The sequence below is a fragment of the Aegilops tauschii genome, chromosome 6, assembly GCF_002575655.3.
Source record: "Aegilops tauschii subsp. strangulata cultivar AL8/78 chromosome 6, Aet v6.0, whole genome shotgun sequence".
NCBI classification, from domain to species: domain Eukaryota; kingdom Viridiplantae; phylum Streptophyta; class Magnoliopsida; order Poales; family Poaceae; genus Aegilops; species Aegilops tauschii.
The window spans coordinates 420,166,895-420,232,615 of NC_053040.3; the positions used below are offsets into that span (position 1 = coordinate 420,166,895).

Genomic DNA, 65,721 nt, shown 5'->3' on the forward strand with positions numbered 1-65,721 from the left:
GGGGGAGTATAAACTTTACCATTCTGTTTGGGAACCGCCTATAATGTGTGTAGCATGGAAGATATCGCCATCTCTTGGTTGTTATGTTGACAATGAAAGTATGCCGCTCAAAATATTATTTATCTCTATTTCAAAATCGAGCTCTGTCACCTCTACAAACCCATGCTTCCCTCTGCAAAGGGCCTATCTATTTACTTTTATGTTGAGTCATCACCCTCTTATTAAAAGACACCAGCTGGAGAGCACTGCTGTCATTTGCATCCATTACTATTAATTTATATTGGGTATGACTATGATTGGATCTCTTTTACCATGAATTACAATGTTTAGTCAGTCCTTCATCTTTAAAGGTGCTCTGCATTTATGTTTTGCGGTCTCAGAAAGGGCTAGCGAGATACCATCTTGTTATATCATATCATGATTGTTTTGAGAAAGTGTGGTCATCCGAGATTTATTATTATTGCTCGCTAGTTGATTATGCCATTGACATGAGTAAACATGAGACCTAAGTGTTATTGTGAATATGGTTAGTCATAATCTTTGCTGAAAACTTGAATGTTGGCTTTACATATTTACAACAACAAGAGCAAACAGAGTTTGTAAAAGTTTTTCTTTATCACTTTCAGTTTATCAACTGAATTGCTTGAGGACAAGCAAAGGTTTAAGCTTGGGGGAGTTGATACGTCTCCATCGTATCTACTTTTCCAAACACTTTTGCCCTTGTTTTGGACTTTAACTTGCATGATTTGAATGGAACTAACCCGGACTGACAATGTTTTCAGCAAAATTGCCATGGTGTTATCTTTGTGCAGAAACAAAAGTTCTCAGAATGACCTGAAACTTCACGGAGATTATTTTTTGGAAAATATAAAAAATATTGGCGAAATAATCAAAGCCAGGGGCCCACACCCTGTCCACGAGGGTGGGAGGCGCGCCTGCCACCCTAGGGCGCGCCCCCTGCCTCGTGGGCCCCCTGGAGCTCCACCGACCTCAACTCCAACTCTATATATTCGTGTTCGGGGAGAAAAAATCAGAGAGAAAGATTCATCGCGTTTTATGATACGGAGCCGCCGCCAAGCCCTAAACTCTCTCAGGAGGGCTGATCTGGAGTCCATTCGGGGCTCCGGAGAGGGGAATCCGTCGCCATCGTCATCATCAACCATCCTCCATCACCAATTTCATGATGCTCACCGCTGTGCGTGAGTAATTCCATCATAGGCTTGCTGGACGGTGATGGGTTGGATGAGATTTATCATGTAATCAAGTTAGTTTTGTTAGGGTTTGATCCCTAGTATCCACTATGTTCTGAGATTGATGTTGCTATAACTTTGCTATGCTTAATGCTTGTCACTAGGGCCCGAGTGCCATGATTTCAGATCTGAACCTATTATGTTTTCATGAATATATTGAGTTATTGATCCTATCTTGCAAGTCTATAGTCACCTACTATGTGTTATGATTCGGCAACCCCGAAGTCACAATAATCGGGACCACTCCCGGTGATGACCATAGTTTGAGGAGTTCATGTATTCACTATGTGTTAATGCTTTGTTCTGGTACTCTATTAAAAGGAGGCCTTAATATTCCTTAGTTTCCGCTAGGACCCCGCTGCCACGGGAGGGTAGGACAAAAGATGTCATGCAAGTTCTTTTCCATAAGCACGTATGACTATATTCGGAATACATGCCTACGTTACATTGATGAATTGGAGCTAGTTCTGTGTCACCCTATGTTATGATTGTTACATGATGAACCGCATCCGGCATAATTCTCCATCACCGATCCAATGCCTACGAGCTTTTCACATATTATTCTTCGCTTATTTACTTTTCCGTTGCTGCTGTTACAATCACTACAAAACCCAAAAATATTACTTTTGTTACCGTTACCGCTACTTCCATACTACTTTGCTACTAAATACTTTGCTGCAGATATTAAGTTATCCAGGTGTGGTTGAATTGACAACTCGACTGCTAATACTTGAGAATATTCTTTGGCTCCCCTTGTGTCGAATCAATAAATTTGGGTTGAATACTCTACCCTCGAAAATTGTTGCGATCCCCTATACTTGTGGGTTATCAGCAGCCACCGAAGATCTTTATTGGATTTGTTTTTCATCACCAGCACGTCGAGGTGAAAGATGTGCAGGTTCAGTGGGTCCTCTTGCGTTTTCACTGACATGTGGGACCGCATGTGAGAAAACAGACGATGGGCTCTGCGCGTCTGCTGGCTGGCTGAGAAGAGAGATAGAGGAGGGCTGAGCACGGACTCCAGGAAATTTGTTTTACGTAACCAGCACCTCGATATAGGCTCGATATAGTGGGGTGGCATGGGCCATAACTAGCATTCACGTCTAGTAGTACGGCACACGCCACCCACATGAGTCCCATCCGACACCAATTTTCTTTGAGTCCGTGCTACAGCCATCTCTTCTCCCTCCTGTTTTCTCAGCCATTGCATGGTGGGCGGGGTGGGGGTTTGCCGATAATCGGTTTGCTCAACTGCGGTCCCACTGGTAAGTGAAAATGCAACACAGCACGCATTCCCCCTTGAGCGGCGTGCCAGACCAACCGTGTGGGGGTGCGACGCAAACACGGCAGGCTTTTCCTTTTGAACTTGTAACTTGTAAATTTTGGTTCTGCTCCATGGCGCGATAGATAGATAGAAATGACGATTTTCCCTAGAGTAATGAGAAGTTTGGTTCTGGCGCGGTTCACGCATGGAGTACGTATGAAAATTATGAAGTTGATGCGAAAGGTAAGATAATTACTAGTAGTACCATATACTACTACATGGATTTGACAGAAAGATAAAGATACATACGGATCCATCAATGACATCCTCACGCCCGAGTGCGCCGGGTCACCAACCGACGTTTGAGGAGCAGCGGTGTTGGCGGCGAGCTCAGCGTGCTTCTGAACAATGCCTACCAAGGTTGCCCTGCGGTCCAAGAAGGCCAGCGTCCTATCGTCCTCCTCTTGCATGTAGTAGTCCTTGTGGACGATTTGCGCGTAGACATGGGTGATTATGTCGATGGTGTCTTGCTGCGCCAGGTGCTGCACGGACATTCTCCGGCGCGACGGCGGGCAGTCGCAGGGCCACCAGTGCGTCGAAGAGGTTGTCACCATAGAGGCCGTTGTGGGTGGCGGGTATCATAGAGCCTGGGCGCGTGGGCTGGAGGCGTACGTCAAGGTCGTCCGCGAGCTTCTTGACGACGGTGAACTTGTCAAGGAAGCCGGCGAGGACCTCGTCGAACAAGGAGACGAAGCTGTCGTCCAAGCGGCCCCTCGCCCTGGCGGCCTCAAGCATGACCTGGAGACGTTCCTCGGTGCCGGGCCGCAGGCCGGCATCGTGGACCATCTGGCACAGTCGGCTGATTCTCGCGCTCATCGCCTCCATGGGTCTAGCTTCTAGTCAACTGATCTTGCGATTGGAGGGATCACTCTTGCCCTTGGTTAGGGTGCGTATGTGCATAGGATTTCGTAGATTGGACTGGCGGGGAGCCTTTATATGAGAAGTGCAGACTGCGTTGAATTCACGTGTGTGTTGGCCATCTACTCCTCGGCCCTCTACTGCACCTGCCTTTGGCTGTATGACAGGTGGGCCAGCCACCTGTTGGGCCCACGTGTCATACACCCAAAGGCAGGTGCAGTAAGTCAATGAAGCTGTGTCCCCCTCTGTGCCGGTGCAGTATAGTCATCTCACCGGACCTCTAGTTGGGGCCAAACGAGAGAACTTTGATGTTTACTGGTATATTGGTCCCCTTTGCATTTTGCGCCAAGTTTTGACCTTTGATTTAACTAATAAAGTGTTAATGCATGTAACCAAAAATGTTGTGTAAGTCACCTTACGAAAACCAAATAATCCCAAAACACTTAGGCACGGTACATTAACTCCCTCCTCGTTTCTTATTTCGTGACATACTATCAACCAATGAGAGATGTGGGCCGTGCATGCTTTCAATGACTTGAGACTACCAAACATGACATGCAGTGGTTAGTTCATTGCATGTAATCCTATTAATTAGCAAAAAGACATTAAGTTCTCTCGCCGATAGGAATAAAACAATACACAATGTATTTATTTACAGAGGGAGTAGTACATTTTTTGTGACATGCATTACTAGATATTGCTAGTCAAATACTAAATCCAGATGGACGTGGTAGTACTACTAAATCCAGACGGTGATGCTAGTACTAGTAGTAGTACTACCAATGTAGTAGCACTGTACTACCCGTTGGTCAAATTATTACATGCTGCTCCTCACAGTGAAGTGACAAGACCCTACGCCAGAGATGACACCTGAGTATAGGCGTCGTGTTCGGCATATCATAGTCAGCCTCACCGTCTGCAGTCACTGTCATCATGGCTATAGAGCTAGCCTGCTTACAACTAGCCGTGTTCGACATAATTTCCCGTGCATTGCACGGAACACCAAGATTGGGGGTGGACGGCGCTGGCAGCGGCCATCGCGCCAGATTTTTCCATGGCCTTCTAGATGTGGTGGGGAGGAGATAAGGCTGATTGTGAGAGACAAGGAGTTGTTTATAAATAGGGAACAAGTGCGGGCATCTTTTTGCAAAACTAGAGAAGTTTGGTTTGTATGCGTCAGGTCTAGATCCGACGGCTATTGGTGAAAGATGGCAGGCAGAACATCATCACCAAATCAGGACCTCTTTGATTCGCAGGATTTTGAAAACGCAGGAATAGGACATGGCAATATTACAAGTTTCAAACTGATATTACAAATGTTAGGAGTAATGTTGCACCTACGAAGAGGGAATCTAGGAAGTTTACGTAAGAACTTTCGTTACTTTAGGTGGATGCAGCATTATCGTACAAACTAAAATCCACCGCCCTGACAAGTCACTAATGGGCAAATAAATTTTTGAGTCTCTAGCCACTTGATGTTTCAAAAACAAATTCAGCTTCTGCGGAGACTTTGTCATTTAGGCTTAGACGCTTGCGGTGATCAGCACGCCATTCATTGTTGCGCCAGAGAACGCCAAACCTCATTACCTTGAGCACACTTGCCTCCAGGACAAAGAACCTGGCCAATTTAATCTCAGATGTGCTGCCTCGGTAGTCGATCAAATCAATTTTTGTAAGATGGAGATCAAGGCATTCGATGAGATTTTTATAGTGCAGCACCTTTTTCACTTTCGGGTATTTTTTATCTGCAAAAGAAGAGAACATATTAGAGCAGCTGGCTGTATAAGATTACCATGTCATCAAGAGGTACCAATATCATTCGCTCATACGATAGGGTTGGCTGGCTAGTGATATTTTTTCACTCTCTCTCTCTCTCTCTTTGTCTTTCCTCTTATTTACCTAGGAGCACGTGAAGAGCTTGGGCATTTGTTGCCTTCCACTATGTGGCTGATGCCATATTTCTCAAAAGTATGCCACATAATACGCATCAATGTCAAATCAAAAGATTTTGGCACCGCTCTCGCGATGTGAGAGAGTTGGCACCGCTGCGCACATAGACCCATATGTATAAACAAATCAATCAAACCAACTACACCAGCCTCTCACTCTCCCAAACAAGCGTTTTCTTATTGCCTCAGTCCTCTCTCTCTCCCGCACAAGTGTTTTTTCATTGCGTGAGTTAATTTTGCACCGGAGGAAAGTAGGTGATCCAGATTGGGGCACCAGGTGAGCAATGAAGGGGCATTGATGCCAAATGCATCACAAGTGAATTTGGCACATGTTTTGGCCTACATAGTGGAGGTCCGCACGACAGATTTGGTGGGGAGGAGGCCGATGATGACGAGCAGCATGTCGTCGGGGAGGCTGCTGATGAAGTCCAGGCTCGCCGGATGCGGTTTTGGCTCGAGCCGCCTCCGCTTGTTGGCTGCCTCGCCGTCCATCTCAACCGGCGGCGATGCCGGTGTACATGTGTGCTGGTGTGTGTTGTGTGCTGGCTTGCTGGGTGTGCGCGAGTGCATCCTTCTATGCATGCCGCCGCGCAGTGGTGAATTGTGCGCGAGTGCGTCCTTCACGCGGAAGAAGTGTGTCCTCAATGCGCCCTCAATTTACTAGCATGCGGGGTGCTACCCCGAGTGGTTTCAACTTTGTTTACTTCACCGCGTGTCAGATGGGCCTCTAGTTTACTTATTTTCACCCACTGCCACATGGGCCAGCACATGAAGATAGAGAACACGAGCTGACAAGGCAGCATGTGGACTGGTTGACCGGTCAACTAAACAATATACGGAGCTATACGCTAACACATTGAGCGTATAATCCGTCGGTATAGAGAGTTCGAGTGAGAGGGGAGGCCCGTGAGAGATAGCAGAGAGAGAAAGAGCTACTCCCTCCGTTCGATAATGTAGTGCCAACATTTTTTTTAAAGTCCAACTTTTGAAACTTTGACCAAGTTTATAAAGAAATTACTTATATCTACAATACCAAAGATAAATGATAGTATGAAGTAAGTACATGTTATGATGAATCTAATGATCGTTCTAGATGTAAATGTTTTTCTCCATATATACCTGGTCAAACTTTTCTGAGGTTTGACTTTTCAAAACATCCATATGCTTATGGACGTGAGAGAGTCCCTAACTAGAGAGAGAGAGAAGTAGAAAGAGTGAGTGAAAAAAGTGTGTGTGCGTGTGTGAAAGAGACATGGACAACACACGATAAGAGTAGAGAAAAGGCGTGTGTGTCTTATGCAAACATATCACACATGCATCTTCGACAACGGAAGCAAGGTGAGGAGATAGTGTGTGGTTGTTTGCAACCGAGAGAGAAAGACCCCTAGCACGTGGCCAAGAGGGGTCTGACAAACAAGGGAGAGAGGTCGAGAGAGACGTACGGAGAAAATGCAGACATGGGGAGGAGAGAGTGTATGTTTGTCATAGAGAGATCCCCTGGAGATCGTGATGGGACTACATGGGTGGGAGATCGAGTGACAAGGTGTGTGCGCGATAGAAGATACCCCGAGAGATATCAGGATAGACGTATGGATGGAAGGAGACAATACGTGTGTTCCTGATGGCTAGTGAGAGATAATCATACTTAGGGGGGAGTGCGTGCGCCTATGATGGAGTGAGGGATTATGGTACTTAGGGGGGTGCGTGTCACATAGAGAGAGAACAAGGGCGGAGAGTGTTGGATGGGTCTATATGTAGCGCGAGCGAGACATGTGTATGTGTGAACCAGGGAGATATAAAGTTTGAGAGAGATAGAGGAGCCCCGATAAGGATGAGTGGTGCGTCAGATAGCTGAGAGGGGGAAAGAGATATTCCACCCGCTCAATAGTGCAGTGCATGTAAATTTTTTAGAAGTCAAACTTTGGAAACTTTGATCAGGTTTACGCAAATGTTATTTATATCTACAATACGAATGATACATCATACGAAACTACATCTCATGATGAATCTAATGGTATATGTTTGCCGTTCTAGATTTAAATGTTTTTCTCCACGTACATGGTCAAACTTTGTGATGTTTGACTTTTCAATAAATCTATATGCTATGGACCGAAGAGAGTGCCTAAGTCGAGAGAGATCAAGTGCGTGTGAAGGAGAATGAGTGAGTGTGCAAAAAGAGTATGTGTGTGAAAGAGAAAGGGATAACAAACGATAAACTAGAGAGAGAGTGTTTTTTCGTTTCTTATGCAAACATATCACGCATGCATCTCCGAGATAGAAAAGCTAGGTGAGGAGATACACGAAGATAGCTAGTGCGTGATTGTTTGCAACAGAGAGAGACACCCCTATAGCACATGTCCAATAGAGGTCTGGTCAACAAGGAACAAAGGTCGAGAGGGACACATGGAGAACATGGACGCATGGGGAGGGAGAGAGGGTGTGTTTGTGATAGAGAGATCCCCTCGAGATCGTGAGGGGACTATATGGGTGGGAGATCGAGGGAGGTGCGTGCGCGATAGAAAGATGCCCCGAGAGAAATCGAGATAGACCATGCACATGTTTGTGATGGAGACTAAGATTAGCTAGTCATATACATATAGGGGGACTGCGTGTGCCTACAATTGAGTGAGAGATCATCATACTTGGCTAGGCATGAGATTGTGTGTGTGTGCGTGTGAGATGGAGAGAGAATGAGGGAGAGAGATAGAGTTTTAGATGGGTCTATCGAGTGCGGGTGAGATATGCATGTGTATGTGTGACCCAGGTAGATGGAGAGTTTGAGAGAGAGAGAGGGAAGAGCTCCGAGACAACAGAGTGGTGCATGAGAGAGTTACGGGCAACGAGCCAAGGAATTTGTGTGCGTACGATGAGTGCACCCAATATATTTAGCTTGGACTAGAGAATCATACATAGTGTGTGAGAGAGACCTATAGATGGAGTATATATGCATGCGAACTAGAAAGACCCCCCCCCCCACACACACACAAAGAGAGAGAGAGAGAGATGGAGAGAGAGGGAGAGGGACCAACAAGGTTTGTGTGTTGGATGCGTGCAACAGAATTGAAGATTGTCGGCGAGAGAGAGAGAGAGAGAGAGAGAGAGAGAGAGTAGGAGTCCGGGAGAGGGGGAGGTCGCGTTTTATGCATCAAAGACTGATATAAACCATGTTTCGATATAAACTTGCATTCAAATATTTAAATTGGAGAACATGTTGTCTGCAATCCACACATGAACGGAGATATGCATATATCAAACAAGTTCATTAATTTGACTTTCAACATGTTCATGGAGTACTATAATACTGTACAACATGCTATTTGATTGAGGTGTTCAATTTTGGATTTAGTTCACTATTTTGATCTGGTGAACGAGCTATTTCATTGAATCGAGATATTTCATTTTGGGTTTGATTCCCGTTTTTGAGTGGGTCAACTATTGTCATATAGTAAATCGCTAGCAACGAGCATGTAAAAACACATTACTCCCGAGCATCATCTCTCCATCTAAAAAAGAAGTGGCAAGCTAATATTTCAAAATTTGATTCGAATCGACTTGGTAAGGTAGACGTGCATGCTCGTTCTCCCAAAATTTGAACGAACCGTTAAACACCCTCTGCTCGGTGGAATTCGCCCGAGCAAAGAAATGGGAGACGCGAAATTACCGGCCTATGTGGGACACTCATCAATTGGCCCGGTGTACATCGAGGGTAGGTTCGTAACTTCATCCAAGCGCGCCTTCTCCTCGGCCGAAATGACATGTGCCGAATAATTCATAAACCATGGTCAGAAAAACACCCTCTCCTCGCCCGAAATAGCTCGCGCCCACTATTTCAAAACACGCTCTCCTCGCCCGAAATCGCTCGCGCCCACTATATTTCAAAACACGCCCTCCTCGCTCGAAATCGCTCGCGCCCACTATTTGGGGAGAAGCAAAGTTACTCTACTATCCCCGGCCCTCAGTACACAGACCCAAGCCAAGAAGCCTAAAGGCAGGGGTAGAACTGTAACTCCCCCCCACATTTCAAACAAATGCGTTTGTAAGACATGGTTCCACTCTTCTCCCAATTCCCCATTTATATCTTGTGGGTGCCAAATCACCTTCTCCCCGAAAGCTCCCTTCTCTCGAGCCGCGAAACCTCAGCCCCTCCTCCATGGTGCCCCCCACCGCACGAAATTCACAGCCACCCTCCTCCCTAATGCCGGAGACGCTGTCCATTTGTCGTCGTGCACTAGGCCGTGTGCCTCTTACTCCGTGCTGCTGGAGCTGCCTCGACGACGACCGTGTCAACCGTGCCGGAGCCGATTCACCCCCGCCGTTGTTCACGACGCTGGAGAGGCTCCAACTTCATATCCGTCCAGAGCCCCGAGCTGCTTCCCCGTAGCCGTCGACCGTCGCGACATATCTGCTTCCCTACCGCCGGTAGCCACCGCAACCGCGTCGGCCTCACCGACTCGGCAGCTGGAGCTGCCTACTTCACCGTGCCGCCAGATAGGTCGCACCCTCATCTCAAATCGCTTTATTTAGGCGTCAATTGTTTGAATTTTGTTTCTGGGCTAATCGATTCCCAATGGGAAGCAGCATCCCTCGAGGCGGCGGAGCTCCTAGGCTGTCGGTTGGCTGGTGTCTAACGTAAGGGTGCGGGGGCGCAAGTTCGCCGCGGAAGCAGCGCTTAGATGGCTATCTTAGAGTTGCGTGGGTTGAAGGCACTGCCACCGCCGGATCTGGATGATGGCGAGTCTTTGTGGATTGCCCCGGGGGCCGCGCAACCACGACAGTGCGGTGGGGCGGGGGCGGGGTTTTGGTCGGGGCCACGGACGGCGGAGGCAGGCTGCTATGCCGGTGGTCGCTGCCTCTTCGGGGAAGATTCCGAACAGTGTCAGCCAGGAGGCACAAGACGGCCATCAAGCCATCCGGCGTAGATCGGACAGTACCAAAATAAAATAAAATCGTGTGACCCCAATTTAGTCTTCAGTCAACAAACGTGTGACCACTCTCGTACCTTGCTGTTGATCTCTTAGGGTATTTCTTCAGATCAAAGAGATGTGTCGTTCTTAACATTATGCGTTTTCTGCATCTTTAGCCACACCGTCTTCCGACTCACCGCAGCTGCTCCATCAAGGGAAGCATACACCAGAAGGGAGCTATAGTCCCCACTCAACAGTTCCCTGCATCGAATGCGCGTGCCCGACATGGACAGCCACAACAACTGCAGGGCCATCGACAAGTCAACACATGATGCTCACTCCTATGGGTGGCGGCCAGATAGGTTGTACCTTCATCTTACTTGTGTGCAACATTTATGGCTTTGTTATTCATCTAAGCATGGAAAATAGATTATCACATTTCACTGTATATTCATGCTGATCTCTTACGGGTCTTGTTCAGGAGTTAACGTTGTTCCATAGTTCAGCTAAGAGACTTGCTCCTTAGGTAATGTTGTTCCATAGTTATCATCCATCAGCAAATGCTATCCCACAGGCTGGTGATTATAGTATTATACCACTTCTAGTATTACCTATGTTGTTCTTTAATACTTTTGTGTGCCATCTAGTTAATCTTGAGTACAAACGGTACATATTTTGTAGCTTTCATCTATGTTCTCCCTTTAGTTTTTGAGACCTGTTGCTGCTAGTTAACCCCAGCCCTACTATTTATGTCGTCTCCTACAGGCACTCATTACATAAATCTAACTACTAGTTGTCTTTCATGCATGTCAGATATAATTGCACACACTGAGTTATCCACAAGAACCTCGTGGAGCAATGTAACGGCCAACAAACTTGACGTCAATGATACCCAATATGATGGAACATGTAAAGGCAGTTCTTCACAAGACTTGCAGGAATATGATGAATCATATTCACCCCACAAGGTCCTTGCTCTTACTTGGCCCTTGATATGGGTACAACATGCATATAATGTCCTGGAGTGCATCTACTATGTCGCAATGCCTTGTGCTTAGCCTGCTGATCATGCATGTAAATATGGCATGCCTTCCTGTTTTTCAGTACCTATTCCATTCATGATAACATGTTTTCAAATTCAAGTATTGTCATTCTACTCTATCGCAATGCCATCTGCTTAGTTTGGACATCATGCTTCTGAATATCTTATGCATTGTTATTCATCAGTATGTACTTCATCTGTCTACCATACCATGTTCTTTTTTTTACATTGAAGTGTTGTTCTAGTGGTATCTTGCAATGCCATCTTAGTTTCCCAATCATACACGCATATGTTGCCTTAGTGTTTTTCTGTATGTATTCCGCTAGCATACTTTTTTACATTCAAGTAGTGTTTTTTTACACTGTTGTCCTATCGTATCCCTAGCTCTTACATCATACTCCCTCCGTCCGGATTACATGTCACAGAAATGGATAAAACTGATGTATCTAGAACTGAAATACGCCTAGACCCACCCATTTATTTCCGGATGGAGGGAATACATGTTAATATGTCATGCCTTTCTATTCTTCAGTACCTATTCCATCTCTGTTGTAGCATGTTTTATAATTGAAGCACCATTCTTACATATAAGGCATGCAAGGGGAAAACAGCTATGTTAGAATCTGAAGGTTTACAAACCAGGTCTTTGCAGAAGATCCAAACGCCAGGAGATAATAAACCAACTCCAGTTTTCATAGATCTGCTCTAGCACAGAGAAACCCAACTCCCACTAATAATAAGCAGATTCCAGTGGCCAAAGAACTAGTCCGCTCTAGTCCAGCAAAAATATGCCAACTCGATTCTAAGAAGCGTGTGCGTATCCTCGCATCATGAAATTTTATAGCATTCTGATCATATTTTCTACATGTTTCTTACCCATCTCTCTTTTAGAAAATAAGGTTAAACGATAGAAGACTTCCTCCATTGGGATCGTGTTCGAGGAAAATATCTTGCGGGAATTCTCTGTGCTCCAATGCTGATGTAAGTACCTGTTGTATATCACTATATTTTTACATCAGCATGTATTTTGTTAATCGGCGTGAATCCAACATTTATCTGATCTAAAATTAGTTGTAGCAAAATGTTAAAGGCACCAATGTTGATTTTGTAAGGAAAACTGACTGGTAGTTTTGCATACTAAGTTGCATGAGTGTACTATCTCATATCATGCACATTACTGAATTGTAGTGCTGCTCTGGTTGCCCATTCATTCATTTTGTCAATGTTGCTTTCGTATTACCTTACCTGGATGATGATAATTGTGCCATATTGTGTTAATTTGGTGTAGGCTAGTTGCCCAAACGTTCATTTTGTCAATGTTGCTTTCCTAGTATCTGACCTGGCCAATGATAGCAATGCTACTGTGTTAATTTGGTGCAGGCTGCTGAAGATAAGAAGACAAACTCTGAAAACAGCAAGGCAACCCCATTGTTTATTTCCAATAAATCTAGGCCAGGTAATATGACAATAACTCATGATTAATCTGTTCGGTTCCCCTCGTAACTTATGTTATGATGCAGTGGTCGAGACACTTGAGGGAGTCCTGGATTAGGGGGTCCTCGGACAGCCGGACTATATCCTTTGGCCGGACTGTTGGACTGTGAAGATACAAGATTGAAGACTTCGTCCCGTGTCCGGATGGGACTCTCCTTGGCGTGGAAGGCAAGCTTGGCAATACGGATATGTAGATCTCCTCCCTTGTAACCGACTCTGTGTAACCCTAGCCCCCTCCGATGTCTATATAAACCGGAGGGCTTAGTCCGTAGGACAACAACAATCATACCATAGGCTAGCTTCTAGGGTTTAGCCTCTACGATCTCGTGGTAGATCAACTCTTGTAATACTCGTATCATCAAGATCAATCAAGCAGGAAGTAGGGTATTACCTCCATCGAGAGGGCCCGAACCTGGGTAAACATCGTGTCCCCTGCCTCCTGTTACCATCCGCCTTATATGCACAGTTCGGGACCCCCTACCCGAGATCCGCCGGTTTTGACACCGACATTGGTGCTTTCATTGAGAGTTCCACTGTGTCGTCATCATAAGGCTTGATGGCTCGTCTTGTTGTCAAGGACAACATCACTTCCGGGGGAGCCCTGGCTGTAGGCCAAACTCTCCGATTAGGCGACTTCATCATGATCGCCCGTTCGGCCGCTGCGTCGACGATAACCTCTCGGGTCATCAAAAACCGCCTCTGCATTGGCTCGGGACTCGCCGAGCAGATGGATCCAATGGAGCTCTCCTCCTTGAACGAGCTCTTGGATTGCATCACCGCTTTGGGAGTAGCTATGGACTATGATCGGATTGGGCTTAAACCCGACCAAAGGGAGATTAACTCTCCGCCGGTCACCCATCATATAGTGGTGGTGGAGGAGCAACTCAGCAATTCTTCCTCCATCTTAAGGACGAACTATGTCCGGATTCCTGAGCTCTCCGAATCGGATACCCGTCTACGGGAGGACATGGCTCAAGCCTTGAACCTAGAATCAGACAGCGGGCCAGACCTAGCGGGCAACATCCCGGAGCCCGAACTTCCAAGATCGGAAACTCCTCCGCCCCTGGGTTTCAGATCGGGTCAGGGTTCGGATCTAAATCTACCCACCCACCCAGATATAAGTGATCTTTCCCACATTAGACAAGAGCCCCAAGAGACAGTACACCACTATTGGGCCAGATTCCTCCTTGTAATGAGCAAGGTTAAGGACTGTCGCGAGGAAGACGCAATTTCATTCTTTTTGCAAAAATTGCACGGACAGGGGAATCCTCAACGCTATAAGTCGCCGTGACATAGCACACTTCGCTGACTTGGCGGCCATAGTACGGAAGTACTGTGCGATGGAAAGCGCCTGGAAAACCCAAACAAAATTTTGGGATCCTCCGGCTCTGACAAAACCCCCAGTCCGAACTAAAAGGGTGCACTCTCGTAAGTCACCCGATCCAATTACAAAGAAGCAAAATCCCACTACAGGGCGTGGAACCGTATTGGAGGGATGGCTTAATGGGCCATGCAAAATTCACAGTACAGCGGATACCATGCCAACACATAGCCTTAGAGCATGTTGGGTACTCTGGCAGGTGGCCAAGAGCGGTGAGGATCTCCTCATCAACAATACCGCAGAGCACCATCCCGTGGAGAACAACAATACAGTATTGATAGTCTTTGAGACCTTCGCCTCAAATAATAGGCGTAAGCGAGCACTCCGCAGCCTTGCCGAAGTCTGCCATGTGGCAGCAATAAATCCATGGAGTGATACGGCTATCACCTTCAATGCCAGTGACGAACCTAAATTCCGAACAGCCCGAGCACCAGCCGCCTTGGTCCTTAGTCCAATTGTGGACGGCTTCCGGCTTACTAAAGTGCTCATGGACGGCGGCAGCGGATTAAACCTCATCTATGAGGAGACTCTTCGAAAAATGGAAATAGACAGAAGCCGCATTGAGCAAAGCAGCACGACCTTCAGAGGAATCATCCCTAGTCGGGAGGCACGATGTGCTGGGAAAATCACACTAGATGTGGTATTCGGCACGCCAGAGAATTATAGGTCTGAAGAAATCACATTCCAAGTGGCCCCGTTCAATAGCGGATACCACACCCTTCTAGGGCGGGAGGCATTCACGATCTTCCAAGCCATACCCCATTACGGGTACATGAAGCTCAAAATGCCCGGGCCCAATGGAATAATCACTCTAACTAGTGATCCGGACATAGCACTCCGCGCCGAAAATAAAACAGCCGCACTGGCCCTCGAGGCGTTATCCGAAGCCCTCGCGGCTGAGGAATTAACTGCGCTGCACTCCACAGTGGACAGGGACGACGTGATACTTGACAAAAGATCCAAGTCCACCTCTTTTAAACCAGCGGATGAAATAGTCAAATTCCAAGTCCATCCAACGGACCCTACAAAAACAGCATCCATTGGGGCACAGTTAAACCCCACAGTAGACGATGCGCTACGGGAGTTCTTGCGCGCGAATTGGGACATCTTCGCCTGCCATCCTTCAGACATGCCAGGAATCCCACGCAGGCTGGCCGAGCATAGCCTTAACATCCTAAAGGGATTCAAGCCGGTCAAGCAAACTCTTCGGCGCTTCTCTGAGCCTAAGCGACAAGCCATGGGAGAGGAGCTAGCCAAGTTACTGGAGGCCGGATTCATTCGAGAAATAAAACATCCGGACTGGCTAGCAAACCTGGTGATGGTACCAAAGAAGGACAAATCCTGGCGCCTATGCGTCAACTTCAAGGACCTTAATAAGGCTTGCCCAAAGGATCCCTTCCCCCTCCCTCGCATCGATCAAATTATCGACGCTACCGCAGGACACGACTCATTGTGTTTCCTCGACGCATACTCCGGATACCATCAAATTAAGATCGCGGAGTCCGATCAAGCCGCAACGGCATTTATCACTCCATACGGCCCCTTCTGTTTTAACACCATGCCTTTCGGGCTCAGAAACGCCGGTGCAACCTATCAACGCATGATTCAGACATGCTTGGAGACACAGATTGGCAAAACAGTGGAGGCATACGTAGACGATGTGGTCATTAAAACCAGACACATCGAATCCTTAATAGACGACTTGAGGCTCACGTTCGACAATCTCCGAACATACGACATTAAGCTCAATCCGAAAAAATGCGTCTTCGACGTGCCCGCCGGAATGCTCTTAGGCTTCATCGTCTCCAACAGAGGAATCGAAGCAAATCCGGCTAAAATCCGAGCTCTGTCACAGTTGGCCATCCCAACAGACCTCAAGCAAATCCAGAAACTAACTGGATGCGTGGCTGCCTTAAGCCGCTTCATCTCCCGATTAGGAGAAAAGGCACTACCTCTTTATCGCCTTCTTCGACGCACCGAACACTTCGAGTGGACGGATGCGGCCACGGCCGGATTAGAAGAAATAAAAGCCGTTTTGGCCACAAACCCAATCTTGGCCGCACCTAACGTCGGCGAACCAATGCTGCTATATATAGCGGCAACACACCAAGTTGTAAGCGCACTGCTCGTTGTCGAACGAGAGATGGACGGACATAAGTTCCCGCTTCAAAAGCTGGTATACTATGTATCCACTGTCCTCACTCCATGCAAATCACGGTACCCACATTATCAAAAGATAGCATACGCGGTCTTCATGGCATCCCGGAAACTACGACACTACTTTCAAGAGTGTTCAATCACGGTGGCCTCTGAAGTACCACTCAACGACATAATAAACAACCACGAGGCCACGGGCCGGATTGCTAAATGGGCTATTGAGCTCCTCCCGTTCGACATAATATACAAACCACGGTGAGCCATTAAGTCACAAGTACTGGCTGATTTCGTCGCCGAATGGACAGAAGCCGAACTCCCTAAAGAGTACGGCGCGTACTCCAATTGGATTATGCACTTTGACGGCTCTAAAATGTTGGCTGGTCTGGGGGCTGGCGTCGTCCTGACATCCCCCACCGGAGATACAGTTCAATACGTACTCCAAATACTATACACAGACTCCAACAATGCAGCAGAATATGAGGCCCTGTTACATGGTCTCCGGATGGCAATCTCCATGGGCATTCAACGCCTGGAGGTGTGTGGGGACTCGAACCTTGCAATATCTCAAATAAATGGAGACTTCGACGCCAAGGATCCAAAAATGGCAGCTTATCGCAACGCCGTCCTCAAAATGTCAGCTCAGTTCGAGGGGCTTGAATTCCACCATGTGGCCCGGGAAAACAATCAGGCGGCGGATATCCTCGCCCGCATCGGCGCTAAGCGCGACCCTTTCCCACCTAATATCTTCTTGGAAAGGCTATTTAAGTCATCCGTGGTATGGGAAGGAGAGACCGGTAACAATAGTCCGGACCCGGCCACAACACCAGATACCGAACACTCTGACATAATCGGAGGCTCTGCCGCCGAAATAACACCTTCCGCCCACGTGATAATGGCTGTCATCGCCCCGTGGACAGAACCATTCCTGGCCTACCTAACTCGGCAGGAACTACCCGAGGACCCAAACGAGGCGCGCTGCATTGTGCGGCGGTCTAAAGCCTACAAGGTCCACGAGGGAGAGCTTTATAAGAAAAGCGCTACCGGAGTCCTTCAAAGGTGCATCTCCGAAGAGGAAGGACGGAAACTTTTGGCAGAAATTCATGCTAGACTTGGCGGCCACCACGCTGCAGCCCGAGCCCTTGTAAGCAAGGCCTTCCGTACAGGTTTCTACTGGCCGACGGCCCGAGCAGACGCACAGGACCTCGTTCAACGTTGCATCGGTTGCCAGCTTTTTGCAAACCAAAGCCATATGCCGCCTACCGCTCTCCAAACAATCCCCATCACTTGGCCCTTTGCGGTCTGGGGGCTTGATATGGTCGGACCCCTTAAAGGGGGAAGCCATAAGAAAAAATACCTATTGGTCATGGTGGACAAATTCACCAAATGGATAGAAGCCAAACCAGTTAAAACGGCCGAATCCGGACCAGTGATAGACTTCATATCCGGGGTTGTACACCGTTATGGCGTCCCCCACAGCATCATCACCGATAACGGCTCGAACTTTACAGCCGACGAGGTAAAACTTTGGTGCAGCAACATGGGCATCAAGCTCGACTATGCTTCTGTCTATCACCCGCAAACTAACGGTCAAGTTGAGCGGGCAAATGGTCTTATCATGAGCGGCATTAAACCCAGATTAGTGCGATCCTTGAAGGAATCCGATACGCACTGGGTAGAGGAGCTCGACTCCGTACTATGGGGGCTGTGGACCACGCCGAATCGCACTACCGGATACACACCATTTTTTATGGTGTACGGCGCAGAGGCGGTACTACCCTACGACATAATTCATGACTCACCTCGAGTGCGCGTGTATGAAGAGAAAGAAGCTGAGCTTGATCGGCAGGACAGTTTGGACGCCCTGGAGGAGGAGCGTGATGTGGCAAAAGCCCGTTCCGCATTCTATCAGCAACAGGCTCGAAGGTATCAAAGCAGAGAAGTACGGGCCAAAGCTTATAACGTTGGCGAACTCGTTCTACGCCTACCGGAGAAGAAAAAGAACAAGCTGAAGCCCAAATGGGAAGGTCCCTTCGTTATTGACCAAGTTCTGACCGGTGGAGCGTACCGTCTGCGAGATGCATCGGACAATCGACTCGAGCCAAACCCATGGAACGCAGCCAGACTCCAAAGGTTCTACGCCTAGTGCGGACTCTATGTTCGTCTCCTTACCTCTGTCAATTTTTTATATATGCGTTATCTGTCTTTTATTTCTTTCTTTCTTCCCTTCTTCTTCACGTCCTTAAAAGGCTAAAATGTGTCTTGACTACACAATCTTGACGCGCTAGCCGCGCTCATTATACCTGGGGGCTTCTTATACAGAAGCTTAATATAACTATTTTCCGGGCTCTATGCCCCACACATGTGTTATGCTTCCACATGTACCTTTTTTGCCATTATATGCATCGATATGACTTAAGTTTTGGCCAAGCTGGGTTGCCTGGCTCTTGTGTTTATGCCCTACATTCCCGTTAATTTGGCTAGGGCATAAGGGGAGCACCTCTGTGATTGTTACTGCCGGGTCAGCCGGATGTGTACCTCAGACTAGGTGAAGCCGAAAGCTAGCGTTCTTAAGGGAATACTCGGTCGGTGAACAAAAGATGACCCTTATTTATTGTAATACATGCCCCCAGATGTTTAGATCATGTGTCTCTTTTCGCAGCTCGGACATGCACGTTAGGGCATGCGTACCCAGGGAATGGAACCCTTAACGGAACTATTCTCCCTGGAAGATGTTTCTTACTATCCATGTAATATAACATAGCTAGTTGGGTACTTGTCTGTTCAAGCACTTATGACCCCTACGCCTGGTTTCCACGCGTACCCCGGTTTTTTCATAACTGAGCGGGTATTCGGATACACTCCGGACTGTCGAGTCCAGAGGTCGAAGCGAAAGGGTCCGCCATGACAAATGATTTACAATCCGGCTAGGGAAAATACATGTCACTTGAAGTACACAGCCACTTAGGCTGACTAAATTCTTCTTCTATACCATCCAAAGGGCTGTCTAGCCTACAATCCTGTTGGGAATACTTTGCGGCTAATTCTACTTGGTCATACACCAAACTGACGGGGATCTCTTTCCCATCGGGCCCCACAGGTCCGACCTCGGCCATGTGGTTTGGGTCAGCCTTGGTATATCGCGTCTTCACCATGGCCCAGGCTTCCCTCGCACCTTGTCGGCAGGCTGATATCTTCCATAATCGGAAGCGCCGCCGCGCTCCCTTGAGCTTCTCTATAAGCTCCACCATGCCTCCTGGCGGGGAGGCGGATGGCCACAAGGCTTGGGCAATGCCCTGCATCACCTGTCGAACTTGTTCGTGCAGTTGTGAGAGCTCTGGCAGAAGATCACCCGCAGACCCGGGCATCTCCTCCGCGGGACGACCCGTCAGCATACCTACAGATATAACTCTGTCAGCAGGTTTCTTCGTCGAACTCTTTAAAAGTTCGTTCAAGCACTTACTGAAAATGCCGCGTCGAAGCCTCTTATTCTCCTTTACGGAGTCAGCAAGCTGGGCTCGAACATCTTTCAGTTCCACGCCCAGCTGGATATTGGCGTCTTGGAGATCTTTTTCTCCCGCATAACCCGGGTAAGCACACGCTCACCATCCTTTAGTTGTCATTGAGCATGCGGCTCATCCCCTATCACAACCTCCGGATTCACTCCGGAGTCATCTGCAGAATCTATTGTTAGATTTGCATGCATGCCGCATACTACCTGGTACCTGTCATTCTTTGCAATAGAAATAAATGTTACCAGATGGGGCCTTTTCGGACTCCTTTACTGCGGCAATTGCGGCCTGAAGCTGGGCTTTGCACTCCTCCAGCTCTTGAGACAACTAGGTATTCTTCTCCGTAAGAACCTATGCAAACAATGATCCTTAAAGCAATTGTACCAACTGCTTCAAGTCTCAGGGGCTACTGATATACATAATTATTAGATTTTCTTACCCGTATATCCTTTACATACTGGTGCGTGGCTTTGGAAAGACCATCTTGAGCAGCTCGGATGTACGCGTCTCCCGAGTTAAAGGCGTCGAACGCCTCTTGGGAGAAACAAGCGTCACGGAGTATGGCCCGGCGACGCCTGTGATTCATGGCGCTCTCCACTTCGGAATTTGTAGCGGATAGCCTATCTGCATCCTCTGTAGGAGGAACATCCGGCGTTTGCCCAATGTTAGCATCCGCCTCTATGTCCAGCTCTGGAGCCCGACTGGTGGAGGCGTGACCGGCAACCTCTCCGGATATAGTCCGGCGAGCGTTTTTCCTACTAGGAAATATGGGCATTATTATGTTTTAAAAGACGACAACCACGGAGCGGGTTTTTGTTTCATACCTCTGCGACGGCGTCTCAGTCCTAACCGCCTTTCTTTTAAGCCTACCCGGCTTCGGTGCCCCTTGTTGGTGAGTCACTGCGGGTTCGGTGTGGCGTCCCGAGGGCCTTCCCTGTAAGACACCATATGTGTGCGGTAGGTGAAGTGCCGAAAAAGGGATCCTTCTCGGAAGTTGGGACTCCGGTTTTACTTACATGCGATGTAGGGAGTAGTCTAGGATAATCGGCTATGATGGCCACCATGGCATCATCGTAGCTCAATTGATAAAACGTCCTGTCAATCAGCTCCACAAATGTGTCCGGATCCTCTTCGAGTCCGGGGTCGAGGACCCGGTCGGGGTCCTCTGGTTGTGGGGGCGGGCTGTGGACCTCCCTCACGGCTTTTCGCAGCTCCTGCTATGAAATAGCAAGGTAAATATTTATGACAAAGAGTGCGGGAAGGTCTGGAGTAAAAAGTAGCAGCTTACCCAGTTTGGGGGGTTGTACATGGAGAATCCATCCCGTGGCTTGATACGGACGAACTCATCTTCCTCTCCTTTGTATAAATCAGACAGTATTTTCGCTAGAGCAGCGACGGAGTCCGGACCTTTACGCCCGCAGCGAGTGGCATCGTCTTCTCCATTGAAGTGCCACATGGGTTGTCCACGATATTGAAGTGGCTGCACCACCCGTATTATACATATTGACATAACCTCAATTACTGTCAATCCTGATTGGGCCAGCGTCTATATCCGACTCATCAGGTAAAGGACTTCCCCGTTATCTTCCTCCTGAGGGCTCCGAGGGCGCCAGCTGCGGCGTTTCTTCAAGGGAGCGTTGTCGAACTCAGGAAGGCCCATCCGAATAGGGTCCGGAAGGGGGTAGTCCTCCATATAAAACCACTTCGAAGGCCAGTCCTCGGATGTCTTCTTCGGAGTACCGGACAGGTATCCGGTCCCGGCGATGCGCCATATTTCGGCTCCGCCCACTTGGTATATTGACCCCTCCTGTGTACGGGGTACGAGGCAGAATAGCCTCTTCCATAGCTCAAATGAGCTTCGCAGCCCCGAAACAGCTCACAAAGGGCGACATAGCCAGCGATGTGTAATATGGAGGCAGGAGTAAAATTATGCAGCTGGAGGTCGTAGAAATCCAGGAGCCCGCGGAGGAACGGATGAATTGGAAATCCAAGCCCTCTTAATAAGTAAGGGACAAGGCATACCCGCTCCCCCATGGATGGGTTTGGAAAGCTCTCTGCTTGCTCCCCGCCATTGTAGGTGGCGAGCCCGGCTCGAACGGGGACCATATACGCTGGAGGGAGAAATCCCTGGGTCTGTAACTCTACTAATTGGCTGTGGGGGACGGAACACTTCTTCCAATTGCCGGGCTTAGGGCTACGGTAGCGAGAGGAGGAGCTGCGATGGCCGGCCATGTTGGAATGGATTTTTTCCGGGCGCGCTCTGATGGATACTCGCTGTGGGAGGATGGTGTGATCTGGATCTGAGAATCCCCGTCTCTTTAATAGACGATTTACTCACATGGCTAGGGTGGCGAATGTAAAAATGCCCTGGCTTCTCGCATTCGCTCGACACGTGGAAGATAACCATTATTAGGCGCGGAAGCCAAGGAGTGCGACATTTATGGGAAGCCGGACACTGCTCAACAGGTACTCAGAATTTGGAGAAGAACACGCCTTGCAATGCCGAAGATAATCTGCGCGCCGGACTCATCGCCATTAAAGCCTGGTTCGAGGGCTACTGAGGGAGTCCTGGATTAGGGGGTCCTCGGACAGCCGGACTATATCCTTTGGCCGGACTGTTGGACTGTGAAGATACAAGATTGAAGACTTTGTAACCGTGTCCGGATGGGACTCTCCTTGGCGTGGAAGGCAAGCTTGGCAATACGGATATGTAGATCTCCTCCCTTGTAACCAACTCTGTGTAACCCTAGCCCCCTCCGGTGTCTATATAAACCGGAGGGCTTAGTCCGTAGGACAACAACAATCATACCATAGGCTAGCTTCTAGGGTTTAGCCTCTACGATCTCGTGGTAGATCAACTCTTGTAATACTCGTATCATCAAGATCAATCAAGCAGGAAGTAGGGTATTACCTCCATCGAGAGGGCCCGAACCTGGGTAAACATCGTGTCCCCTGCCTCCTGTTACCATCCGCCTTATATGCACAGTTCGGGACCCCCTACCCGAGATCCGCCGATTTTGACACCGACAACAGTCTCCACTATCAATAATACAAGCCTGCCAAAATTGCCATCTGAATCTGTTCAGTTTTCTTTGTCTCGAATGTAACGGAAAAAATGTATGTTTGTGAACCAATTAATGGCTGAAGCAATGATGGAAATGGTGGAGGAATCAGAGGTGCACATTCGTGCGCAACAACAACTGGTTAATGTTTTCAGAGACAGTGTAGCAAAGCAGCAAAAACTTGCCCACATGCTTATGGGCGTCATCCGCGCTGAGTTTGCAAATTGTGACGTTGTAGATCATTAAGGTTCTGTTCATTTATTTGCACTGGCATCAATCTTTGATTGCCCAGTGGATGTAATTTCCTGTAATATATGCTGGATGTGCAACGTTTTTCCCTGTATGTCGTACCTTTGCTTGATCGGTTTTGGTCCTGTGCATAATCGATCGTCGTAATGGGCACAAATTATCTAATTGGGCCTAAAGACATGTACAAACTTTAGTGGGCCCATTAAGTTAATGGGCCGTTACTAGGACGAAAGTTAATGGTCGGCCCTCTTACCTCCCGGTCGTTAACAGGCCGACATCGAAGCGGGCAACAGGTGGGCCCATTTGATTTCACGGGTCGTTAACAGGCCGTTACTAAGGTCGGCTACATATGGCCCAACTATACTGTGGGCCTTTAGCAGGCTGAAAGAGACAGCGGGCTCATACTGGACCATGAAGAGCATGGGCCGTTAAGAGGCCGAAAGTCAGGTCGTACTATAAATGGCCCAACAGTGTTGTGGGCCTTTAGCAGGCCGAAAGAGAAACCGAACTGGTATTGGACCATGAAGAGCATGGGCCGTTAAAAGGCCAAAACTCAGGTCCAACTACAAATGGCCCAACTCATTTATGGGCCGTCAACAGGCTGAAAGACACACCGGGCCGGGAATTGGCCCAACACTTAAATGGGTCGCTAAAAGGCCAAAACTCAAGTCCGACTACAAATGGCCCAACTCATTTATGGGTTGTTAATAGGACGAAAGACACACCGGGCCGGAAATTGGCCCAACACTTAAATGGGTCGCTAAAAGGCCGAAAGATGTACACCCTGAAAATTGGCCCATCCCTTGAATGGGTCATTAACAGGCTGAAATCACATCGGGCCGATATTGAGCCCAAATATATAGTGGGCTGTTAACGGGCTCGAACTGACGATGGCCTGCAATGGTGTCAAATCTTTAATGGGCTGTTGACGGGCTGAATTGGCACATCTCGTATGGCCCGTGGGCTTAAATGGACCTGACACAAGTAGGCCTTATATGGGCCGGCCTGCTAATTTTTACTGGGCCGACCTTTTTCACCGGAATGGGCCACTGTTGGGTCGTACCACGTGTCGACCCATCATAGGCGCCTCCTGTCCAATGAGTGGATGACATCTGTCCCAACGGTGAGCCAACACGTGTTTCCTCCGGCCAATGAGATTTTTACACGTGGAAAATCCTTATTGGTCCGGGCTGTTAACGGGTTATCGGATCCAAAACCGGACCCGATAGCTTAACGGCGACCCGTTATGGTGGATGCCACGTGTCGGTCACCCTTGACGAAAGCACTTTCATGACACGCCATTTATCGTCATGGAAGTGGACACTTCCGTGATGATAATTTTGGTAATTTCATGGAACACTTCTACGACGGTACAGGTATGACTATCTTGATTCTGTCATAAAATCGTCATGGATGTACATGCATGACAGAAAACATGACCTATTGTGACAAACACGACTCATCATGGAAGTGTATTATTTTGTAGTGATACAAAGAAGAAGGCCCCCCTACCTTCTTGTTACGTCCGCAAAGGAATTTTGGGATAGCCTATTGTTGGTCAATTCCGAAACCACCAAGCTTCAACCTTAAGATATGAAATGACCAAGAGTGAAATGCACTTCTTTCTTTTGGAACCAAATGAGGAGTCTCAAGCACTATTAATGAATGAAATTGGCAAAATTTTATCTTTTTTTAAAGGAAAAAATATTGTACATGGTTGACTTGTATGGGCTATATTATCGTAATTTTAAGTTGTTACCTGTTATAGGCACACGTTAATCGGCTACCACGAGCACAAGATTGGTACATATATTCTCAAAATGAAAGCAACAAATATCTTGACACTTCGTTGCATATGAGGTGTTACATGGTTTGGAATATCTCCAACTCTTATGCCACAAGGGCACTGAATCCATGCCATACATCCTTTCCAAGGTCACTACTTTAGGTGGTTATGGAACGCGATCCACGTATGGTTTGGGATATCCCCAACTCCATCTTGCCATTACATTGACAAGGCCATTATAGACTGGTGGAAGACCACTGCATCGTTTGCCGAGAATTGGGTTGAAGGGTCCGCGTTCCATGGTCATCCTGGTGGCATGGGAGCTCTAGAAAGAGTGAAAGGCCCGAGTCCTTCAAAACAAGTCTTCCATGTTGTTGACCCTAGTTAGTGGTGTTAGGGATGAGGCGTCGACCTGGATTATAGCTAGAGCAAAAGATCTCGCTGGCTTATCAAGTGCTTTGTAACATGGGTGTTCCTAGCGTCCCTCCAGCCTAGGTCGTTGTCAGGTGATTTTTACATTGACTTGCAATGAAAACTTATATACCATAAACACTTTGACTTGTGGTTTATCTAGGATTCGCAAAGTTCTTAGGTCTGTCACTATTGTGGAGTTGGCTTGCCTTGACAAATTGGTTTATCTGGTCTACGGAAAGTTCTTGGTCCGCCACTATCGTGTAATATTGGCTTGGCCTAACAAATCAGTTTTCTCTCTGCAATTGTTACCTCTAGACGTATCTAAAATTCCACTCTACTAATGAACGAAATATGCCAAATTTTGACCTTTTTAAAGGAAAAAATACATTGTATAGGGTCGACTCTTGTATGAGCTATATTTTCATAATTTGAAGTTGTTACTTATTATATTATAGACACATGTTAATTCACTGCCACAGGCACATAATTTGTACATGTAATAATCTCTGAACGAAAGCAACAAGTATCCTGGTACTTCGCTGCATATGAGATGTTACGTCCGTGTCGTTGAGTTGTGAGCTATCAAAAGGGACACTTTACCTGTAAAGATTAGTTAAACACAGCCGAGAGTGCTATCATCTCTACACGTGGCAAGAAATGAATAATACACATGACCAGTGCAATGTGGAGACATGACTTTTTGCTTCCCTGCACATCATGGCACGATGACTATAAATATAAGTATAACAGAAAGTTGAACGGCGCCATGGAGACAGATGTTGTCTTTATCGTTTCTTTGTGCGTGCAATCGTACTGCCATCATGCTATTATTGGTTCTCATTAGGGGTACCAAAATCTTTCTGAAATGCCAATTTTATACATGTACGTACACTTACTCCTTATGAACACGCACACGTACTGTTTACCCCTACAAGTATCTACAGAGATGAGACGGAGCCACGTAATTTAAGATTGATGAAGTACTCATAAATACATTATAGTTGACAAACACATCATACCATTGAAAAAATAGCGCCAGAAAACTTGAAATAAATTCAGAAAATGGAACGCCAATTTTGTGTCCTGCAGCTGCAAATGTCCAGCTAATTTCAGCCAGAAACAAAATAAGCTGTCCCTCTTTTGAGTTTTTCCCTACATCACTTCCCATCATGGGTGTGTATAGGATTACCAAACTGTCTGTAATAACTGACTGACTGCGGTGAAAATCCCCCTCCTTCCGAGGGGCAAAGAAAACCCACCGTTCTTCCCTGGAAACAAGCCCGAATCAGCACGGGACGCCAGACAAGCAGGGACGCTCTCGTTTTCTTTTCCCCCTTTTCCTCCGTCCATCGCCTCTGCTCCCCCCCCCCCCCTCCCACTCCCCCCGTCCCGTCCACCCACCCCGCGGGCCCGAAAACTCTGGCAACTCTAGTTTTCATAGATACTGCTCCAGCACAGAGAAACCCAACTCCCACTAATAATAAGCAGATTCCAGTGGCCAAATAACTAGTCTGCTCTAGTCCAGCAAAAATATGTCAACTCGATTCTAAGAAGCGTGTGCGTATCCTCGCATCATGAAATTTTATGGCATTCTGATCGTATTTTTTACATGTTTCTTATCCATATCTCTTTTAGAAAATAAGGTTAAACGATAGAAGACTTCCTCCATTGGGATCGTATTCGAGGAAAATATCTTGCGGGAATTCTCTGTGCTCCAATGCTGATGTAAGTACCTGTTGTATATCACTATATTTTTACATCAGCATGTATTTTGTTAATCGGCGTGAATCTAACATTTATCTGATCTAAAATTAGTTGTAGCAAAATGTTAAAGGCACCAATGTTGATTTTTGTAAGGAAAACTGCCTGGTAGTTTTGCATACTGAGTTGCATGAGTGTACTATCTCATATCATGCACATTACTGAATTGTAGTGCTGCTCTGGTTGCCCATTCATTCATTTTGTCAATGTTGCTTCCGTATTACCTTACCTGGATGATGATAGATGTGCTATATTTGTGTTAATTTGATGTAGGCTAGTTGCCCAAACGTTTGTTGTGTCACTGTTGCTTTCCTAGTATCTGACCTGGCCAATGATAGCTATGCTAGTGTGTTAATTTGGTGCAGGCTGCTGAACATAAGAAGACAAACTCTGAAAACAACAAGGCAACCCCATTGTTTCTTTCCAATAAATCTAGGCCAGGTAATATGACAATAAATCATTATTAATCTGTTCGGTTTCCCTCCTAATTTATGTTATGATGCAGTGGTCGAGACACTCTCCACTATCAATAATACAAGTCTGCCAAAATCGCCATCTGAATCTGTTCAGTTTCCTCTGTCTCGAATGCAACGGAAAAAATGTATGTTTGTGAACCAATTAGTGGTTGAAGCAATGATGAAAATGGTGGAGGAATCAGAGGTGCACATTCGTGCGCAACAACAACTGGTTAATGTTTTCAGAGACAGTGTAGCAAAGCAGCAAAAACTTGCCCACATGCTTATGGGCGTCATCCGCGCTGAGGTTGCAGATTGTGACGTTGTAGATCGTTAAGGTTCTGTTCATTTATTTGCACTGGCATCAATCTTTGATTGCCCAGTGGATGTCATTTCCTGTAATATATGCTGGATGTGCAACGTTTTTCCCTGTATGTCGTACCTTTGCTTGATCGGTTTTGGTCCTGTGCATAATTGCTCATCGTAATGGGCTCAAATTATCTAATTGGGCCTAAAGACATGTACGAACTTTAGTGGGCCCATTAAGTTAATGGGCCGTTACTAGGCCGAAAGTTAATGGTCGGCCCTCTTACCTCCCGGGTCGTTAACAGGCCGACATCGAAGCGGGCAACAGGTGGGCCCATTTGATTTCACGGGCCGTTAACAGGCCGTTACTAAGGTCAGGCTACATATGGCCCAACTATACTGTGGGCCTTTAGCAGGCCGAAAGAGACAGCAGGCTCGTACTGGACCATGAAGAGCATGAGCCATTAAGAGGCCGAAAGTCAGGTCGTACTATAAATGGCCCAACAGTGTTGTGGGCCTTTAGCAGGCCGGAAGAGAAACCGGACTGGTATTGGACCATGAAGAGCATGGGTCGTTAAAAGGCCAAAACTCGGGTCCGACTACAAATGGCCCAACTCATTTATGGGCCGTCAACAGGCTGAAAGACACACCGGGCCGGGAATTGGCCCAACACTTCAATGGGTTGCTAAAAGGCCAAAACTCAAGTCTGACTACAAATGGCCCAACTCATTTATGGTCCGTCAATAGGCCGAAAGACACACCGGGCCGGAAATTGGCCGAACACTTAAATGGGTCGCTAAAAGGCCGAAAGATGTATATCTTGAAAATTGGCCCATCCCTTGAATGGGCCGTTAACAGGCCAAAATCACATTGGGCCCATATTGAGCCCAAATATATAGCGGGTTGTTAATGGGCTCGAACTGACGATGGGCTGCAATGGTGTCAAATCTTTAACGGGCCGTTGACGGGCTGAATTGGCACATCTCGTATGGGCCGTGGGCTTAAATGGACCTGACACAAGTAGGCCTTATATGGGCCGGCCTGCTAATTTTTACTGGGCCGACCTTTTTCACCGGAATGGGCCACTGTTGGGCCGTACCACGTGTCGACCCATCATAGGCGCCTCCTGTCCAATGAGTGGGTGACATCTGTCCCAACGGTGAGCCAACACGTGTTTCCTCCGGCCAATGAGATTTTTACACATGAAAAATCCTCATTGGTCCAGGCTGTTAACGGGTTATCGGATCCAAAACCGGACCCGATAGCTTAACGGCGACCCGTTACGGTGGATGCCACGTGTCGGTCACCCTTGATGAAAGCACTTTCATGACGCGCCATTTATCGTCATGGAAGTGGACACTTCCGTGATGATAATTTTGGTAATTTCATGGAACACTTCTACGACAGTACAGGTATGACTATCTTGATTCTGTCATAAAATTGTCATGGATGTACATGCATGACAGAAAACGTGACCTACTGTGACAAACACGTATCATCACGGAAGTGTATTTTTTTGTAGTGATATAAAGAAGAAGGCCCCCCTACCTTCTTGTTACGTCCGCAAAGGAATTTTGGGATAGCCTATTGTTGGTCAATTCCGAAACCACCAAGCTTCAACCTTAAGATATGAAATGACCAAGAGTGAAATGCACTTCTTTCTTTTGGAACCAAATGATGAGTCTCAAGCACTATTAATGAATGAAATTGGCAAAATTTTGTCTTTTCTTTAAAGGAAAAAATATTGTACATGGTTGACTTGTATGGGCTATATTATCGTAATTTTAAATTGTTACCTGTTATAGGCACACGTTAATCGGCTACCACGAGCACAAGATTGGTACATATATTCTCAAAATGAAAGCAACAAATATCTTGACACTTCATTGCATACGAGGTGTTACATGGTTTGGAATATCTCGAACTCTTATGCCATGAGGGCACTGAATCCATGCCATACATCCTTTCCAAGGTCACTACTTTAGGTGGTTCTGGAACACGATACACTTATGGTTTGGGATATCCCCAACTCCATCTTGCCATTACATTGACTAGGCCATTACAGACTGGTGGAAGACAACTGCATCGTTTGCCGAGAATTGGGTGGAAGGGTCCGCGTTCCATGGTCATCCTGGTGGCATGGGAGCTCTAGAAAGAGTGAAAGGCCCGAGTCCTTCAAAACAAGTCTTCCATGTTGTTGACCCTAGTTAGTGGTGTTAGGGATGAGGCGTCGACCTGGATTATAGCTAGAGCAAAAGATCTCGCTTGCTTATCAAGTGCTTTGTAACATGGGTGTTCCTAGCGTCCCTCCAGCCTAGGTCGTTGCCAGGGTGATTTTTACATTGACTTGCAATGAAAACTTATATACCATAAACACTTTGACTTGTGGTTTATCTGGGATTCGCAAAGTTCTTAGGTCTGTCACTGTCGTGGAATGTTGGCTTGCCTTGAAAAATTGGTTTATCTGGTCTACGAAAAGTTCTTAGTCTGCCACTATCGTGTAATATTGGCTTGCCCTAACAAACCAGTTTTCTCTCTGCAATTGTTACCTCTAGATGTATCTAAAATTCCACTCTACTAATAAATGAAATAGGCCAAATTTTGACCTTTTTAAAGGAAAAAATTATATTGTATAGGGTCGACTATTGTATGAGCTATATTTTCATAATTTGAAGTTGTTACTTATTATATTATAGACACATGTTAATTCACTGCCACAGGCACATAATTTGTACATGTAATAATCTCTGAACGAAAGCAACAAATATCCTGGTACTTCACTGCATATGAGATGTTATGTCCGTGTCGTTGAGTTGTGAACTATCAAAAGGGACACTTTACCTGTAAAGATTAGTTAAACACAGCCGAGAGTGCTACCACCTCTACACGTGGCAAGAGATCAATAATACACATGACCAGTGCAATGTGGAGACATGACTTTTTGCTTCCCTTCACATAATGGCACAATGACTATAAGTATATAGCAGAAAATTGAGCGGCGTCATGGAGACGGACGTTGTCTTTATCGTCTCTTTGTGCGTGCAATCGTACTGCCATCCTGTCATTATTGGTTCTCATTAGTGGTGCCAAATTCATTCTGAAATGCCAATTTTATACATGTGCGTATACTTACTCCTTATAAACGTGCACATGCACAGGCGGAGCTCTCTGTAGGGCGAGGTTGGGCGCTCGCCCTACCTTGATTTTTTTGATTTTTTAGGTACCTTATACGTATAAGTCAGATCGATGGTTGGGAAAGGGAAACCGGCTGAATAAATCGCTCTCTCCCGTGGTATTGGGCCTTTTTGGGTCGCATGCAAGTAGCAGTGCGCTCGAATCAGGCTCTAGAGATTGCCTACGTGGATTCTTTCGCAAAATGGCCTACAGTCGACCAACACGAAAGGCAGCAGGAGCGGCGCGTGTTCCCGGTGGCCAGCAGTAGCGGCATCCAGCGAGGGTCAATGCCTCATCACGGAGCTCTGATCCTCGGCCTCGCCAATGGCGCCGCACATGGAAGCTCAGATGCGCTCCACGTGGCCATTGGCGCCGGCCACGGCGATGTCCTGAAGCTGCTACCTGGAAAGCCCTCCGGACTTCTCGTCCTTGTCGACGACAAGAAGAGGAAAGGGCTAGAAATGACGAAGGGGGCATATATTTTGACGTTGCTGGTAGTAGTCGCAGTAGTTCCAATCTAAATACCCATAAAAGTGAAAACGTTGCGACACAGTCCGTTCATCAAGATCACGTGAATTCTTTGGAAGGATAGGCTCCTTAGAGCTTTATCAGCATGTTTTTAGGTTGTTTCTTTCCAAATATATTTCCACTTCCACTATATTTGGTTATTATGTATATAGAATCTATATCTATATCTATACCTATATTTGGTTATATTATTTTTGCATGTTTAAGCAAGTTGCGTTTCTTCAATTTTTTCATCCGTTCATCGCTAAAAGTTTTTTTGTTTCTATCCAAGGTGGTACTAAACTTTCGTACTCCGTTTGTTAGCAAAGAAAAACAATTTGTGGAGAATTTCGTACGTGGGCCGCGCGCCCTATGGCCCAGTAAAGTCAGCCCTTTTTCCTGCCCACGCAGCAATAAAAAATTCTATTTCCCGCTCAATGCGGCATATAGTTTCAGCTACGCACAGGGCGACCAAGACACGGCGGCCCTTTTTGTTTGTGTTCTGTTTCAAATTTTCTTTTTCTGTTTCTTTCTCTTTTCATTTCCTGTTTCTTTTTATTTTGCCCATTGCAAGTATATTTTTAAAGTTTTTCTGAAATTCACAATTTTCAAAAAAAAATTGCAGTTTCAGTTTTTATTCGCAATTCGTAAAAAGTTAAAAATTAAAAAATGTGTTCCTATTCTAAAAAATGTTTCGATTTTTTTGTCATGCCAAAATATGTTCAAAATTTAAAAAATATTCCCATTTTTAATAAATGTTCGTATTTTTCAAAAAAATTCAAGATTTAAACAAATGCATTAAAAAATGTTCCAAATTCGAAAAATATTCTTGTTTTAGCGATTGGTTTAAAAATTGAAAAGAATGTTTGCATTAAAGAAACACAGTTTCTAAAATTCTTCTGCATGTTTAACACATGTTCCCATTTTAAAAAATTGTTCATAACGTAAAAATATTAATATTTTTATAAGAATGTTCATGTACTTAAGAAATGTATGTGAATTTCAGGAAATGTTCTGTTCAAATTTTTTATTCTTGCTTTGTCCAAAAATGTATGGAATTTTCAAAGAACTGTTCATAATTTGGAAAATTGTTCACGTTACCAAGTATATTCGGTAGTTCATGTTATGAATTCCAAACTAGCATTCCTGTTTGAAAATGTTTGAAATTTTAAATTTTTGTTATTCTGATTTTTTCAGAATTTGACAAATTATTTCCAAATTTTGGATTTTTTTTGGGGTTTTCCAAAAAAATCAAGATTTACAAATGTTACAAATTTGAAAAAATATTCTTGTTTTAGTGATACGTTCAAAATTTGAAAATAATTTTGCATTAAAGGACACATTTTCTAAATTTCTTCGATATGTTCAAAACATGTTCCCGTTTCCAAAAATTGTTCACAACTTAAAAAAAATCATATTTTTATAAAACAATCATGCTTTTAAGAAATGTTTGTGAATTTCAACAAATATTCCGTTCAAATTTTTTGTTCATCTTTTTTAAAATGTGTGGAATTTAAAAAATTCGTAATTTGGAAAATTGTTCACGTTGCCAAGTATGTTTGACATTTCATAGTTATTAGTTTTTGAAAAGTTCAAAAAAAGTTTCGAATCTGACGTTGCATTAGATTCTTTAATATTCACGATAACCATGGGTTAGCAGAACGCATTTGTTTGAGTGGCTAGCAACATGTGGTCGGGTCTTTGAGGTCGTGAGTTCGATCACTCCGATACTGAGCTTGCTCCGCATTCGGCGCATCAAGCTAAGTCAGCTTGTTCAGAATAAAGGACACCATAAATTATTGACAGTGGTAGCTTTCATGCGCAAATAAAAGAGAATATGCTGGTTAATTATAATTGAAACCAATTATGGGCACGTGCCAATAAAAAAAAGAATATATTGGTTTGGCTCTAATTAAAGGGTGTCATGTTGAACTAGAGAATACATTGATCCATTCTTATATTAAGCTAGAGGCATGTAATTTTATCATCCCGTTGCAACACACGGGCATGTGTGCTAGTTTCATTAAAAAACACGTGTAATTTAGTGTGTACGGACTACTTTAGTTTTACAGTTTTGTATCAATTTCAGCCAGAAACAAAATAAGCTGTGCATCTTTTGAGTTTTTCTCTACAGCTGTCAGGTACAGCTGTCAGGGTTCGGTGGATTTGGTAAAATCACTTCTCATCATGGGTGCGTATAGGATTATCAAACTGTCTGTAATAACTGACTGCAGTGAAAATCCCCCTCCTTCCGAGGGGGAAAAAACCCACCGTCCTTCTCTGGAAACAACCCCGAATCAGCACGGGACGCCAGGCAGGCAGGAACGCTCTCGTTTTCCTTTCCCCACTTTTCCTCCCTCCATCGCCTCTGCTCCCCCCACTCCCCCCGTCCCGTCCACCCACCCCGCGGGCCCGAAAACCCTAGCCAGCCGCCGGCGGCGAAGCGGGCCCACCGGCGGCGGCGAAGATGAGCGGCGGAGGCCCGCCCAGGAAGCGCAACTTCAAGATCGAGGCGTTCAAGCACCGGGTGGAGCTCGACCCCAAGTACGCGGAGCGGACATGGAAGGTCCTCGAGCACGCCATCCACGAGATCTACAACCACAACGCCAGCGGCCTCTCCTTCGAGGAGCTCTACAGGTCGGCCCCCGCCCCCCCTGCCCGCACTAAGCTAGCCTGATTGATCTTGCCGGCGCTCGCTCTCGCTCCCGCTTGGTTAGATGATATGCATCCGTCTCTGCCTGCGTGAATTCCGAGAGAATGCGGTTCCAGGGCAGATTGTGTGTGCAATTCGAACTGGCGCGTGGTAGTATCGTGTGAAAACAAAAGCTGGATGTTCGTATCCTGTGCAGTGCTCAGGAAGCGATCAATCAGAGAGGATTTCGTTTCAGTGTTTGTTCTCCTACCAATGTCACGGGAATAATTAGCTTCTTTTGTGGCCGAAGACCTCAGTTAACTGTTGACGCTATACTCCACTAGATGAGCAGTCAAGTAACAAAGCTCTTCTTAACTAGGAATTTCAAGGGAAATATACTCTCCACTGTTTCGGCTATGGGAGTTATATTTAAAACATGGTTTTCTAGTCTTGCATTTTTGTTCTTCCCCAGAACACAAAATAGAACAGACATGTTTCTGTGTGTATCAGTCTTTGCTGTCTCTGATGGATCAGCAAGCTGCAAGGCAGATTGAATCAACATATTGTTAGAACTTGATAGATGCTTTTCTTCAGATATTCATATGATTTATAATCGCTTGTCATATGAATGTTGAGTCATAGTGCTTGTTGAACTCTTATATTGCCGAATTTGGATAGTTGGTAGTAAATTAGTACTACTATGCAAGAGCACAGGGTGCAGGGGGGATCTAGTATAATACCTACTAAGGGCTATTGTGGTGTCACCTTACTCTAATTTGTAAATTCTCTTCCCATGTGCAGGAGTGCCTACAACATGGTGCTTCACAAGTATGGCGAGAAGCTCTATAATGGCCTTGAGAGCACTATGACATGGCGTTTGAAGGAAATATCAAAATCAATAGAGGCTGCACAGGGTGGTTTGTTTTTGGAAGAGCTGAATGCGAAGTGGATGGATCACAACAAGGCATTGCAGATGATCAGGGATATTCTAATGTACATGGATCGGACTTATGTCCCGACATCCCATAGGACACCTGTTCATGAGCTTGGTCTGAATTTGTGGAGGGATCATATAATTCACTACCCAATGATCCATGGTCGGCTGCTTGACACCCTTCTAGATCTTATTCACAGAGAAAGAATGGGTGAAGTGATCAATAGAGGCCTGATGAGGAGCATTACAAAGATGTTAATGGATCTTGGTCCTGCTGTGTACCAAGATGATTTTGAGAAACCATTTTTGGAAGTTTCCGCTAGCTTCTACAGTGGGGAATCTCAAGAGTTCATCGAGTGTTGTGATTGTGGTAACTACCTTAAGAAGGCTGAGAGGCGGCTCAATGAGGAAATGGAGCGTGTCTCACACTACTTGGATGCTGGCAGTGAGGCAAAGATAACTAGCGTGGTGGAGAAAGAGATGATAGCCAATCACATGCATAGATTGGTCCACATGGAAAACTCTGGCCTTGTTAACATGCTTATAGATGACAAATATGAAGATTTGGGTAGGATGTACACCTTATTCCGAAGGGTTCCTGATGGTCTATCAACAATCAGAGATATGATGACTTCATACCTGAGGGAAACAGGGAAGCACTTGGTGACAGATCCGGAGAGATTGAAAGACCCAGTGGAATTTGTTCAGTGCTTGTTAAATGAGAAGGATAAGCATGATAAGATCATCAATGTTGCTTTTGGCAATGATAAAACCTTCCAAAATGCTCTGAATTCATCCTTTGAGTTCTTCATCAACTTAAACAACAGGTCACCTGAATTCATATCACTGTATGTTGATGACAAACTCCGGAAAGGACTGAAAGGGGCAACAGAAGAGGATGTGGAGGGTATACTGGACAAAGTCATGATGCTGTTTCGGTACCTTCAGGAGAAGGATGTGTTTGAGAAGTACTATAAGCAGCATTTGGCAAAAAGGCTTCTGTCTGGCAAAACTGTTTCTGATGATGCTGAGAGGAGTATGATAGTCAAACTCAAGACGGAATGTGGGTACCAGTTCACCTCCAAATTAGAGGGCATGTTCACTGACATGAAGACATCTCAGGACACCATGCAGGATTTCTATGCCAAGAAATCCGAAGAACTTGGTGATGGTCCTACACTTGATGTCCACATCCTCACAACTGGCTCTTGGCCAACACAACCCAGCCCTCCCTGCAGCCTTCCACCTGAAATCCTTGCAGTATGTGAGAAATTCCGTGGATATTATCTTGGAACTCACAGTGGGCGGAGGTTAACATGGCAAACAAATATGGGAACAGCTGATATAAAGGCCACTTTTGGGAAAAGCCAGAAGCATGAGCTGAATGTATCCACTTACCAGATGTGTGTTCTGATGTTGTTTAACACTTCTGATGGACTTAGCTACAAAGACATCGAGCAAGCTACTGAGATACCTTCCACAGACCTAAAGAGATGTCTCCAGTCTCTTGCTTGTGTCAAGGGGAAGAATGTTCTCCGTAAAGAGCCCATGAGCAAGGACATATCAGAGGATGACACATTCTACTTCAATGACAAGTTCACAAGCAAGCTTGTTAAGGTGAAGATCGGGACAGTGGTGGCGGCAAAGGAATCTGAGCCAGAGAAGCAGGAGACCCGCCAGCGAGTTGAGGAGGACAGGAAACCTCAGATTGAGGCTGCCATCGTCAGGATCATGAAATCTAGGAGGGTCTTGGATCATAACAGTATTGTATCTGAGGTTACCAAGCAATTGCAAGCACGGTTCTTGCCGAACCCTGTTATCATAAAGAAACGCATAGAATCTCTGATCGAGCGTGAATTCTTAGAGAGGGACAAAGCAGATAGAAAATTATACCGCTATCTTGCATAAAAAGCCAGCATGTGAATGTTAAGAGATATTTCATGAGCAGGTGGCTTCCTTGTATTCCTGTAAACATTTCCCCTTGTGCTTGAGTTCAGTGTTATTTGTTGGGCACTGTCCACTGAAATCAATAGCAGTTATTAAATTCGGTTATCGGTCGATTGAAATGGAGGCTTTACCCCAATCCCTGCAACAATTCTACTACTAGCCAAGCATTTATGTTATGCATAATTGTTCATTCAGATTTCATTTCTCTTTTCTTGGGTATTGGATGTTGCATTTTCCTTCGCTTTTCTTGGATGTTGTATTTCCTATAGAAGTCATTTGAATCAAAGGGGCCCTGTGTTTTGTTCCCACAATCATTTCACCTAGAAGATCTGCTAGTTCTTTGCAGCATCTGCAATTCTGCATCCAGTATTTGTATTGTACATGCAACTTTGACGTGCCTGAGTGCAAATTGTGTATGCTCCTGCACGCTACGATGCGCACACCCATTTGTGCGCATGCTTCTGTTCTGCCTGTGTCAAGATTCATCCCCAGCTTAATAATGTCACTTATGATGTGGCATCTTTCTGCTAATTTGTGGAAGATAAACAGTGTGCCTGGATTCTTCTCCAAACATTTCCCAGTTGTAAACGCCCCTATTGTGCTTGTGTTGCTGTTATTTTCTGAACCATAAAGAACTGCATCAGGCTGTGATTTTCCTAACAAAACGAAATGAAAAAAAAAGGCGAAGTTCAGGATTCAGTTTCATATTCACAATGCCATCTACATTGAACTGGGTACAGGAACAGGAAGTGGTGAAGCAAATGTAGGCTGAATCTGAAAGAGATTCCAGAAAGCTATATCTTGGATCTGGATACTGCATGATTGGTTGATTATGGGATCTTGGTAAATACACTAATTCCAGAAGAATCATAGAGAAATTAATGTGCATCTAACATTCAAACAGATCAGGACTTCAGGACTTACCAAGTCCAAACAACATCAAAATGTACAACCGACATGCTTCTTTACAGGCAAGATTTCCTGTAGAAACTGTGAATCCGCAAAATGAAAACATCAAAATTAGCAGCTGAAGCAGAAAAATGTGCATCTACCTAACCTAGCAATATCACTGATCAGGTGTTTGAGTTCAACGACACATCCCAGATGTTCAGACGATACTATCATTCATGCTTATCCGCAGATAAAATCTCTCGTACAAGTCTCTGCAGAAAGCTGGGCCACGAACCGCCTACGCTACGCCTTATCGATCGAAAAGAAGCTGGGAGAACGCAAGAACCTGCAGGGACGACGGCGATCGGCGAACGGCGCGTCGGCCTCGGCGGCTCCGGCAAGAACACGCGCTCAGCCGTGGTTCATGGCCAACGCGGCGTTCAAGCGCTCCCTGGCGACGGCGCTGCGCATCCGGTGCGCGGCGGCCAGCGTCGAGGAGGCCTGCGCTTCGGCGAGCACGGCGAGCTGCTCGGCGGTCAGCATCCACGCGCTCCGGTCCTGGGAGCCGGCGGGCAGCATCCGGGCGACGTCGACGGCGTCCAAGACACTATCAACGTTCTGCAATTCTGCTAGTTCTTTGCAGTATCTGCAATTCTCGGTTCTGATGTATGTGAAGAACGCCAGACACTATCAAGAGAGGTGAGTTTCTGAACCATGGTCCACCCGAACCTATAGTGGATGTCGTAGGATATACTACTGTTTCACACGTGGATCTGTTTCCTCTTTGAATTCAAATTTCTTCGTTAGCCTTTAACCTTCCTGAACCAGCGTTAACCATTGAACATACTAGCTAGTAGGCCTGCGTGAGCTCATTTTTTATTTTGAACGAGATGGGCTGGCACACGTACCTAAGAACTGTAGCACTTTTAAAAAAAATAGCTCGTGAAAATTGAAGCCCTCCGGTATTTAAATTCATACAAAGAATAAATAATTTTGCAAGGATAACTAAAGTTGTAAATCTGTACTGACATACTGCAGCTCATGAAAATTGAAGTTTTGTCCTGACAATTTCTAAGAAAACTTCAAATAGACTGAAGCCCTCCGGTATTTAAATTCATACGAAGAATAAATAATTTGGCAAGGATAACTAAAGTTGTAAATCTGTACTGACATACTGCAGCTCATGAAAATCAAAGTTTTGTCCTGACAATTTCTAAGAAAACTTCAAATAGACTGAAGCCCTCCGGTACAAGGATAACTAAAGTTGTAAATCTGTACTGACATACTGCAGCTCGTCAAAATCGAAGTTTTGTCCTGACATTTTTTAATAAAATCTGAAAAGAATAAAGCCCTCTGGTATATAAATTAAATTCATACAAAGAATAAAGAATTTTTCAAGGATAAGTAAAGTTGTAAATTTGCACTGACACACTACAGGTAGTCTTTTATATCCATAAGATTGTACATAATGATTTTTTTCCGAAACGGAGGCAAAGACTACCTCATCTATTAATTAAGCAGAAGAGAATTGCCTGGTTAATTATGAAAAATCGGGCAAAAACCGGAACAATAAGGGCCAAGCCCACTCCAAAGATTGACATACAGGGCAAAGCCCACCCTCATCGACAACATGTCGACCTACAGCCAGACAACGCAGCTCCGACTCTGACGGAGAACTCAGAAGAACAAAACCAGGTGAAAGTTGGCGCCACGGAAGATCGCCGAACGGGCCACTCGCAGCCAGTCATCGTATACCACAGGGCCCTGCCACCGCAGCTTCGACTCCACAGCAACAAACAAACCGAGGCAATACCGCGAACACGTCGGAGAAGAGCCGTCTACCGCAACCATTGCCGCGTCGCCGACATCGCTCCCACCATTATCGTTACCACAAAAGCCTGGTCGCCACAGAGATCCTCTCGGGCCGCCGCCCCGACATCCACCGCTCTGTCGCGCCTAGCGCACTCCACTGGCATCGCCTTCCGGGGCCGCTGCCCCGACATACCACCGCTCCCCTCGAGCAGCAACGCCGCACAGCCCAGCTGCCCGCAGCCCACGCTACTCAGGGCAACTGCTCGCAGACCACGAACGCCGCACCACATCCGGGGCCGCCGCCCCGACATAAAGTCAGACCGCCCCCTCTGAGGCGCATCGACCGAGCCGACGCCCCCACCGCCCAAGCGGGACAAGGATGCCACTCAACCAATGTTGAGATTGAGCCCCACCTCATAGAGCTGCCACTCGCATTGTTTCCGAGATCGCCATCTCGGCGCACAAACAGAAACCACCCGGAGCCACTGCCCCGGCGTCCACTGTACCCGCCGAGAAAGAGATCCGTGCAAACCGCAAAATGTTGACTCTCCAAGGCGATGCCTCAAAGAAGAAAACGACGTAGCCGCCGTCATCGCCCGCTTCGAACATTTGAAGCTAGAGATTTCTCCCGGAGAGTCGTGTAATGGAGCTCCACGGCAACACCTTCAAGAAGGGGAACGACACCATGGCCATGGCGCCGCTGTTGCCGGCACCGACCCAAAGTTAGTGCTGGACTTTCGCCCGGGGCTCCTCCACACCTCCGAATCCGAGCAGATCTGAAGCACTGCACAACACACAATCCCCCGATCGACGTCCACCGGCTCCACCTCGTGGTGCAGTAGCCGCCGCACCTCTCAAACCACGCTGGACCCTCCAGATCCGCGGCCTCCGCCTAGCCGCCCGTCGTGGCCACCACATGCCGCCTCACGCTTGCACAGCCACAGCCGAGCTGCAGCTGCAGCTCACCCCCGCCGCGCGCCAGATCCGCGCCGGCCTCGCCATCCCGTGCGCCCGCCCACGCCGCGCCTCACCAGCCACCACACGGCCGTGACCCACCCGCGGCCGGGCGGCCATGCCCCTGCACCTCAGTGCCGCCCGCCACACGCGCATCCACGCCGCCGCACGCATCCGCGACGGCCAGATCCGCGGCATTCGCGCATCCAGAACCAGCGCCGTGCCAAGGCACACCAGCGCTGCCCTGAAGCCATGGCCTCCGCGTCCGCGCACCTCCGCGCCGCCCGGAGCTCGCCTACGCCCCGCCGCAGACATGCGCCCCATGCCTCCATGTCGTCCAAGGGAGGCCGAAACTGACCAGATCCCGCCGCCGCCGGTCGCCGCCGGGCTTTGCCCGGTGGCGTGAGCCGACGACGGTGAGGGGGAGGGAGGGAATGGAGGTGGCGGCGACGGGATCTGGGACTCCGCCCGAGCCGCTCCAGGGAGCGACACGGGGGACGGGCCTTCGTTTGACTTGTACAGAATGATTTGAAATGCTCAGTTAAGTCTTACAGCCTAAAAAATGTTCAAAAAAAATATGTACTAACACACTGTAAATCTAAAAAAAATGTATGCCGCATCCACAAATATGGTTGAGTTTTACAGCTTATAAAAAAGCATGCACCAAAATCAGACTACAATTGGGAATAAACAACAAAAATAAAACAAGCAAGCTCCCTCATATACTGGGAATAAACAAGTATGAATAGTGCTGGTGTATTGAAGACAACATTCGCATGGTTCGAAGAACTATGGTATTTTATATTACACCTATCGTGTTAGCATCTACTAGTAGGTTTACTCCCTATGGTTCGGAGTACTTAGCAACTATAGCCCACGTAATCTTCCTTTTAATGACTCCCGCCATACTTTACTTTACCCGCTGTGCACACATCCCGATAAATGTGTCCAGAGATGAGTGGCCCTGAGCATAGGTTCGGGTAGACCATGGTTCTACCCAAAATTTTCGCACTATCAACGTTTACATTCGCTGCTTGTTTCACTGCGCTAGCATTTTAACACTAAAATTGGTTACTGTTGCTTCCAAGTTTGTTTAGAATAACATAATGTACTGCCCATCCGACTGGTCTTTGGCAAAGGTCGGCCGGGCCGCGAGCCGTCTGATGCGTGTGATGCCCGCCGCGATTGCCCCTCTCCTCTAGTCATCCCTCGTTTGCAACACGATTCAACCTTATTGCAACATGACCTCTGTTGCGCCATGCAACATCAACATTGTTGTAGCCGATCCACAACATCAACGAGCAGAACGGCGTTGCTTCTGCAACATCGGTTTATATCCCTCCACAACACCGGCGAGCAGCACGACGAGAGCAGCAAGACGGCGTGGCGGCGCCTCCACTACATCGGGTTGCAACATTGGGTTCACAACACGACGACTGTGTCATAGTAGCATGACGGAGCAGCATCGCCGCCGCGTCGCATCATCACCGCCGCAAAAAACAGCAGGCATCGGCCATGGGGAGTGTTCCTCTTCACATCTGGGGTGGGGATGGGAGGCACGACAACACTTAGGAGAGGAGCATCACTGGAAATCTGGTGGCGACCTTTGAAGCACCGACGCTGCTACGGGAATCCACACCACGGCCGGGGATCGAGGGAAGCCATGGGAATTTGGGATGGACCAGAGTTGAATGGCAATGGGTAGGGTATAGGTCGGTACAACCCTCACCCCAAACCCATACCCAAAAAAAATTTCTATACCCACCCATTTCAATATTCATGGGCATGAATTGACACCCATGCCCATACCCACCGGTTACAATATACATTATTTACATATTGAACAAGTAGAGTAATGAGTCTCAAATTCAAGTCATGATTGGTGATCAGTCTAGCATCGACGTGGCCTCCTCCGGTGGGTGGCCTATTGGAGGAGGGAAGGGAGTACAATAAGCGATTGGTGGAGGCCTGACACAAAGGGATGCGTTGGTGGGAACTTGGGATTGCTGGTCCAAGTGTTGGAAAAGATTCCATTGCTTTTCTTTAGGGTTCGACAAGAGTCCGCTGCTGAATAGTCGAGATTTCATTATTTTGATGAGCCACATAGGATGAAGGAGGAGTGGTGATCCGTAGGGTGCGATCCTATGAGCAATGGCCGGTTTAGGGAATAAGGGATCGAGGGTTTGGCCAAAGGAGTTGGGTATTAACCCCACATGTCATAGGACTTATTTTTATTTATTGGAATAAGGGGTCGGGTTTAGCCATAGGAGTTGGGTGTTGACCCCACATGTCAATAGGAGTTATTTTTATTTATTAATTTTTTTGGGTGTCCATTGGGTTACCAATGGGCGCATTTTCATACCCACGCCCTACCGTATACTATTTTGTGGGTATGGATACCCATTACTCATGGATAAAAAATCTTGCTAAGTCTTACCCATGCCCACTGTTTTTGGGTAGGGTACCTGTGGGTACCCGTACCCATGAGCAAAACTACCATCCCTACGTGTGGATAAGGATATGATGAGCGTGCGGGTGCTTTCAAAGAGCAGTGTGTGTGGTTGATGCCCATCCAACGTCAGCGCGAGCAGTTGGGACATGTTTGATTACCTTGTCGGTTGAGCCTGGCCCATGGAGCCTGGCTCAACGGAGCCTGGTTGAGGGAAAACAGGCAAAAAACCGACATATGCACATTGCTTGGTTGCCCATATCTAGGCCTCTTGCATTAGGGGAGAAATTTTGGCATAGCGTTTGGTTGCCCACATTGGCTCGGCTCAGGCAACTACATGGTGTTTGCTTGCATACGCGAGATATGATTAAGAGCTAACACTTACACTTAAGACTTAACACATACAGTTATATTGTGCCTCACGACTGCGGTGGACGGTGACCGCGGCGCCGCGTCCGACACGACGAGCGCGGAGTCTCGGGAGAGCGTTCCCGCCGGCGTCGCGGCGAACTAGTTGCTACCGTCGCCGCCGCAAAGAAAGTCCGCGCAGAGGAGCGCTGAGGCAGGGGACGGGGGAGGAGAAATGCAATGCATGTTGGACCATGGCGACAGCGGTGGACGGTGGTCGTGGCGTCGCGTCCGACACGATGAGCACGGAGTCATGCGCGAGCGACCCCATCAGCGACGCGGTGAACTAGTTGCTGGCCTCATCGCCGCAGAGAAAGTTCGCACAAAGATAGTGGAGAGGAGGAATGCAATGCTCGCGCGATGGCAGTGTCAGTGTAGTAGGACAAGAGAGAGGAGGCCGAGATGACCGACGCCGAAAACGACTCCAGTGTAGTAGGACGCGGGTAAGGAGGTCAAGAGGAATGACGCCGACGTCGAGAGGGATGAATAGGAGGGCTCTGAGGTAGAGAATAGAGGAGAAGACATGCAGTTTGGGCGCCATGGCGACGTCAGTGCAATAGGATCTAGGAAAGAAGGCCGAGACGAACAACGGTGACAATGATGCCACTGCAGCAAGACGCGGGAGAGGGGATCAGGAGGAACCATGCTGGCCTAGAGGAACGGTTAAGCAGTGTCCTAAATCAGACCACACATATGCATATGTACAATCACGAGAAAGATGTAGTTCTTCTCTTCTATGGTCGTTGAAACAGAAATCTTGCAACACGAAAATCATGTGGAACTGCGAGATTAGGCTACTTGTCAAAGGAAATTTCAAACGGTCGACTGTGCGCGAAGAATTTGACAAAATTCGTCCAAAATAGCTCCAAACGTGAACACAAAGTTGAGCATTTACGGCCGACGCACAAAAATGGAACCTTAACATTGATGTGCATCTTTTTCATGTAGAGCTTATTTCGAATCGAAGCACCGTTGTGTAGATTAGAGGGAGAAGGAAGAAAGAAGATTAGGGAGAAGCAGGTACCACTAGTAGAAAAAGGGGCTTTTACCCCGGTTGGTAAGGGCCTTTTGTCCCGATTTTTGAACCGGGACTAAAGGGTCGTTACTAAAGCCCTAACCCTTTAGTCCCGGTTCTTACACGAACCGGGACAGAAGGTCCTCCACGTGGCCGCTGCTGCCAGCCCAGGCAGGGGGGCCTTTGATCCCGGTTGGTGCCACCAACCGGGACCAATAGGCAGGGCCTTTTGTCCCGGTTGGTGTCACCAACCGGGACCAATAGGCATCCACGCGTCAGCATTTCAGGGGCTGGGGTTTTTGTTTTTTTTGAAGGGGGGGGGGGGGTTGGGGGGTTAATTTAGGTGTTTCATATATTGTGTTAGCTAGCTAATTAATAGAGAGAAGCGTCCTCTCTTATCTCCGTGCTTGGTCGACGCTACGTACTATATACGTATAGAGAGGACTAGACACGCTAGCTAGTAAGCAAATGAAGGAAACAGCAGATCGTCATGAACATATGCATACAGAGAGAAGTGATATCGACCACCTCTCCTTCTCCGAGAGATTGGTCGAACAACAAGTTCTCGTATATCTATCTGACACTACCGGCTACATATATACAATAATTATCTCTTACAATATAATCTCCTAATTAAATTGTAAGAACACAGGGTCCACATAGTATTCTCCGTTTTCAGCGATCACGTGGTCAAGGAAGAATGCCGCCAATTCCTCTTGAATTGCTCGCATACGATCTTCTGCTAGGAGTTCATCCCGCATCCGAAACATCTAATTTGAAGAAGGGGGTCAATACATATATATATGAATAAATGAAACTTGACACAAATGATGGTAATAAAATAAAATTATGAATATTATTGCTTACGCACTTCATATTGTTCGTCAGAGTAGCCCCGCTCACAGGTCGTGTGGCGGATAGACTCGCAAACGTAGTATCCACAGAAATCATTCCCTTGTTCCTGCCACAACCATTTTACAAGAAATAGAGGTCAATCTAACTGATAAGCAAGCATGCTAAATGGTAGATGAAACTAGCGCTTGAATCACTAGGAGATGTGCGGAACATGCTACTATAGTACTTACTTTCGGGTGTCTAAATTGCAGCTTCTTTGGCAGTCCCGGAGCTTTTGTGGTGAATTTTTTCCAAACCCTGACAGACAAAGAAAACAATTACTTGATATCAGGAAATGAACAAAGTTGCTGATATGGTGGATAATGATCGATTTAACTTACTTCTCGAGCATTGGAGTCATGTCCGCATAGTCCTGGGGATCTTTTCGTCTCGAGTCTAAGACGGTTACTACTCCCTGCTCAAGCTTAATCTCTAGGAGAATATAGTGAAAGCTGCGCATGCATGCATAAGTCATCAATTACATTACCATAACCTGGACTAATAAGGGAAACCGAATATGCACAAGACAGTAACACTCACTTGAAGTTGTAAGGAAAGAGTATTATATCTTTGTTTTGATTTAATACCAACGATCGTAGCAAGTTGGCCTCGGCTTCTTTGGCATGTTTTTCAACCGTATATGCATCTATAAGATTTGTGTTAATAAACCCAATATCATCGATTTGTCTTTTCTTCAATTCGGCGATCTTCAATCTGCATAATATAGTGAGGATAATTATAAATACATGCAATGAAAGAGCTGACCTATATAGAGAGACTTAATGACAGAAGTAGTACTACTTATAGACAGTAGCAAGTGATCGTTGATTTATCGAGGGCCTTTTGATTGAAAAACTGGAAGAACTCCTCAAATAGAACATTCAGCAGTTCAATTCCAACGAGGTCATGCTCCGGTTTAACTCTCAGCGTCAAAGTATTCATCCCATCAGACTCTCTGCAGGTTTTCATGTCCCAATCATGTAATCTTCGCATCATCGTTGTTAGAGATCTTTCATCTTTGACGAGAGGCTTCCCGTAATGGTATTTGTGTTCGTCCACCTCCATGATTTCATAATGTACATCGTCGGGCAGGTAATCTCCAAGATTGCTATAACCGGCCACCATCCTCGGATCATTAGCGACGATGTCTTTAGATACCTTGAGCGGGGGGGGGGGGATGATTGGTTCGCTTGTTCGCCGAGCTGGGCAATTTTTTTCCCAGCTCGTCGTTCTTTTAACCTTTGATCACTGACAGTACTTCCCGACCGCTCCGCTTCGACAAATGTCTTTGCAATAATGCGCTCATAGTTGCCTTTCGGCGGAGACTTTGGTGGTTTTGTCAGGGCATCCAGAGTGCGCTTCGCTTTCACCGGATCTACCTTCTCCTCCGGAGGTGGATGTTTCTTTGCTTTCACCCCTTCAAAGAAGTTCTTCACTTCGGCTCGCACGATCTTCGCGTTCTCCTCCTCGGTCCTCTCGTATGGTAACTTCTCTGGAGTCTTCAGAGAAGGACCGAATCTGTATTGCCTCCCGCCTCTGGCAGCTGTACTGCTAGACACCGGCAGAGCAGATGGAGCGGCTGCGGCTGTCTTCTTTCCTTGCTTATGAGGCGAAGGAGAAGGACTACGACGCTCCGGAGCAGCCGGAGTGGCGGCGGGTCTCTTCCGCCCTTGCTGACGAGGCGGAGAAGGAGGAGGCTGGCTGCTCTGGCACGCCGGCGCAGGCGGAGAAGGAGGCGGAGTGCCGCCACGCGCCGGAGAAGGAGGCTGAGTTCCCTGATCACTCGCCGGAGGAGGAGGCGGAGGAGGAGGCGGAGTGCCGCCACGCGCCGGAGAAGGAGGCTGAGTGCCCTGATCACTCGCCGGAGGAGGAGGCGGCGGCGGAGTGCCCTTACTCGCCGGAGGCGTCCAGTTCGGAAGGTTAATGAGCTCCTTCCGCCATAGGCACGGAGTCTTCAGAGCTAAACCCAGCCAAGTCTCCCCTTCACCGGTAGGGTGGTCAAGCTGGAGGTCCTCAAATCCCTCCGTTATTTCATCCACCATCACCCTAGCATATCCTTCTGGAATCGGCCGGCAGTGGTAGGTTGCGCCGGGTTCAGGAGGTAAAACAGAGCCAACAGCTGCCTTGACTTTGAAGTTCTGCCATTGCGCCATAAGGTGGCAATGTTGAGACTCTGTGATAGAATCCATGGGGTAGCTAGCAGGAGCCGTCAAGACATGCTCCGGCTAAAGCAGCTCGGTGGAAGCCACGCTGCTTCTCCACTGAGATGGCGGGGTAGCTTCGGGGGTAGTTTCGGCATGTCGATTGCCGTCTCGTTCCTCTAGCGCTTGAACCCTTTCGTGCAGCTTCTGAATTTGGGTCTGCTCCATTTTTTTCCTCCTCTCCTGGCTTTTGTAACCGCCTGCGTCCGGAAAACCAGCCTTCCACGGAACGGAGCCTGGCGTGCCTCGTGTCCGTCCAGGGTGCTCAGGATTCCCGAGGGCCATTGTGAGCTCGTCCTTCTCTCTGTCTGGAACGAACGTCCCTTCCTGCGCTGCATCGATATATTGCTGAATCTTCTTGACTGGTATTCTCAAAAGCTCGTTCGTCCAAACGCACCTCCCTGATATAGGCTCCAAGGTTCCGCCAGCCCGAAGAACCAAGTCCGGCAACGGTCTGTCCAGTTCATTGTCTGTGGTTCGATCCCTTTTTCAAGCAGATCATTCTCAGCCTTGGCCCACTTAGGCCGGGCTTTGAGGTAGCCACCTGACCCCGTGCGATGGTGAAGCTTCTTCTTCGCAGCATTCTTCTTGTTTGTCGCTGACATCTTCTTACTCTTTTTCGATGTCTTGTGGGCCACAAATGCGGGCCAGTGATATCTGATCTTCTCATACCGGCCGATGAATTCTGGTGTATCTTCTTTGTCGACAAACGTTTTCAGCTCATTCTTCCACCTCCTGAATAGGCCTGCCATCTTCTTAAGAGCATGAGACTTGATTAATTGCTCTTTAACTGGCTTCTCCGGATCCTCCTCTGGCGGTAGGGTGAAATTTGCCTTCAGCTCAGTCCAAAGATCATCTTTATGCATATCATTGACATAACACACCTCAGGGTCTTCCTTCTTAGGCTTATACCATTGGTGGATGCTGATCGGGATCTTGTCCCTAACTAGAACCCCGCACTGAGCAGCAAATGCATCCTTTGTCCGGATGGGTTCAATCGGTTGGCCGTCGCGCACGATTGCTGTGATCTCAAACCTTTCATCCGAGCGCAACTTTCTCTTCGGGCCTCGTCTCTTTACCGAAGTTGTGCTCGATCCGGAGGGCTAGAAAAAAGAAGAAAGACGAGTGTTAATTAATATGTGTACATACCAAAACAATGAATGCATCAATTAGCTAGTCAGCACAGGCTTAACTAATATATTTACCTGGCCGGACTCTGTTCGGTCACCGGAGCCGTCACCACGGGCTCCTTCTTGCACCAGCATTGGGTCACCGGAGCCATCATAATCATGTCTTTCCTCCTCCACTCTTCGATCACCGTAGCCTGCTTCTTCACCCTGTTCTTCCAGACCATCATTGTCGTTAAGATACGACAAGATATCACCTCTGGCTAAGATTATGTCCCCCAACACCTCTTCTGCTTGCTCGTCTCGTTCGTGCTCCATTGTTTCTGCAAATATTACAACATGGCAATTATTACACAAACATGACAGCAGGTGGATATATTAGTGCAAACGTAGACCTAGCTTATTCCGGGTTTCGGGTGGCCTCGGCAACGCTTCAAGGGTAGGGGCGCGGCGGGAGGGGGTAGGAGACCGACATCGTTTTTTTCTAGGGTTTGGGTGTCCTCGAGAGTTTTGGTCGAGCGAGAGGGCCGGGGGGTGCTCCCGTGGTATAAGTTATCACGGTCGAGAGGGGGTATAAATATCGACCGTCCATCATGTCGAAGTTATCTGGGAGGGAGTTATATATATCGACAACGACGACATACATACATGGGAAAATAATGTTATCGGGGAGGGGGTATATCGACCCCCCCCCCCCACGTGTTGAAGTTATCGGGAGGGGGTTATATCGACAACGACGACATACGTACATGGGAAAATAATATTATCGGGGAGGGGGTATATCGACCCCCCCTCGTGTTGAAGTTATCGGGAGAGGGGTATATCGACGACGACAGACCCGATAAAACATAAGAAAACAAAGAAGAAACAAAAAGAGGAGAAGAAGAAAGGAATAGAGGAGAAGATCGAAGAAAAAAAAGAAAAAAAAAGAGGAGAAGAAGAAAGGAATAGAGGAGAGAAGAAAAAATAGAAAAAGGAATAGAGGAGAGAAGAAACAATAGAATTTTTTCTATTTTTTCTTCTTATCTTCTATTCCTTTCTTCTTCTCCTCTTCTTTTTCTTCTTTTTTCCTCTTCTTATTTATTTCTCCTCTTCTTCCTCTCCTCTTCTTCTCCTTTCTTCCTCTTCTTATTTTCCTTTTTCCTCTCATTCATAAAAAAATGTTCAAATAGAAAATTTCGAAAAAAAGTAAAGGTTTTGCCTAATGCATTGTTCATATGAATATACAAACATTTGCATATTCTACAATAATTAATATCACCAAAAAAATCTATGAACAGAAAAAAATCCTAACTTTTCTAAAAATCTATCTTTTGCATATATACATGAACATATATATACACAGAGAACATATATACATACATATACTCATACATATACATATAATCAGGAAAAAAACATCATATACATGTGCAGAAAAAACAGGGAGGAAGGGGGCAGTGCCGGCCCTGACCAAGGCGACGGCGGCGCGTTAGGGCAGGGGCAGAGGCGACGGCGGCGTGGTCGGGGCAAGGGCAGAGGCGACGACGGCGTGGTCGGGGCAGGGCGAGGCAGAGGCGACGGCGGCGTGGTCGGGGCAGCTGGGGCGACGACGACGTGGTCGGGGCAGGGGCGCGCGGCGTGGTCGGGGCGGGCCGCCGGCGGCGTGCTCGGGGAAGGGGCGACTGCGCGTCGACGAGGCAGCAGAGGGTGGCGACGGCGTCGACGGGGCGAGCTCGGGCAGCCTGGCGGCGTCGTCGGGGCGGGGGAACTGATGCAGAGATGAATCTGAAAAACACTAAGTGCTTTCTTATATACTGAGAGCATTGGTCCCGGTTCGTGGCACCAACCGGGACCAATGCCCCACTTTAGTCCCGGTTGGTGCCACCAACCGGGACCAAAGGCCTCTTTTCAGCAGCCCAAAGGGCGGGAAGCGGCGGCCTTTGGTCCCGGTTGGTGGCACCAACCGGGACTAAAGGGGGGCATTGGTCCCGGTTGGTGCCATGAACCGGGACCAAAGGGTGGCATTGGTCCCGGTTCGTGCCACCAACCGGGACCAATGGCCTTGCACAGCGGCGTGGTGGTGGGAGTTTAGTCCCACCTCGCTAGCTGAGAGAGAGCTGCACCTGTTTATAAGGTGTGGTGCGCCTGAGCTGTCGAGCTCCTCTCTAAAGCAGGCTTACGGGCCTAACCTCTCTGTACATGCCTGTGGGCCTACTGGGCCTTCTGCGGGCCTGAATCCTGGCCCATGGATGGGTTTCTAGTCGTATTCAGGCCGTGGTGGCCCAGTAGGTGGCATAATTTTTATTGTTTGCCTATTTTTTTGTTTTCTTTTTTGCTTTATTTATTTTTGTTTTGTTTCTACTTACAACAAAAAACTTATTTATTTTATTTTATTTTGTTTCTAATTACTTATTTATTTTACTTTATGATAATTCTTTTTGCTATTAAAGTTTCTAACAAAAAAAGTTCTTTATGAAAATTATTTTTGCTTTCAATGATTTTGAACAGAAAATACTTCGATAATTTTAGTTGCATCAATTTTATATAATTTTAGTTTCAATAATACTAGAGGTTGCTTATAATGTTTTGAACAGAAAATACTTTGATAATTTTAGTTTCATAAATTTTATTTATGTTATTAAAGTTTATTTTATTTTGTTTCTACTTATATATTTTATTAAAGTTTATATTATTTTGTTTCTAATTACTTATTTATTTTATTTGTTATTTTTCATGCACCATTTTTCATGCATTTACTGATTATTTTGAGCTATAAGACCCTAAAATTAAAAAGCATTTCAAATGAACTCTGAAAAGGTTGAAAGTTGGCATGGTACCATCATTTCATCCACATAGCATGTGCAAGAAAGTTGAGAGGGTTACGACAAAAACTGGATGCACTTCGTGTACAAAACGGACAATCTCTTTCGAAGTATCAGGATTTCATACGGAAACTCGTCTGTTACAAAGGGATTTCATTTTTTTAAACTTATTTGAACTCCTGACTTTTTGTGTGTTCAAAATGCACCATTCAAAGCCACATCATCAATTTTCAACCCTTTCTGACTTCATTTGTTATTTTTCATGCATTTACTAATTATTTTGAGCTATAAGACCCTAAAATTAAAAAGCATTTCAAATGAACTCTGAAAAGGTTGAAAGTTGGCATGGTATCATCATTTCATCCACATAGCATGTGCAAGAAAGTTGAGAGGGTTACGGCAAAAACTAGATGCACTTCGTGTACAAAACGGACAATGGTATCATACTCGTCTGTTACAAAGTTGGCATGGTATCATCATAATAGTTGCGGGAGAAAGTCTTCACTTTTTCTTTGCTTGTGTCATTTGCTTATTGCGCCGTAACCATGGATAATCTTCGTCGTTTATCAGGATGCTTGGGTCAACCTTGACTTTGAAGGGAGGAATTTCATGAAACTTTTCATAATCTTCAGACATGTCTGTCTTGCCCTCCACTCCCACAATGTCCCTTTTTCCTGAAAGAACTATGTGGCGCTTTGGCTCATCGTATGATGTATTCGCTTCCTTATCTTTTCTTTTTCTCGGTCTAGTAGACATGTCCTTCACATAGATAAGCTGTGCCACATCATTAGCTAGGACGAACGGTTCGTCAGTGTACCCAAGATTGTTCAGATCCACTGTTGTCATTCCGTACTGTGGGTCTACATGTACCCCGCCTCCTGACAGATTGACCCATTTGCACTTAAACAAAGGGACCTTAAAATCATGTCCGTAGTCAAGTTCCCATATGTCCATTATGTAACCATAATATGTGTCCTTTCCCCTCTCGGTTGCTGCATCAAAGCGGACACCGCTGTTTTGGTTGGTGCTCTTTTGATCTTGGGCGATCGTGTAAAATGTATTCCCATTTATCTCGTATCCTTTGTAAGTCAATACAGTCGAAGATGGTCCCCTGGACAACGAGTACAACTCATCACAAACAGTGGTGTCACCTCTGAGACGTGTTTCCAACCAACTGCTGAAAGTCCTGATGTGTTCACATGTAATCCAGTCGTCACACTGCTCCGGGTGTTTGGAGCGCAGACTGTTCTTCTGTTCATCGACATACGGGGTCACCAAGGTAGAGTTCTGTAGAACTGTGTAGTGTGCTTGAGACCAAGAATATCCGTCCCTGCATATTATTGAGTCCCCTCCAAGCGTGCCTTTTCCAGTCAGTCTCCCCTCATACCGCAATTTAGGGAGACCTATCTTTTTAAGGCCAGGAATGAAGTCAACACAAAACCCAATGACATCCTCTGTTTGATGGCCCATGGAGATGCTTCCTTCTGGCCTAGCGCGGTTACGAACATATTTCTTTAGGACTCCCATGAACCTCTCAAAGGGGAACATATTGTGTAGAAATACGGGCCCCAGAATGACAATCTTGTTGACTAGATGAACTAGGACGTGTGTCATGATATTGAAGAAGGATGGTGGGAACACCAGCTCGAAACTGACAAGACATTGCGCCACATCACTCCTTAGCCTTGGTATGATTTCTGGATCGATCACATTCTGAGAGATTGCATTGAGGAATGCACATAGCTTCACAATGGCTAATCGGACGTTTTCTGGTAGAAGCCCCCTCAATGCAACCGGAAGCAGTTGCGTCATAATCACGTGGCAGTCATGAGACTTTAGGTTCTGGAACTTTTTCTCTGGCATATTTATTATTCCCTTTATATTCGACGAGAAGCCAGTCGGGACCTTCATACTGAGCAGGCATTCAAAGAAGATTTCTTTCTCTTCTTTCGTAAGAGCGTAGCTGGCAGGACCTTCATACTGCTTCGGAGGCATGCCGTCTTTTTCGTGCAAACGTTGCAGGTCCTCCCGTGCCTCAGGTGTATCTTTTGTCTTCCCATACACGCCCAAGAAGCCTAGCAGGTTCACGCAAAGGTTCTTCGTCACGTGCATCACGTCGATTGAAGAGCGGACCTCTAGCTCTTTCCAGTAGGGTAGGTCCCAAAATATAGATTTCTTCTTCCACATGGGTGCGTGTCCCTCAGCGTCATTCGGAACAGCTAGTCCGCCGGGACCCTTTCCAAAGATTACGTGTAAATCATTGACCATAGCAAGTACGTGATCACCGGTACGCATGGCGGGCTTCTTCCGGTGATCTGCCTCGCCTTTGAAATGCTTGCGTTTCTTTCGACATTGATGGTTGGTCGGAAGAAATCGACGATGGCCCAGGTACACATTCTTCCTGCATTTGTCCAGGTATATACTTTCAGTGTCATCTAAACAGTGCGTGCATGCGTGGTATCCCTTGTTTGTCTGTCCTGAAAGATTACTGAGAGCGGGCCAATCGTTGATGGTTACAAACAGCAACGCGTGCAGGTTAAATTCCTCCTGTTTGTGCTCATCCAACGTACGTACACCGTTTCCATTCCACAACTGTAAAAGTTCTTCAACTAATGGCCTTAGGTACACATCAATGTCGTTGCCAGTTTGCTTAGGGCCTTGGATGAGAACTGGCATCATAATGAACTTCCGCTTCATGCACATCCAAGGAGGAAGGTTATACATACATAGAGTCACGGGCCAGGTGCTGTGATTGCTGCTCTGCTCCCCGAAAGGATTAATGCCATCCGCGCTTAAACCAAACCATACGTTCCTTGGGTCAGCTGCAAACTCAGCCCAGTACTTTCTCTCGATTTTTCTCCACTGCGACCCGTCAGCGGGTGCTCTCAACTTCCCGTCTTTCTTACGGTCCTTACTGTGCCATCGCATCAACTTGGCATGCTCTTCGTTTCTGAACAGACGTTTCAACCGTGGTATTATAGGAGCATACCACATCACCTTCGCAGGAACCCTCTTCCTGGGGGGCTCGCCGTCAACATCACCAGGGTCATCTCGTCTGATCTTATACCGCAATGCACCGCATACCGGGCATGCGTTCAGATCCTTGTATGCACCGCGGTAGAGGATGCAGTCATTAGGGCATGCATGTATCTTCTGCACCTCCAATCCTAGAGGGCATACGACCTTCTTTGCTGCGTATGTACTGTCGGGCAATTCGTTATCCTTTGGAAGCTTCTTCTTCAATATTTTTAATAGCTTCTCAAATCCTTTGTCAGGCACAACATTCTCTGCCTTCCACTGCAGCAATTCCAGTACGGTACCGAGCTTTATGTTGCCATCTTCGTAATTGGGGTACAACCCTTTTTTGTGATCCTCTAACATGCGATCGAACTTCAGCTTCTCCTTTTGACTTTCGCATTGCGTCCTTGCATCGACAATGACCCGACGAAGATCATCATCATCGGGCACTGGTTCCTCTTGATCTTCAGCAGCTTCCCCCCTTGTAGCATCATTGGGCACATCGTCTGGTTCCTCTTGATCTTCAGCAGCTTCCCCCGTTGCAGCATCACCGTATTCAGGGGGCACATAGTTGTCATCGTCCTCTTCTTCTTCGCCGTCTTCCATCATAACCCCTATTTCTCTGTGCCTCGTCCAAACATTATAGTGTGGCATGAAACCCTTGTAAAGCAGGTGGGTGTGAAGGATTTTCCGGTCAGAGTAAGACTTCGTATTCCCACATGTAGGGCATGGACAACACATAAAACCATTCTGCTTGTTTGCCTCGGCCACTTCGAGAAAATCATGCACGCCCGTAATGTACTCGGAGGTGTGTCTGTCACCGTACATCCATTGCCGGTTCATCTGCGTGCATTATATATAATTAAGTGTGTCAAAAACCATTACAGAACATCATGAATAGATAATTAAGTGACCAAATTAATAGAAGTTCATCATCACATTAAAACCAAAGTACATACATAGTTCTCATCTAACAACATATATTAGCTCTCCAGAGCATCTAATTAATTAAACCATACATTGAAACTATGTAAAACATTTCAATGCGAAAACAAATGCGATCATAATCGCAACCAAGGTAACAATTGATCCAACGGTATAATGATACCAAGCCTCGGTATGAATGGCATATTTTCTAATCTTTCTAATCTTCAAGCGCATTGCATCCATCTTGATCTTGTGATCATCGACGACATCCGCAACATGCAACTCCAATATCATCTTCTCCTCCTCAATTTTTTTTATTTTTTCCTTCAAGTAATTGTTTTCTTCTTCAACTAAATTTAACCTCTCGACAATAGGGTCGGTTGGAATTTCCGGTTCAACCACCTCCTAGATAAATAAAATCTATGTCACGTTGGTCGGCATATTTGTCATAAACAATAAATGAACCAAATAGTTATAAAAAGATAATATATACCACATCCGAATCATAGACAGGACGAGGGCCGACGGGGGCGGATACCAAAACCATCGCACTATGTAATAAGAAGGAATAATAAAAGTAACAAAATTAGACAAGTATCTATCTGAAGTAAGAATTTTTTTCTTTCAGAAAGAAGATAAGAACAAGAGGCTCACCACGGTGGTGCTGGCGACGAGATCGGCGCGGGCGATCGACGGCGGTGAAGACGGGGACGGGACGTGACAGACCGCTAAACCTAGACAAATCTCGGGGAAAATGGAGCTCGGAGGTCGAGTTTCGAGAGGAGAAAGATTAACTAGTGTGGCTCAGACATTTCGTCGAACACCTCATGTGCATAGGAGGTGAGCTAGAGCACCCAAATGCCCTCCCCTCGCCGGCCAGAAAAAACAGAGCACTGTGGAGTGCTCTGCTGTGGCGATGGGGTATATATAGGCAACTCATTGGTCCCGGTTCGTGGCACCAACCGGGACTAAAGGGGGGGCATTGGTCCCGGTTGGTGCCACGAACCGGTACGCATGCCCCCCTTTAGTCCCGGTTGGTGGCACCAACCGGGACCAAAGGCCTTGTGGTGCCCCGCGTCAAAAGTTTAGTCCCACCTCGCTAGTTGAGAGAGCTCGAGAGTGGTTTATAAGCGCTGCTGCGCCCACCCTCTCGAGCTCCTCTCAACTGCAGGCTTTCGGGCCTAACCGTTCTCTTTGCCTGTGGGGCCTACTGGGCCTTCTGCGGGCCTGAATCCTGGCCCATGGATGGGTTTCAAGTCGTATTCAGGCCGTGGTGGCCGAGTAGGTGGCATAATTTTTTTCCCTGTTTTTTGTTTTCTCTTTTGCTTTATTTATTTTGTTTTGTTTCTACTTACAACAAAAAATTATTTATTTCATTCCATTTTGTTTCTAATTACTTATGTATTTTACTTTATTTATTTTATTTTTATTTATTTTACTGCTGCTATTTTTATTTATTTTACTGCTGCTATTTTATTTATTTTATTAAGGTTTATTTATTTTATTTACTATAGTTTATTTTATTTTATTTTATTAAGGTTTATTTATTTTATTAAGGTTTATTTATTTTATTTACTATAAAAAAATGAACATAGATGCGCCTATAGAGAAAATTCAACCTAAATTCATAATAAATTTCTATGAAATTCAAAGAAATTTACTCTAAATTTAGGTCAAATTCCCTGTATAAGGGCATCTATTTTCAATTTGAGAGGACCTCAACAAGGCAGAGAGGGACGGGCTTATAAACCGGTGTGAGCGCCCTTCGGTTGGCGAGGTGGGACTAAACTCTGACCGCAACTAGGACCAACCCTTTGGTCCCGGTTCAAGCCACCAACCGAGACCAATGGTGGTGGGCCAGGAGCGAGGCCCATTGGTCCCGGTTTGTCCCACCAACCGGGACCAAAGGGGCCGGACGAACCAGGACCAATGCCCCCACGAGGCCCGGCAGGCCCCTGGCCGCACGAACCGGGACCAATGCTCACATTAGTCCCGGTTCGTGACTGAACTGTGACTAATGTGAATATTGCCCTGTGACCAAAGCCCAGTTTTCTACTAGTGTACACAGCTCGCATCCCTTCAGCTTCCTCTTATGCGGGCATCCAAACAGGCCGGATTCTTCCCGCGCGGGTGTGATTGGACCTAATGCAAGCAACCAAACATATCATTGATGTTTTTCGTGGATCAGCTGGCACAGGAGAAACGTTTCCCACATCCAAATGCTCCCTTTCATGGAGCTGAGGCGCTTACATAAAAAGGAAAACCAGTGCAATATTATACTTCCTCCGTTCCTAAATATAAGTCTTTGTAGAGATTTCACTATGAACCACATACGGATGTATGTAGATGCATTTTAGAGTGTAGATTCACTCATTTTGCTTCGTATGTAGTCCATAGTGAAATCTCTACAAAGACTTATATTTAGGAACGGAGGGAGTACGTGTTAAAAGGTTTGCAATTGGTGCGTGATTTTTTCATGTTGAATACGACCAACAATCACTGATTCAAAACTCAGAAAGTACTCAATGCTAGACGGTTTTTAACACTATCATAGTATCATAAAACACGGGACGAAGGGAGTACATATTATTGATAAAGAAAAGATATAACTTTCGTCGTACTAAAAATAAGGAATCTTCAGGAATTATCTCTTCATACACTGAAAATGATAAATGCTGCTACCTGCTCTCGTACTCATACTCCCGTTCTTTGACTGAGCAGTGACTATCAGAACATCAGTGAGTTGAAATCCAGAACACTATCATGCGGAAGTGAACGTTTGGCTCTTGGGTGTAATTACAGCCGATTTTTTTTAAATAGTAATTTGTAAGAAAGTCAAAAAAATCCGAAACTTTTTGCAAACAAAGTAGACTATTGTTGCACTCATAAAATCTTTCGCGAAGAAATGACTTTCATGTGGTTGTGGACGTAAAAAACAGATTTGTCGCTGTATACGAGGTACTGTTCACGCTATATGTCCTGGGCAATTTGTCATTTTTGTCAGAATTTTGTCAGAGAATATTTAGTTACAGAATATTTTTGTACGACAGAGACAGCTCAAGTTTGTTGGGTAAAAGTTTTGGAACATTTTGACTTTTTCTGAATTTTTTAAAAATAAAATCACTTATCAGGTGTAATTACCACCATGTTCAAAGGGTATTTTCCCCGATATGTATCTCTTCCACCAACGACTTTGCAAGTAAAAGCATGCATGGTTGGAACCTGAAACTGTCCGTTTTCTGCTACTCTGATCGCAGCAGAATACAGCTCTGTAAGATTTCTCCCGCGTCTGGAAACTGTGGAAACCAGGAGGCAGCAGTGAAAAAGCATTCCATGTAGGGGTGCAGGCGGCGGCCCGCTTCCTGTCTGCTAGCATCGAGATCTTCCATTAGAGGAGTTTAGCTTCTATTTCCTTGATGGCAGTCTTAGCTTGGCATCGATGAATGATTTTTATCTGTGCGAAGGTTTTTTGGGGGTGGATCTGTAGTTCCATTAGCTCGGTGATGAAACAGTTTAGCCACTGCTCTTCTTTCACAGTCCTGTTTTAACAATAAAATGGAAAGAACCATATTAAGATTCTATGTGAACCTGTGTAGGCACGGACTACCATTGACAGTAATTATAATCAAGTACGTATTAACTAAGATGAAATACAGCATATCAAGAGGAGCTCAGCCAGCAAAAGGGAAGCTCTACTCAGAACATTTATTACCTTAAACATATTTAGCTGAAAATTTCTTCCAGCGTTCATTCTCCTGAGCTTCAAGTAAGTGTATGCAAAACTCAACTGATCACGTGACGTGAAACGGTTGACCTCATTGAACCAAAGGCATGAAAATAAATTAGACATTGGTGTATGGGCACGTACGATGAAAGATCCTTCGGGCACATCTGCAAAATTGTTATACACTCGATCAACTCATTTACTCATAGGAGAATTTATCAAACATAAGTAAATGCTACTTACAACTCGGTAGAACAGGATCGTGGCCAGAGGCATTAAACTTCACAAGGCCGTCAGACTGATAAAAGTAAAATTGCTCGTCGATAGCAGTGTGATTGTACTTGTTTAAGCGCTTGTTCTGAAGCACCTCCTCCCAGACACAGGTGCGATCATAGTGCACTGAAATGGCGTACTCTGCTTTCTTTCTCCATAAGAAATACTCAATGATAAGCATTGGATCAGCATGAAGACGCAATTTGCTATCCAACCAGATGGAGTACCTAACAGGTAAAATGTGTTATGTTAGCCATGGAGAAGAAAATGCATGTAGTGGTAATATGTATAGGAAAATACATATATGTGCCAGTTAAAAGAAAACTAGGAGTAATAAAAACTAAGATCCTAAACTACATTAGTAGTTGATGAGATGACATGCATCAGCAATCAACCAGCTAATAAGTAGTAACGAACTAACTCCGCGTGCTTTAGAATTTATATAATTTTATTCTGCGGGAGTATAGAGTACTATACAGAATCTCCATGCAACTAGATATCATGGACAAATACATCAGCAAAAAACTTACAAGGCAGATGGGAAGAGTCGGTGAGCCAGAAGTTTTGGCACCTTTCCTGCTCTCCGCATATCTTTGTAGGGTAAATTCTTAACTACAACAATTCTCCAAAGACCAATGGATCCATTTTCATCAGGGATGTGTCCTTCAGAGGAAAGGGTTGTCAACGTTAGCTCATCCAGGAACATGATGAAGCACACATTCTTCTTAGAGTATGAGCCAATCTGTGAGATTTTTAAACTGGTAAATGATAATGTTTCTGAAACAGTGTAATAAAGAGAGAAAAGCATGCAATCACCATGGGATTGAAAAAACACAAAGAGATTGCCAAGGAGGAAATGATGGTGACTTGCCATTTTGCATCTGAAAAACATGGTACTCCCTCCGTCCGAAAAAGCTTGTCCCTCAAATGGATGTATTTAGCATCAAGTTAGTGCTAGATACATCCATCTGAGAGACAAGCTTGGGACAAGTTTTTTCGGGCGGAGGAAGTACTTGTTAAGAATGCATGCACAAAAAAGGAATAAGAACATTACTCTGCTTTTAGTTGGTCTCCTTAAGTAATCAGAGCCTCCAAAAATGCATGATGAAACCACCACACGGCAGGTAGCCATATAAGCCCTGTCATGTTCATCCAAATCAAATCCACTACTAGGATAACCCTCTGGACCTTCTACGAAACCACAGTGAAGACTTTGGTTTTTTGCATAATATGTTTCCTCTCTTTCCTGAAGACTCTGGTGCCCAGCAAACAATGGTTCAAAAATCCCATTACCAATCAAATGTCCCTCAGTCAAGATATACTTCAACAAAAACTGTGTAAAATTGTTGTAGTCAGCAGGCTCCACAAGATTGTCAACCGACGGCAAAAACTCAATTTCACAGGGCCCATCTGCAATATTACATTCTGTATGTCAAGTTGTCAACAAACGTAACTATTATAGAACCAAGAAACATGCAAAAATTAATATCATTTACATGGTTCCATTTAGCACATAAATAGGTTAGGAAATGCCAAGTGTCAGGCTTTGTGTCAAGTTTGAGCGATGAACAGCATTAATCAAGGTAGAAAATAAGAGAGTAGATATTTTGAATGTAGAACCATGAGATCTTATCAACATGTTTGTTTCAACTGAGTACATCTAAGATAAAAATTGGATAACAGATTTATCTTACAAAGGTTTAAAATGACAATGTTTTAGGAAATCAACGTTTAGAGAGTAGATAGAGTCCAGAATATCTCTTACAACTCTTTTTCTTTCTTCCTTTGATGAAGGGTTCTGACTTGTCTATAGTCCTGACATAAAAGTAAATCTGATGATACCCGAAGGTATGCGCATATACACAAGTACATATTTATATATGGAAAATGGTAAATGTGCACTTACATAGAGATATTTTCCTTGACCGTGGTATTGCGTTTGTCTCTCTTATCCATTCCCTTTCCAACGTTCTCCCTGTTCATTGGACCTTGATGTATTGCTGCATAGCAGAACATTGTCGATTTGTGGGAACTCTGATAACATTGTCAGCCAAAGATGCATGTGTCACTCTAACAAGCATCTGAGTTACACGAAGATTCTAGATAGCGGGGTTCAGCAATATAATTCTTCTTACACGATTTTGTTTTTCTTAACTGAATTACTCAATTTTGTTGCACTTAAATCACATGATGAACAATGGATAGCTTCATAACCTGGTAAGTGACAACACAGAGAGGTGGAGACCAGTTGCAATTTATTTCATGCAATTAAGTACTCCATGTAGCACAGATTTCACCGCACATAAGAGCCAGGCATGATACAAATATTTAGCAGGTCGTACATCTATGCCTAGGCGAACAATAATCCCGTGAATTATAGCGAATGGGAGGAAGAGAACATGGATGCCACCACAAACACTGAGACGAAAAAATCGCAGTCTGTTCACCTACATTGCAGCAAAGCGCGGGGTGGTTGGGCTTGGGCAGGAGGAGAGCTTACGGTGGAATGGGAGGCTGGCGTGGGAGGAGAAGGAGAGGTAGGCGAGGGAGAGGAGCGCCAGGGCGAAGGTCGGGGGGAGGAGCAGGCGGCAACGGCGCCGCGGCCGTCGGGAATGGCGGCGGGGCCCGGCCGCGGGGGGCAGGCCGGTTGTCGGCAGGCGGTGCTCCACCATATGCCCCAGCGCGGCGCTCGCTCCGCTCCGGCGGGTCGCGGCGGCGAAATCCCCCCCTGTGCGTTTCTCTTTCGGCTGTTCCCGTCCCATGTCGTCCGCCCTGTTTCTCCCTATTTTGGGGGGCACGACAGCGTGCCCGATTTCTCGTCAACAGATATTTTCGGATACGATAATGTGCATGTAACTACTTGCTCTGATTTTCATTTGGGAAAAGCTGTATGCCCTTTTTTTTGGCACCGATAGGCACCGACGCGTCGGCCCAATTTTCGGCTGGTCTGTCGCTAGCCGCCCGATATGTGGGTGACTAACCGTACGATCCCGCACAAATCTTCTGTCCCTCCTTTGTCCTCCGCACATCTCGCAGGGAGAAAGAAAGGAGCGCAGCATGCCGCACGCCTCTGCATCTCGCTTGCCGTCTTCGCCAGTTGCAACTCACCGCCGTCATATCTCATCGTGAAAACAAAGGTCGATGCAGCTCCCCCATCATTCTCGTCCATCAACGGTAGTAGCAAAACAAATTGCCGGATGCAACTCTCCACGTTGCCGGTTCCAGCAAAAATCAACAATGCAGCTCCCCTATTCGTGTTGGTCTCATCACCGGTTCCAGCAAAAATATTGCTGGATGCAGCAAAATTGACTCATGGTTCCAGTAAAAATACTGAAGGAAATATGCCCTAGAGGCAATAATAAAGTTATTATATATTTCCTAATATCATGATAAATGTTTATTATTCATGCTAGAATTGTATTAACCGGAAACGTAATACATGTGTGAATACATAGACAAACAGAGTGTCACTAGTATGCCTCTACTTGACTAGCTCGTTGATCAAAGATGGTTAAGTTTCCTAGCCATTGACATGGGTTGTCATTTGATTAACGGGATCACATCATTAGGTGAATGATGTGATTGACTTGACCCATTCCGTTAGCTTAGCACTCGATCGTTTAGTATGTTGCTATTGCTTTCTTCATGACTTATACATGTTCCTATGACTATGAGATTATGCAACTCCCGTTTACCGGAGGAACACTTTGTGTGCTACCAAACGTCACAACGTAACTGAGTGATTATAAAGGTGATCTACAGGTGTCTCCGAAGGTACTTGTTGGGTTGGCGTATTTCGAGATTAGGATTTGTCACTCCGATCGTCGGAGAGGTATCTCTGTGTAACGCCCACGATGCGGCTATATCTCCCACGTGTCGAGGCACGACTTGGAGGCATAACCGCATTGTGGTTTTGTCGCAAGAAGGGTCATCTTCACACAATCCCATATAATGAACAAGAATGGGATAACGAGAGTTGGCTTACAATCGCCACTTCACACAATACATAAATATAATTCATACATCATCCAAAATACACACATAGACCGACTACGGTCAAATCCAAATGAAAATAAGATAACCCCAAATGCTAGATTCCCGATCGACCCAACTGGGCTCCACTATTGATCATTAGGAAAAGAAACATAGTAACGACCACGTTCCTCGTCGAACTCCCACTTGAGCTCGGTTTCGTCATCTGCATTGTCATCGTCGGCACCTGCAACTGTTTGGTAGAATCTGTGAGTCACGAGGACTCAGCAATCTCACACCCGCGAGATCAAAACTATTTAAGCTTATAGGAAAGGATGGTGTAATGAGGTGGAGCTGCAGCAGGCACTAAGCATATATAGTGGCTAACATACGCAAATGAGAGCGAGAAGAGAAGCAGCGGAATGGTCGTCAACTAGTAATGACCAAGAAGTGATCCTGAACTCCTACTTACGTCATTCATAACTCAAACCGTGTTCACTTCCCGGACTCCGCCGAGAAGAGACCATCACGGCTACACACGCGGTTGATGTATTTTAATTAAGTCAAGTGACAAGTTCTCTACAACCGGACATTAACAAATTCCCATCTGCCTCATAACCGCGGGCACGGCTTTCGAAAGATAATACCCTGCAAGGGTGTCCCAACTTAGCCCATTATAAGCTCTCACGGTCAATGAAGGATAAACCTTCTCCCGGAAAGACCCGATCAGTCTCGGAATCCCGGTTTACAAGACATTTCGACAATGGTAAAACAAGACCAGCAAAGCTGCCCGATGCGCCGACAAATCCCGATAGGAGCTGCACATATCTCGTTCTCAGGGCACACCAGATAAGTCAAGCTACGAGTAAAACCAGTCCTCGAGTTTCCCCATGGTGGCCCCGCAGGCTGCTCGGTTCGGACCAACACTCGAAGGAGCACTGGCCCGGGGGGGTTAAAATAAAGATGACCCTCGGGCTCGCGAAAACCCGGGGGAAAAGGCTTAGGTGGCAAATGGTAAAAATCAAGGTTGGGCCTTGTTGGAGGAGTTTTATTCAAGGCGAACTGTCAAGGGGGTCCCATAAATCACCCAACCGCGTAAGGAACGCAAACTCAAGGAACATAATACCGGTATGACGGAAACTAGGGCGGCAAGAGTGGAACAAAACACCAGGCATAAGGCCGAGCCTTCCATCCTTTACCATATATATAGATGCATTAAATAACTAAGAGATATTGTGATATCCCAACATATCCATGTTCCAACATGGAACCAACTTCAACTTCACCTGCAACTAGCAACGCTATAAGAAGGGCTGAGCAAAAGCGGTAACTTAGCCAAACAACGGTTTGCTAGGAAAAGGATAGTTAGAGGCTGTCATGGCAATATGGGAGTCATGATATAGCAAGTGGTAGGTGGCGCAGTATGGCAATAGAACGAACAACTAGCAAAGCAAAGATAGAAGTGATTTCGAGGGTATGGTCATCTTGCCTGCAAGGTTCTCAGAGTTGACGAAAGCTTGATCCTCGTAAGCGTACTCAACAGGTTCCTCGTTCAAGAACTCGTCTTCCGGCTCTACCCAAAACAAGAACACAAGCAACGGAACCACAATCAATCACGAGAAATGCACAAGCAACATGATGCAAAACATGTATGATATGCGAGATGTGGTATGCGATGCATATGCGTGCTCCGGAAGGAAAATGATGAACAAGGCAGTAACTTGGCAAACCAAGCATGCCACTAGAAAGATGAGACGATTTCGGTCGAAATCGATATAAAGATCACCGGAAACGGATGCATGGTTTGCAAATGGCAAGCAAAACAAGAATGACACGAATCTGCGATTAACAGCATGATAGCACTTAGAATGCAACGAGTAACAATGCTACAGCACTCCAACATAGCAACAAAGCATATGGCAGTAATCTACAGGAGATGCTTGACAAAAGATAAACACTGAGCTACGGCTAGTTCACACCACAGCAGGTTCAAACAGGCATGGCAAAAGTGCAAAAGATAACAGGTTCACAGACTTGGTGAAAATTACTGGACATGCCTGAAACAGCATCAGGCAGCAAAGTTCAGAGCACGAAATCAACATGCTACAGGAACTTAACATGACAAAACAAGGCATGTCAGTATTCTACTAAATGCAT

At 46.2% G+C, this 65,721-nt stretch overlaps 2 protein-coding genes across 2 annotated transcripts; one reads left to right on the top strand and one right to left on the bottom strand.

The window, feature by feature from the left end:
* Positions 1-33,850: 33,850 nt before the first annotated feature.
* On the top strand, positions 33,851-37,214 carry LOC109778109 (cullin-3A). The gene is made up of 2 exons (XM_020336662.4): positions 33,851-34,219; positions 35,016-37,214. The coding sequence occupies exons 1-2, from the start codon at positions 34,050-34,052 to the stop codon at positions 37,054-37,056; spliced, it is 2,211 nt and encodes a 736-aa protein (XP_020192251.1). The 5' UTR covers positions 33,851-34,049; the 3' UTR covers positions 37,057-37,214.
* Positions 37,215-58,575: 21,361 nt separating this feature from the next.
* Positions 58,576-62,413, bottom strand: LOC109778108 (probable hexosyltransferase MUCI70). Its single transcript, XM_020336660.4, has 8 exons — positions 62,093-62,413; positions 61,499-61,592; positions 61,358-61,407; positions 60,647-61,002; positions 60,123-60,334; positions 59,563-59,819; positions 59,308-59,486; positions 58,576-59,134 (listed from the first exon to the last, which is right to left on the bottom strand). The coding sequence occupies exons 1-8, from the start codon at positions 62,352-62,354 to the stop codon at positions 59,021-59,023; spliced, it is 1,524 nt and encodes a 507-aa protein (XP_020192249.2). The 5' UTR covers positions 62,355-62,413; the 3' UTR covers positions 58,576-59,020.
* Positions 62,414-65,721: the final 3,308 nt, after the last annotated feature.

Coding starts and splice junctions, on each gene's coding strand:
- LOC109778109 (XM_020336662.4), top strand. CDS start 34,050: ATGAGCGGCGGAGGCCCGCCCAGGAAGCGCAACTTCAAGATCGAGGCG. Junction 34,220..35,015: donor TCCTTCGAGGAGCTCTACAG/GTCGGCCCCCGC, acceptor TCCCATGTGCAG/GAGTGCCTACAACATGGTGC.
- LOC109778108 (XM_020336660.4), bottom strand. CDS start 62,354: ATGGGACGGGAACAGCCGAAAGAGAAACGCACAGGGGGGGATTTCGCC. Junction 61,593..62,092: donor CGCCAGCCTCCCATTCCACC/GTAAGCTCTCCT, acceptor TCTGCTATGCAG/CAATACATCAAGGTCCAATG. Junction 61,003..61,357: donor AGGAAGAAAGAAAAAGAGTT/GTAAGAGATATT, acceptor GTAATATTGCAG/ATGGGCCCTGTGAAATTGAG.